This window comes from Zea mays, chromosome 9, assembly GCF_902167145.1.
Source record: "Zea mays cultivar B73 chromosome 9, Zm-B73-REFERENCE-NAM-5.0, whole genome shotgun sequence".
Taxonomy (NCBI): Eukaryota; Viridiplantae; Streptophyta; class Magnoliopsida; order Poales; family Poaceae; genus Zea; species Zea mays.
The window spans coordinates 157899201-157970340 of NC_050104.1; the positions used below are offsets into that span (position 1 = coordinate 157899201).

Sequence of the window (71140 nt, forward strand, 5' to 3'; positions counted from 1 at the left end):
GATTCCTCGCAAAACGGGATATTGAAAGGAAAAACATAACACTGTGGTATTCAAGTTGATCATTGGATCACTTGAGAGGAGTTGAGTGCAACTCTCGTCCGTTGGGACGCCACAACGTGGAGTAGGCAAGTTTTGTACTTGGCCGAACCACGGGATAAACCACTGTGTCTTCTCTGTGTTGATCTTTTGTGGTATTGTGTTCTGTTGAGACTCATCTCTAGCCACTTGGCGATTATTGTGCTAACACTTAACAAGTTTTTGTGGCTATAAGTTTAAGTTTCCCAGGATCACCTATTCACCCCCCCTCTAGGTGCTCTCAATGAGAAGCTCAGAAAACTTTGTATGGTTGGAGTGGTGGTGGTTGGGGGGTATTTATAGCCCTCAACCACCACATAGCCGTTGGGGTAGGCTGCTGCCGATGGGCGCACCGGACAGTCCGGTGCGCCACCGGACACTGTCTGGTGCGCCAGCCACGTCACCCAATCGTTAGTGTTCAAGAGCTTCTGACCGTTGGAGGCTTTGTCTTCTAGTGGCACCGGACAGTCCGGTGCCGCACCGGACATGTACTATTCACTGTTCGGTACGCCTCTGGCGACTGCCCTGACTTCTGCGCGCACTGTTTGCACATTGTAGCTCTGACCCGCGCTTTTGCAGTCGACCGTTGCGCCGAAGAGTCGTTGCTCCGCTGGCGCACCGGACAGTCCGGTGGCACACCGGATAGTCCGGTGAATTATAGCGGAGCGCGCCCTGAGAAACCCGAGAGTTGAGAGTTGGACGTTGTACGGTCCTGGTGCACCGGACAGTCTGGTGCGCCAGACCAGGGCACTCTTGGTTTCTTTTGCTCCTTTGTTTTTGAACCCTTTCTTCAATCTCTTATTGGTTTGTGTTGAACCTTTATGCACCTATAGAACATGTATTCTAGAGCAAACTAGTTAGTACAATTATTTGTGTTGGGCATTTTGTAAGTTCCCTATACTCGGGAACAAGATCTGGATGTCGCCTAGAGGGGGGTGAATAGGCGGATAATAATTATGACTTTAAAACTGGAAATTCTTACTCTACTCGAAGGCTGGATCGCAGTGGAATGAAAGACCCTTCGAGTAGGTTGCAGCGGAATTGAGGTTCCTGTCTTAGAATACCAATGCAGAGCAAAGCACATCGACACAGGGATTTATCCCGAGGCTCGACCAAGCCTGAAATGCTTGCCTAGTCCTCGTTGGAGTTAGCCACACGTGGGCTCGGAGTCTATTTCAACTCCTTCCTCCGTTTGCTCAGATCTGTCAGTACGACAGATAGAGCTTTCCACTATGTTGATATTGGTTACAACAATGTCGTGGCTGCTTACAGTCTTCTCGACAGCATACAGGCAGAGTAACAACACGCTCAAGATCTTGCTCTAGCTCTTAGCAGCACTTCTCCACTCTTTAAAGGCTTATAGCTTTGCCTCCACACAAACTAGAGAGATATACAAGAGAGGGAGAGAGAATTGATCCAAATGATGTATGCACTTGTTGGCTGCACTTGTGTGCTTGTTTGAGGCGCCTAGGGGTCCCTTTTATAGCCCCAAGGGGCCTAGGAGCCGTTGGAGTTCCACTTAGAAAGCAATACTTGCCTTCTGTCGGGTGGCGCACCGGACAGCCCGGTGCACCACCGGACATGAACAGTTCTTGTCTGGTGCCCGATCGCCTTCCTTTTCTGGCGAAGCCGACCGTTGGCCCTTCGATTCCCTTGGCGCACCGGACACTGTCCGGTGCGACCAAGTGACTGTTGGCCCGGCCACGTGTCACTCGTTGATCGCGCAGACGACCGTTGGTCGCTGGCGCCGTTGGCTCACCGGACAGTCCGGTGAATTTTAGCCGCGGCGCCCTCGGTGAATTACCGAGAGCAGCTGTTTACCGTCGGGCCAGCCTGGGGCACCAGACACTGTCCGGTGCACCACCGGACAGTCCGGTGTGCCAGGCTGGTGCTGATTTTGCTGCACTTAGCCAACTGTTCTCTAATTCAAATCTTCTTTTCTTGGCACTGTTTCTAGCACTTAGATAAAACACATTAGTACTCAAAGACAATTTACTAAGTCTAGAAACATACCTTGTTCTTCGATTTGCACTTCTTGAGCTTGATCTTGAGCCTTATGACTTACACCACACAACTGTAGATGTTACCTTATTGGTTGTAAGTCATGTCCTTATATAGTGATCCTTGATGCACCATAACTCTTCTTGACTCAATCAACCTTGACTTTGTAAGTCTTCTTCTTCACCCCTGGCTTTGGGTTCCTGGTCTCCTTGACCTTCTCCCATGCACTCGGTACCTCGAAGCTCTTCTTGCCTCCATCCTTGGCTTGATCGGTTGTCTCTGAGTTACACACATCGAGTCTCGCTTAAGCAATGTCCATCTTACTTGTGATGTCCATTATCTATAGATAATCTAGTCTTTGGACCATCACACTTGTTTACTTGTGTTGAACCTTGTTAGCTTTGCATTAAGCATCCGTTTAACACTTAGCACACTTGTTAGTCCTTTAATTGGGTTGTCATCTAAACACCAAAACCCACAAGAGAGCTTTCACATTCAACCACCAAAATTATTTATAGGAAAATGTTAAACCCTATTTCCCTTTCACAAGCCTCTGTGGCGAGCTGAACCACGTCATAAATCCTTATGTCTTGTCTCTTTTACATTTTGAATTGCATTACTTGCTTTCCATTAGATGTACTTGGTTGTGCATACTTATGAGTGCAGATATTTAGTGGAATCGACATAAGACATCAACAAGTCCATATCTAAATGTTGTTTGCAGGTGTAGCTGTTTTTGAGCATTCTGCATTGAGCGACAGTGCCGGGCAAAGCGTGGCAGTGCCGGGGAGCGACAGTACCGTGCATCCAAACGATAATGCTGGGAAGGTTCCTGACAGCAGGTTTGAGTTTCACTTAAACACACATATTCTGCCGCATCCCTGTTGTTCAATATACTTTGTTCAGTTCAGTTCACACTATCTAGGATTTGATATTCATATACATTATAATTTGTTATCCTAGATAGTTGTTACCGTTTATGTTAAAGTGCTAGTCTGAGCATCATATTCAAAGAAACTAGTACTTACATGGTGTAGTTGTTACTCGTTAAGTTTCAAAGTAATCAGACCTATTGAGCCTGCGCGGTAGTGTCGTGCAATTGTCCGGCAGTGTCGTGGCACGACAGTGTCAGGTGTCAAGCGGCACTGCCGCTTGTAGTTCTAATCATTTTTTGGAGCTCAGCTTTTACAGTTAGCCTATCCACTCCCTCTAGGCGTCATAAGATCCTTACAATAGTAAATGTTAGAAGACTTCTTAATGTTTTATCGAGGTCTCGGAGAGCCAGTACCCCCTGTTAATCTTCGCTGGAGCACCCGCACAAAAGTGTCGCTCTCCCTTGATCCATACTAGGATCAAGTGCTTGCTATGAGTTGTTCCATACTAGGATCATAAGCTCAATTATCATGCATTATTATGACTTAGTCACAATAATCTTAGTTGTCATTAATTACCAAAATTAAACTAGCGTCTACTGCATGATGCAACCTTGTCTTTGCAGTAACCATGCAAAGACCATGTTGATCCAATCACAAAATCGTGTCCTTTTATCCAGAAAAAAAATCTGACAACTGTCAGCAACTGGCGCAACCATCCAAATTCCCTCCCTCTTCTCGACAGAATGGAGATGCATCCCAGAGGGTTACAAGATAGTGCTGGTATTCTTCGTTATCTCATTATTGGGACGTTTGTTTGAAGAATCGATCAATTTGAAATAAAGTGATGCATCATAAGTCCATTTTATAAATTTGGTAGATTTCTTGTATTATTACTAATTATTAACCTATAAATAAATAGAATTGTGATGAATCAATTCATTCCATTTCACAAACCAAACAAAAAAAAATGAGGAACAAGAAGATAATGAACTATCTCATTTCTCAAACTAAACAAATTATATATCTTTCATTCAACCCCATTAGCAGCCGATGGTATGCCTTTTGACAAGGAGGGCAGGGGTTTAGCAGCCCATGGACTTCTCTGTCCATTCCCTGGTTTTGACTCGCATACCAACTAAAAGAACACATACTCAGATCATCAGTATGAAAGAACAATCACTAGTTCAACATCATCATTATCGGTTCCTGCCTCTGAAAACCATCGCTAAACAACGATAAACAACTCAGCCTGCGTCAGCCATGTCCCCTAAATTTGACAAATCATTTTTTCCCAGATCAATGCTGACAACAACTAGATAAGGCATGTTACGTGGAAATATTTGACAATCAGTGTCACTATGCATACGAACAAATTTTCAAGCAAATCCACCAAACCAGCTGCCTATTGAGGAGAATTCAAGAAAGTATGTCAACCCATTGATAAATCTAAAGTCTTAAAAGCCACGGGAATTCTAGCCCCTCCCCGGGTTTCACGCGTCCGGAGAGTTCGGCATGCCGACACGTGCCCAACTGCCCATTCACGGACCTGAGATATTTCTTTAATTCGATGGAGCCATTCGCGTCCACGTCCGCTCCCCCATATCCGATCCACTGTACCTCGCGAGCGTAGGGCGACTCCCTTCATGGATCCATTGCTCCTCGTCCCTGCGCCGCCGTCGCTCGACGGAGCCGGCCTCATCGTCGCTCGGAAGCAAGTCTTCGCCCCCCCTTCCCACCCCTTGCCCACGCACACACACGTTCGCCAGATCCCCTCCGTCTCCACCGCCGTGATCGAGCAGGTGGGTCAAGTCACTAGTGGCCCTCAAGGCGCCCGAGAAGGCGACGGGGGCATAAGGGTGGCCACACGTAGTGTCTCAGGTGGAGCTAGCCGGTCGTGTCCATGGCGAGCGCCAACGAGGGCAATGCGCTGGCGTCTGAGGCTTCTGTGGCATCGGCTGACTCGTTTAGGGTGGCGCCGGCCAGAGGGTTTTGCGTGGCGGCGGGCTAAGACAGCAAGCCGCGGAACGCGCAGGCGAGCTCGGGCGTGCGCGACAGGCTGCACGGTTGGACCATTGGCCCTTCCATCCTTCTCCTCCCCCTTCCACTTCACAGACATTCCCCAAGGCCACTCTCCATTAGGTCCACGTCGTCCCACTGGCCTCTCTGCTTGCCTCTACGACCACTGCTCGACTCTGCGGCTGTTTACCCCGCCGCCTTTTCGTTTCTGGACCAAGGTCTGGTCAAAGAATCATAGCAGATCGGGGGAGGGAGGGCTAATGGCGGCCGATATGATTCACCCGCGGTGGCACTGCTCCTCGTGGTGAAGGTCGGGTCGTTGCGGGAGCTGGCGATGTGCGGTCGGAAGAGGAAGTCATGAAGGCACCTTGATTCGGTGAAGTGGAAGCTCCACCCTCCATTGCTCCCAGTAAACAAGAAAGCAATCAGGTAATCACACCACATGAGAAAGCAATCAGGTAATCACGCCGCATGAACTAGGTGCCCTGCTGTAATAGTTCTGAATTTATGGTTGCTGCTTGCTACCAGTCGCAACTCCTCGTGGTTTGTTATGGTGGGTACTCTGGAAGTTTCACATTGTGATTGAGGGTCAAACCCGTGAGCTAGAACCATCTACGAATATGTATTCTTTTGTCTCGGACTCTCGGTCCATTAGCATCTTTCCTAGAAATGTTACAGTTCAAATACACTAGCAGACGGCAATGCTTTACTGATATTTTATTGCAACGAGCTTATAATTGTTGTATACTATTGGACACATAAACAAGGTATTACCTCCACTTCTGAATGGCAATTCACCATGATATTGAAAAAATTATCAAAGCCACCCAACTGCCTTAATGTTTCTTTGAAATTTCCTCTAAGTTTCAACACCATGTCAGATGTATTTGTGAAAATGTTATAGCACATTTGATTGATGATGGCAAGCCTTGCTACTAAATCAGGTTTATTAAATTAAAGGTAATACTTGGAGCTCCAATGCCTCTTCAGTTATCTTGGAACAATTATTGTAACATATATTTGTCTTGCAGCAAGGTTTATTAAATTAACTAACTTCTAAATAAACGAAGGAACACAACTTACTTTGCATTCTAAAACACATACACGTTATCGAGTTCTTCAATTGACCTATCCAATACCTTTACTTTTGCATCCTTCCCTTCATCATATGCCTTCTGAATTTCTATCTTTGATTGTCAAGTCTGCAGAGCTTGTCTATTTGTGAATACCAAAAGTTGGTTCAAACCCGTCACATGTGTTGCAATGTAAACGTCTGGTGTCCTTTTTAGGTGTGCTCTTTTAATTTGCCCTTTTTACTCTCTGCTGAAGCTGACTAATTATAACATTTTAGGAAATGCAGTGAGTCCTATTGTGCTGTAAAATTAAGAGAAAACCGCTAGACAATTAACTCTCCTGTTGTCTTAAAAACACAGTATTTGGCTGATGTAGTTTTTTTGTTCAGGCTGATAAACATGGGAACTTGAAAGAGCTATTCTACAGTTTCATGCTGATAATGCGAAGCAGAGTAAAATGATTATGACCTTTGCCATGTGTGCTGGTTTTGCTGGTGGATTGGTTGACTAACCTCATATTCAGTTACCATGTAACAATGGAGTTTGAACAATCCTATAGATTCGATGTCTATGCTTGTGAGCATGCCTTTCTTCTGATGGTTCAAAAGTGAAGAAGTCCTACCTTGTCCTCATTTGTGGCACATCAGATTTTACCTACTCGTAAAAAAGGAATATTATTTTAAAACTACATTAACTACCTTGTGAATGCATTAAAGAATAAACTAACATGTGATTGGTTCGAACCTGTAAGATGTTCGCCTCCTAACAAGGAAACAAGTACAAGTGACTCTGTAAAATATGACTCTGTAAAATACACTATTAGTGATTCAGAAAAGCCTGATTGATGAATGATTACTTGAATTAAATTTTATCAGTTACATCAGAACATGTTTTAACAGTTTGGATCCTAACTAGCATTGTTACTTGCTTTTTATCACTCTTTGAACGCAAGAGTTTTCAGTCTGCTCTCTGTAACTACCTATGAAGATAGGTTTCTTTCACACATTGATAGAATTTAGAAGTTTCAATAGGCCAATGAATTGGATTTCTTTCTGCTCTGTTGGGGAGGGCAGTGAGTGGTGCTGCTACAGTCTTAGGAATGATGGTAAAGATATTGAGCGTTTAGTTTTATTCCAAAGATGCTCTTTGTTACTTGTCATCTGTAGGAAACGGGTGACGCCTAAGAGGGGGGGTGAATTAGGACTTCCAAAACTTTTACTAAACTAGGCCACAATTAAATCCCTAGAGCAAAACCTTTGCAAGTAATCAAACTAGAGTGTGCAAACTAGGTTTTGTCTAAGTGTTGCTATCTCTACCGCAAAGGTTAAGTTTCAATCTACACTAAACAAGTATGACTACAAGACTGAAACTTAAATGCTTAATATAAATATGGAAAGTAAAGAGCTAGGTAGAGAAGCAAACTCTCGTGGATGACGCCGGTATTTTTACCGAGGTATCCGGAACCACGCAAGGTCCCGACTAATCCTCGTTGGTGCCCCTACGCAAAGGGAAACCCACGCGAGGGCCAAGCACCTCGGTCGAGTAACTCCGTAGAGAGCCGCGGGCCTTCTCCACGCGCAAGTGGTGCTCCGCTTCCGGCTCCTCTCGGACGCTCCCCGCCGTCTCCACTATCGAGCTTCCGGCCGAAACGCCGCGGGCCTCGTTCCCTCCGGTACACGGTGGCAGCCGTGACACAAACGCGGTTGTCACGGTCTCGCAAGACTCTCGCCCCAGTCGGTACAATTACAACGACTCACGCAAGAGCCGAGGGGTTGTGTGGTTTTACAAAACTCACTCAACTAACTAGGATTCACCTAGAGCAAGCGCTAATGCGGTCTAACTAACCTAAGCACTTCACAAAGCACCTACGCTAATCACCAAGTGATTCTATTAAGCACTTGGGTGTTTGAGCACTTGGAAATGTCTACAATATGCCTTGGTATGTTTCTTGGGCTCCCACACTAGAGAATGGCCGGTTGGGGTGGTATTTATAGCCTCCACACCCCCAACTAGCCGTTGGACAGAAAAGCAGCAGCTTTCTGTCGACGGGTGCACCGGACAGTCCGGTGCACCACCGGACACTGAACAGTAGATGTCCGGTGCACGCCACGTCAGCCGACCGTTGGCGCCTGTAGCAGTCGACCGTTGGATCCGACCGTTGCCTTCTGCCCGTTGGCACACCGGACAGTCCGGTGCACACCGGACAGTCCGGTGCACACCGGACAGTCTGGTGCTACAGCCAGAGAGCGCCTGTCTGCGGCCTCTCTGCGCAGACTGTCCGGTGCCTCACCGGACAGTCCGGTGCACACCAGACACCAATGTCCGGTGCGCCACCAGGCGCTGGCTGACAGCCCTTATCTTGGATTTCTTCGCTGATTTCTTCGGGCTTCTTTGTTCTTGAGTATTGGACTCCTATGCATCTTTTTATGTCTTCTTTTGAGGTGTTGCATCCTCATTGCCTTGGTCCAATTCTCTTCGCATCCTGTGAACTACAAACACAAATACTAGAACACTTATTAGTTCACGGATTGTGTTGTTCATCAAACACCAAAACTCAATTAGCCAAATGGCCCGGGGTCCATTTTCCTTACAATCTCCCCCTTTTTGGTGATTGATGACAACACAACCAAAGCAAGCAAATAATACAAGTATTTGAATGAAAATATGCATTTTACTTGCTAAGATGCATGATTATCCCCACAATGTGAAATTATGGACTTAAGCCTCCCCCTAACTCCATAATTCACTTACTTCCTATTTTTGGACCAAATAACCAAAACCACTGGAAAAACCATTTGGAGATATAAAATTTTAAATTGGTGGTGTTTTGTGTTTGATATAGTTTTCATTGCTTTGGTCCCTAAACTTCTCCCCCTTTGGCATCAACCACCGAAAAGGAAGACATTAAAAGCATGTAGGAAGTAAATAAAAGCTTGCCCTCAACAAGAATTGTATCAAATGATATCTCTGGAAGGATATTAAATTAAGCCATGAATGATACCACATGAAGGAGTTCCTCAAAAGATTACTCCCCCTAAATGAGTATTCTCCTTTAGAAAGAGTTTTTCTCCCCCTTTAGAGATGAAGAAATACTCCCCCTGACAGAGATCCTCTACTTAGGAAAAAGCATGAAAAAAATTAGAGGTGCAAGACATGATTTGAAAAGACTAACTTCCCTTATGCATAGGTAACAGAATATGAGTTAACTACTTATGCATTTTTAGCAACATGGAAGCATATGATATGAAATATAGTCTAATCAAATATTGGAGAAGACATGTAAATGATACTGAATGTAGTCTCAAAAGATACCAATTGAAGATCAATGACGAGCTTGAGAGACATGAGAGTTCTTGGAGATTTTGCAGTGGAAGATTGTTGTCTTTCTCCGGGGACTTCATTTTCCTTACAATGAGACTATCACATGAAATAGACTTGAAAAGGTGTTAGTCTCAAAGTGTTCGATTATAGAGTAACCTCCCCCTAAAGGTGTGCATACAAGTTTTGAATACTTGTAGGAGACATGCACTTTGATTTGATATCAAGCGGGGCAAATTATCCATAATCCAAACTTTGGCACATATAAGTTAAATGATACACTTTGGAGAAATCAAAATTTTCAATTGATGCATCATTTACTATGGAGTGATATAAAAGCTATGTGCCGTGCTTAAATAAACCTTTTAAGCCATGTAGGTTTGCTTAAGTGTATGAATTAAAAACAAGCAATCCTACCATATGATTTACCTAGTATGCATGATTTTAAACAAAAGTACATAACAAATGTAATACTAGGCAAGAAAGGTAAGCTAGACAAAAGATAAATAGTTACGCATATCTAAAAACGAGAAATACAATAAAACTAGTTACCTTAGTCATGGGTGGGAAATTTGGGTCCAAAATTTTCACTAACCCACTTGGCAATAAACTTGATCCAATATGATGTATCCCATGATATACATCCCAATTTAGCCAAGTCTCCAAATTTCCCGAGGACCTTCGGTCCACTCACTTCCCTTTCGGGATCCAAACCTTCTTGGTGCTTTTCATGGTTGAAATTATCTCCTTTGGCACCCAGATGCGTTTGGCCCCCTTTCCTTTGTTGGCTTGCTTGTTGGCCTTGATTGCTATCACCTTTTCGTTCTTTTTCTTCTTGATCAAATATGGTGTAGCATCCTTTTTGTTCACCTTTTTGATGTAGATGTTGGAGATTTTGCTTGATGGCTTTTGCTTGAGCTTTCGCCTTTGTTTATCCCCGATCATCGCCTTGCATTGGAAAGACTTGTGGCCTTCCATGTGGCATAGTCTACAAATCACAGTTTCTCCCTCCATAGGCTTGTTCACTCCCGCAGTGGTGTTATCCTGTGAAGGTCAGATTTGTTTGGCTTTGCCTTTCTTGTCATACAAAGTCTTGCCAAGGCGAGCCACTTCTTGCTTTAATTGTTCATTTTCCTTTGCAACCTCATCCGAACATGTCTTTACAACAATATTCTCAACAACGACTTGGTTGCAGGGGTTAGAATCATCAATTAAATCAAAGCAGGAAGTAGAAGCATCTTTCTTAATTATTTCAGGTATTTCAACTAAAGATGCTGCTGGGGTGTTACCAATGTTTTCTAGCTTAGTAGTTAGCTCATTATTGTGTATGCTAAGAATTTCCATTTTCTCTAGCAAATTTTCAATAGCTTCTTGGGAGCTAGCTAACTTAGTCTTAAGTTTTTCATTCTTTTTAATAAGGCTATCATCGGTAGCAGTGGATGGAGCACTAGATTCTAATAGCTCAATTTTAGTTGATAGCTCACTATTTAAGTTCGCAAAAGTTTCAAATTTTTCTAGCAAACCTTTGTAATCATTTTGAGAGCTAACCAACTTATTTTTCAAAGTTTTAAGTTGAGCTTTTTGCTTAGTGCAAACATCCTGGAAAAATTCTACGGCTTCCGCAAGCTCATCTAGAGAGGGCTTTCCCTCACCTTCATCATTACTACTACTTTCATCACTAGAGGATGGAATGCTTTTGTTACCTCTTGCCATAAGGCATTTGTGTGATGACCGTGATGATCGTGACGAGGACCGGTGGCTGCGTGTCCTTGGAGGTTCATCTTCACTTGAAGAATCATCCCAAGTTCTAACACTTGTTAGCGCCTTGCCTTTGCTCCTCTCCTTTTTGGGTTTGGCCATATTTGGACAGTTGTCCCTGAAGTGACCCTTCTCCCCACATGCGAAGCATCCTCTCTTCCTTTGCTTTTTCCTGTCAATGTTAAAGAGAAGATCCTCGACCTGCAGGGGCACACCCATTAGATTAATCTTGCGGATCATCCCCATTACCTTTCCGACGCGTCGGATCATTTCTTCGTCCTCGGAGGATGATGTGCATGGTTGATTATCTTCATCATCATCACTTTCTTCTTCTTCCTCTTCTTCACTTGAGGAACTTGGAGTGGGAGCCTTCTTTTTGCCCTTCCTTTCATCACATGCAAAAGCATATGGTCTTGAGGAAGTTGGCTCCTCTCCCCGACTCATTTTTCGCGACATCTCAAAGGCCGCGATTTTCCCAATCACAATGGTCGGGGTCATGTTGCTTAAGTCCTCCATGTTGTGAAGGATGGTGATGATGCTCCCATATCTTTGTTGTGGTAGCAGGGAGATAATCTTCCTCACAATGTCCGCATCACCTAGCTTATTAATGCCAATAGAATTGAGCTCATTGATAATTAGATTCAAGCGAGAATACATGTCTCTAACAAGCTCATCATCTTTCATAGCAAAAGAATTATACTCATTTAAGACTAGGCAATGTTTTTGCTCACGGACATTGGATGTGCCGTCATGGAGCTCATGCAATTTTAGCCAAATCTCATTAGCAGTTTTCAGGGTAAATACTTGATTGAAAATATCCATGCTAAGAGATTCATACAAGCAATTTTTGGATCTAGCATTTAAATGAATTTCTTTTTCTTCACTCGTGGTGGGTTTCTCGGGATTCTTGAGGGGTTTCATCCCGTCACGAGTGACTCTCCAAACACCTAGATCAACGGCCTCTAGGTAACAAGCCATTCTAGCACTATAATATGGGAAGTTAGTGCCGTCGAAGTGTGGTGGCCTATGGGTATCCATCCCTTCCTCTAAAAAGCGTCGGCTCTTTTAGCGGTGAAGCTAAAGCGTTTCAAATGAGCCAAACCGGGCTCCGATACCACTTGTAGGAAACGGGTGACGCCTAAGAGGGGGGGTGAATTAGGACTTCCAAAACTTTTACTAAACTAGGCCACAATTAAATCCCTAGAGCAAAACCTTTGCAAGTAATCAAACTAGAGTGTGCAAACTAGGTTTTGTCTAAGTGTTGCTATCTCTACCGCAAAGGTTAAGTTTCAATCTACACTAAACAAGTATGACTACAAGATTGAAACTTAAATGCTTAATATAAATATGGAAAGTAAAGAGCTAGGTAGAGAAGCAAACTCTCGTGGATGACGCCGGTATTTTTACCGAGGTATCCGGAACCACGCAAGGTCCCGACTAATCCTCGTTGGTGCCCCTACGCAAAGGGAAACCCACGCGAGGGCCAAGCACCTCGGTCGAGTAACTCCGTAGAGAGCCGCGGGCCTTCTCCACGCGCAAGTGGTGCTCCGCTTCCGGCTCCTCTCGGACGCTCCCCGCCGTCTCCACTATCGAGCTTCCGGCCGAAACGCCGCGGGCCTCGTTCCCTCCGGTACACGGTGGCGGCCGTGACACAAACGCGGTTGTCACGGTCTCGCAAGACTCTCGCCCCACTCGGTACAATTACAACGACTCACGCAAGAGCCGAGGGGTTGTGTGGTTTTACAAAACTCACTCAACTAACTAGGATTCACCTAGAGCAAGCGCTAATGCGGTCTAACTAACCTAAGCACTTCACAAAGCACCTACGCTAATCACCAAGTGATTCTATTAAGCACTTGGGTGTTTGAGCACTTGGAAATGTCTACAATATGCCTTGGTATGTTTCTTGGGCTCCCACACTAGAGAATGGCCGGTTGGGGTGGTATTTATAGCCTCCACACCCCCAACTAGCCGTTGGACAGAAAGCAGCAGCTTTCTGTCGACGGGTGCACCGGACAGTCCGGTGCACCACCGGACACTGAACAGTAGATGTCCGGTGCACACCACGTCAGCCGACCGTTGGCGCCTGTAGCAGTCGACCGTTGGATCCGACCGTTGCCTTCTGCCCGTTGGCACACCGGACAGTCCGGTGCACACCAGACAGTCCGGTGCTACAGCCAGAGAGCGCCTGTCTGCGGCCTCTCTGCGCAGACTGTCCGGTGCCTCACCGGACAGTCCGGTGCACACCAGACACCAATGTCCGGTGCGCCACCAGGCGCTGGCTGACAGCCCTTATCTTGGATTTCTTCGCTGATTTCTTCGGGCTTCTTTGTTCTTGAGTATTGGACTCCTATGCATCTTTTTATGTCTTCTTTTGAGGTGTTGCATCCTCATTGCCTTGGTCCAATTCTCTTCGCATCCTGTGAACTACAAACACAAATACTAGAACACTTATTAGTTCACGGATTGTGTTGTTCATCAAACACCAAAACTCAATTAGCCAAATGGCCCGGGGTCCATTTTCCTTACATCATCCTTACACAACCTATATTAACATTAGTTTCTAATGACTTTTCGCCTAAATCTGGTGCCCTGATGTGTTTATTTAAATCTTACTATTACCATCTAATTAATATAGTTGCACAAAACCATGTTGGTTCGTCGACATTAGCTTCTGCCTTAAACAACTGTAGGGCGCCCGAATGGGCGCCTAATGTTCTAGTGTTATTCAATGGCAATGGCATTCATAGAGTCGATATGTTCCGATAACTTTTACGGAGTTCTTACAAGGCTGCATCATTCACAACACAAAAGTAGATGGTGTCTAGAAATTAAATAGCAATGATCAGTTTCTACAGCTTCTCAGCGAACAGTAACCAGGCAGGGATGGTTTCAAGGCATAAGCATGAGATTACTTCCCATGACTGACAAACCAAGGGCAGGATATGTACAGTTAGAGCTTGTTTAGTTAGAACGGATAGAAGGAGATTCAGAGGCCTTTCTACCCTCTCATCCATGTGTAACCGAATAAGGCCTAAGACTTTGTTTAGGTACTCTAGTATTGATCTCAATCCACATGTGTTCAGTTGGATTGGTGTGTAAATTAGTTTAAGTGACACCCCAATCCACCTAAATACATATGGATTAGGGGTCAATACTAGAGTACCCAAATTAGGCCTAAAGGAGATTGGAGGGGACCATTCAATCCCCTTCTAACCAAACAAGCCCTTAAGAAGATTCTTATCCTTCCTTTGCCTGAAAATGTATGATAGCGCGACAGTAACTTGTGCGGGCATAGTGCTTGCTCTGTTAAGGGTGGGTGTATGGGTTCATTAATTTTGGTTTTGTTAGTCATCCCCTTAGGGATGAGGTACTGTGTTTGTATGACCGACAAAACCTAACGGACGACTATACCCTAGAGGAAACTTTGTAAAGGCTACATAATGAAACCCTGTCAGTTCACCTTAGAAGTGATCAATGGGGAGTGGCGCTCCTTGGGCAGAAAGAGAATCATGCCTTATGGGTAAAGTGAGCGACCTCTGTAGAAGAATGAAACTGATGTATCTGTCGTGCTCACGGTTAAGAGCGACCTTGAGATCCTCTTTGATTAGAGTTACAGATGATCTAAGATACAATGGTTACAATATGTATAAATTTTTTACTCTTTCTACCTGCAAACTAACTATTCATTTTTTATAGTTGATGACACAAAAAAGTAACCAACTAGCTTCTATTGAGCCACTTTTGGGCAGCGGACGGTCCTGCCCTGTAGGTCGGACGGTTCGCGGTCCAGACAGTCCGCGGTGGTGGCGAGGACGATCCGAGCGTGCGCAGAATCAGTTAGGATTCCGAGTTTCTTACGGAATTTGTTAGCTAAATTCGTGAACCGCCCAGTCGTATACAGAGGAGTCACTCTTGCGCCAGGTCGCGGACAGTATGGCTTAGGGCTACGGACTGTCCGCGCCTCCGCAGAGAGTACCACAGGCGGTCCTTTCCGGTGTTTGGCGCCCAGATCGACGCCAACAACTTCTGTTCTTGTCTTCAAGATATTCAAGAGGACCTTCATGTAGCTATTTATTTATTTTATGTCAATATAACTGAATTGCATTTACAAAATTCTCTATTGTTTAAACTGTTGGGGCTAACAATATAGCTACAACTCAGCAGCAGGATTGTATGAAGTAACAGTGATGCAGGATTAGGGATGACAATGGGTACCCGAAACCCGATGGGTAAAAACCCTATTAGGGCACGGGTATGGCGGATTTTGATACCCATGGGTATTTTATTGGGTCATTTGTTATGTCCATCGGGTATGGTGGGCATGGGTATGTTCTCTGTTGCCCCATACCCGCTACCCGATGGGGAACCCGCTAATATATGACATGTGGGTCCAGATTTAAGTCTCATATAAAATGAATTTGCTCCCGATGGGTAAAAACCCTATTAGGGCACGGGTAAAATCAATGCTATGTTTTGTGTGATTTGAAGGCATGATATTGCCATTTAATGTTGAATATTGTTGAACCTATGATAAAATTATGTTGGGTTCGATACATTTATTATGCTGGTATTTATTTTTGTGATTCAACTGATCATGTCTATCATAATGCTAATGGGTATGGGTACCCGATGGGTACCCGCTATCCATGGTGGGTATGAATATGGCGTAATTTTGTACCCATGATGGGTAGTGGGTATGAGTATGGATCAATTTTTTCTAGTGGGTATGAGTATGACTTCATGTGCCCACTGGGTATGTTACCCACTGCCATCCCTATGCAGGATACAACGAGGAATGGAGGATCACTGTTTGGAGAATGCAGGAAGGTATTATCTGACGGGTATGCGGTCATGCGGACGCAAAGTTTTCCAACCACTGGCCACACGCGGCATGGAGCGAACGGACCATGTGTGGAGCAAGGAGGCCCACCTGGCGGGCGGGGTTCTCGACCAATCACTCCAGTATCCAGTCTCTCTCTCGGCTCTCCTCTCCCCGATTTCCTTCCCCACCCGCTGTCAGTCTCACTCCCCGCGCGCGCGCTCTCTCTTTCCTCGCCTTCGCCGCCGGCGACGAGCTTGAGCTCGAGCTGGTTCCTCGTATAGAAGACGACGGCCGCGGTATGGAGCCCATGAACGTAGACAACGGCGGCAGCGGTGGCCTTGACGCGCAGATCGAACAGCTGATGCAGTGCCGCCCGCTCGCCGAGCAAGAGGTGAGATCCAATCCAGCTATGTCATCGTTCCTTTCGGTTTTCCGGTTCGCTGGTTTCCTATTTGGCGGTGTGATCTGGTGAATGCAGACTCCTCTGATCTGTTGCAAGGGCGCGCCTAGGGTTTCTCGCCTTCCTGGCTTCCTTGCACTGCTTGGGTTGGAAGTGTGACCCGGTGTTTTTTTTTTGGGGGGGGGGATATTTGAACCTCTTTTGGTGTCCGGTGATTCGATGGCATAGAGTGATGACCTAGTGTGTAGTTTGTGGCTAGAGAGTGCAGCTTCGAATCATTCCGGTGTTGTGATTCAAATTTTGTTCTTGTTAGTAGATCTCCTTTTATTATCGCAGAAAAGTAGCACAAAAATGGAAGGCTGTATCTGTTGTAATCTTCTAAATCAATCAGACGAATCAATACTGACCATAAAAAGTGCACATTTAAGGTGTGATGGTACATGTACTTATTTGGGCTGATATATGTATGGTTGCGTGCTATGAGCCCGCTTGAGCAAAAGCAGGAATACTTGGTCCATACATGCTCAGGACTGCAGGTTGATGTTCTAACATTCTTGGAATCGGCATAATGGGTCCCACATATTTCAGGTTAAGGCACTGTGCGAGAAGGCCAAGGAGATATTGATGGAGGAAAGCAACGTTCAGGTATACTATACTGGCAGTTTACCTCTAACTGTTGGCTGGGTATCTTTCACAGTTTCACTATAGGTGTAGGAGGCACCTATATTGCTTGTTCTGAAGGCTGTTGAGCTATGTAGTATAATGTTCACCATTGCATGGTATGAACAACATTGTTTATTGTGATGCTCTATTTTGGTTCGCCCTTTATTCTTGTCCTATGTATCAATGGTGTTATGATTAAGGAGTTGAACTTAGAATCTTTCAGACTTGTTGCTTTTGTTTTGATCGATAGTTTCGGTGCTTTCATTTCAATCTTGTTCCTTGTAGAATGTAACACTAACAATAGGATGAACACTGTAATTTAAGGCTTTCCTCCTGTTTCAATCCATTTCATCCTGCTCAATCATTGGCTTATAAATAGAGATCTACTCAAATCGCTACCTGGTTATGCAGGCATATAATGGCGTGATGTGAAGTTCTCCTAGATGTATTTGTGATTGAGTATTGTGTATTTTGCTGAGTTTACAGGTATTTGCTTCTAAGCTTCTGTAACTTTTGCTTGCAGCCTGTCAAGAGTCCAGTGACAATATGTGGTGATATACATGGACAATTCCACGATCTTGTAGAGCTTTTCCGAATTGGCGGGAAGGTAATGACTATGTTGACTCAACTTTGCTTCTTTTTTTTCCCTTGAAAATTTGTTCTGCCCAAGATTGAAGCCACCATTTCCATCCTCTAATCCCTGCCAGTTTTATTCTCTTCTGTTTCCAGTGTCCAGACACCAATTACTTATTTATGGGAGATTATGTAGATCGTGGCTACTATTCTGTTGAGACTGTCACTGTAAGAAATTAACCACTATTTTTCTTTGCCAAGTTAGTTTTCTTTCTTGTTTTGCAGAATTGTTTTGTTTCACATATAATGGTGCTGGAAAAAGGAAATCTGATTCATCAAGTTATGCTTTAACATATTTCTTATGGTCTTAATCTCAGTTCATATTATGAGTAAGCATTATATATTTATATTATGTTCTTACTCCAGATGCTAGTAGCACTAAAAGTGAGGTATCCACATCGAATTACAATCCTTCGTGGAAACCACGAGAGTCGGCAGGTACAATCAAATATTATTTTCTTGATGCTTATGACATGTCACTTTTTAGTTACTGTTACCAGGATTTTATCGAGATCAGAGAAAATTACTCTAGTTGTTTATGCGTGAATATTATTTTCCTGTTCAGAATTTGCTTTGTTACAATTTAGATGCCATCATCATATTGGTTTCCTGTTCAGAATTTGCTTTGCTTATAATTTAGATGGCATCCCTATTAATCATCATTTCTTGTGTGCTTTCTGGTTCAAACTGAAACTCTTATTTTATGGTCGCAGATCACACAGGTGTATGGATTCTACGACGAATGCCTACGAAAGTGAGTTTGTTTAGGTGCTTAAAGTTCAAGTTACATTTCTAGGCGTAGCATGTTCCTACATAGCACATACTGTATCATTACCTGTGTGAGAAGATCTACGTTTAATCTTTTTTCTTAATCACAGTTGTATGTTAGCTTCAGATTTAGATTAGTATAGTCATCCCAATTTTTCTCACACATGCAATTCTCTTTGGCATATGCCTTTTCTGTTACTTCTTTTTTGTTGTGTATAGCTTTCGTTAGATCTTATGTGGTGGGCTTTGGACAAACATAAAGTTTCAACGAAGTATGTTGGACTCATTAATGATATGTACAACAATGTTGTGAATAGTGATCGAAGAACAAGTGACGAAGACACATGTTACTCCCCGATTAGAATATTACTACATCAAGGGTCAACTTTGAGCCCTTGTATTTTTGCCTTGGTGATGGATGAGGTCACAAGAGACATACAAAGGGAGATTGGTGTATATTTTTTTGTGAACGATGTAGTACTGGCTGTTGAAAGCTGGGCAGAGTTGTGGCGGGAGACTCTAGACTTTAAAGGTTTTAGACTCAGTAGAACTAAAACCAAATATATGAGGTGTAACTTCGGCACTACTATACATGAGAAAGGAAATGTTAGTTGGAAGGTCATGTAGTGTCTAGGAAGGATACCTTTGGTATTTGGGATCAATGCTACAAAGAGACTGGGATATTGATGAAGATGTTAGGCTGTTAGCCATAGAATCAAAGCATTTGAAAGATGTTAGACTGGGATGAAGTGGCATCAAGCATTTGAAATTCTAGGTGACCAAAGGGTACTGCAAAAGCTAAAAAGACAAGTTTTATAGGACGACGATTAGATCTGCTATGTTGTATGGTGCATAAAGTTGGCCTACAATAGATGAGATGTACAACAGATAAGTGTTGTGGACATGTGTATGTTGCATTGGATTTGTGGCCATACAAGAATGGATCGAATCCGGAACGATGATATACGTGATGGGATATGGGTAACACCAATTGAAAAAAGCTTGTCCAACACAGATGAAGATGGTTTGGACATGTCCAATAGAAATCTCTAAAGGCACCAGTGCGTAGTGGGACCCTTAGGTGCCATAGTAATGGAAAGAGAGGCAGGGTAAGACCGAAGTTGACATGGAAAGAGATAATAAAAGGAGACTTGAAAGGATGGAATATACCAAAGATTTAGCCTTGAGTATGAGTGCATGGAAAACACTTATCCACGTGAATAACCCTTGACTTGTGGCGCTGTTGGGTTCCAACTCTAGTCTACCCCAACTTGCTTGGCACTAAAAGGTTTTGTTGTTATTGTTGATGATGATGTTAGTGCACCATCACTAGGAGCTGGTGTGAAAGTTGAATGATCATATTTTTTGTTATCTTATATAAACTCATTGGTTCGTGTAAGTTGATTGTAAGAATGTTTTTTCCCACAGGTCCACAATATAATCCTAGCTTGTCAATTTTGTTGCTAACTGTTTTGTTTTAAACCAGGTATGGCAATGCAAATGTATGGAAGACATTTACGGATCTTTTTGATTATTTTCCTCTGACAGCTCTGGTGTGTACTCTTAAAACTGGAATCACCTTTTGTCGGTTGTATCTGGAGCGCCTTTCTATGCACCATCTTCTCAATAAGCAGCATGCAAATCTTAAAACACTAAAATGGCATAATAGCTAGAACCACAAATAGCTTAGGCCCCCATTGGAATGCGAGAATTTTTCTTGTTTCCTGTGTTTTTCCTGTGAAAATGAATTGATTCCTGTGAAATTCCTGCATTCCAAAGGGGGCCTTAGTAGATAGAGTTTGATCGTTCTTTTTTAGCTTCACCAATTTCAGATTCTTCAGGCGGCAATATATTTATGGGTTATGACCAACTTCTTTTTAACCCATTAGAGCATGTTAGAAACTGAGAACCAGAGTCTATTCTGTATTCAAATGTTCCAATTATTTGGAACACTCTGTTGAACATCAATTGTCTTCATTTGTTTGTCAATTCCAGCAGCTGTAGAATCAAATGGTTGTGATATGGTGGTAACTGTACTGTGCTATGTTGCTTCTCACTTTGGTTTTTATACTTGCTGTGTTGTTTACTCTTGGTTGAAGAGCCAGTAATCTATGTTGTGCTGTGGCTGACTGTTCTATGGAACATAGGCTGGCAAATGGTGATGTTGTGGTTTTTCTCCGTCGCGAATGTTGCCCTCTTTGTAAATCTTTACTTATCAAATTGTATGAATTAATTGTTCAAATATTTGAAATGATAAATCCTTATCGTGCATTTAAATAATTTTGTTGTTTGTTCTGTCTCTACCTATACCTTGAAGCTTGTGTTTTCTCAACATCATGGAATTGTCTGTGCATCCATGTACTCTACTGATACAGCATTTATCTTCTTCTTTAAGGTGGAATCTGAGATTTTCTGCCTTCATGGTGGTCTATCTCCATCAATTGAAAATCTTGATAGTGTGCGCAGCTTAGATCGAGTCCAAGAGGTTCCCCATGAGGGACCTATGTGCGATCTCTTATGGTCAGATCCAGACGACCGATGTGGTTGGGGCATCTCCCCTCGCGGTGCTGGCTACACTTTCGGGCAGGTACTACACATCTGTTTTCATGTTACCTCTTGTATACCTTTTTAGTTTGAAGTTATTCATTTGTTCCTTTGTTTCTCCAGGACATATCAGAGCAGTTTAATCACACAAACAATCTCAAACTCGTAGCTCGGGCTCATCAATTAGTTATGGAGGGATATAACTGGGCTCATGTAAGCCGATTTGACTTTTAGACGCTTATGGAGCTGAGCTTTGAGTGAAGCAATCTTTCTGATCATGCACGATGCATGTATTTACAGGAGCAAAAGGTTGTCACCATATTCAGTGCTCCAAATTACTGCTATCGATGCGGCAATATGGCATCCATTTTGGAAGTTGACGACTGCAACAGCCACACATTCATCCAGGTAATGTGGCCACATCATTCTGCTACTTCCCCATTTTAGTTGGCTCATTTTTGTGGCATGACCCTGATATGAATTTACTATCTATATGTTTTTTTCTTAAAAAGACATCCAGATGTTTTTTTCGGTCCCCAAAACAGACTTCTTAGTACACGCCTATTGCATATGATTTACCAATTTTGTCTACCTATTATCATAGTTTGAACCAGCCCCTAGGAGAGGTGAGCCAGATGTGACGCGAAGAACACCGGATTATTTCCTTTGAGCTGTCGATGTTACCGTTTCCCAGCCTGTGTCGTGATAATCGATGTCAACGTCTGCTGGATCAAGGGCCAGACAGAAATAACAGGGGAATGCCGAAGCACTATGCCCAGAGTTTCACCCTTTTCAGGCGACAGAGAAGGGCGGCCATCCACCTACAACTCTGGCCGCCCTCTGTTTTATGCAGTTTTTACAGAGTCGTGGAACTGGCCAAAAAGACCGGAGTACCATTTGCACCTGTGTAGCGTAAGCTTGTACTACAAATAGGCGTGTGCTAATCTGTATCACCATTCATCAATTGCAAGGAACTGTTGAACTCCTTCCATCAGTAAAGTAAATTTTGGTAAAAGAACGGCTTACAGTGTCGGGAATGACACTATCAGACAGCCACGATGTTTCGTCAGATTTGTTACTGACGACCATCACAGAGTTCATTTTGTTTTGAAGTACAAGCGCAAGAATCAACAGCTCAACATGGAGGAGAGATGAACAGCATGGTATATCTATCTTTAGTGCAATGCAAGCGCAACCTTAGGTTGCTGCTACGTACGTAGCAGTAGTATGAGGATGGAACGTACGGCAAGATTGGTCGTCGGTCACCGGCCGTGTGGTGTGACGGCGGCATGGCAATGGCATGTAGCAGCAGCAACGGTCTGGGCCTGGCAGATAGTGTACACGCCCGCCGTCGCGCATGCCGGGCGGTCACACGGAGGTGCTGGCGAGCAGCTGGTTGGCGGCGACGCCCCTGCCCTTCATGACGTGCTTCCGGAGTCCAGGGATGTGGACGTTGGTGATGTAGTCCGCCCAGTCCACGCCCCGCACGTCGAAGTGGAACCGCGCCCTCTCCGCCGGCGACATGGCCGCGAGCAGCGCCTCCGTGTTGGCGTTGTCGAAGCGGCCGCCGTAGAAGGTGTAGGGCCGGTAGATGCTGCCCAGGTGGACGGTCTGCTCCACGGACCTGGCGCACAGGTCGCGCGCCCGCTGCGCCAGCGACGACGAGGACGAGGTCGACCGGGCGCTGCGCAGCAGCGCGTCCGTCTCCACGTAGCTGGCGAACTGCTCCATGGTGTCGAAGAGGCGCATGGGCGGCACCAGGATGGGCTGCCCCGCCGCGTCGCTGTAGGGGCACCGCGTGAAGTGCTGGAACAGGAACCGGCTCAGGTCGCCGAACACCAGAGGGTTCACCGTCGACGACGACACGTGGTACACGTGCATCCCGGGCCCCGCCGCGCCGCCGCCGTGCTTCGCCATCGACGCCAGCGTCGCGTTCACCACCATGTCCGCCGGGACCTGGCTTATATCAGGTGGACACTAAGTTAGTTGTTCAATACTAACGTTTTAGTTTAGGGAGCACTACAACTCAACTGGATCTGCGAGGTACGTACCACATCAAGAACACCATCTGGATCTGCGAGGAACCCCGTCAGCTGGCCTTTCCCGTAATAGAGGACCACAGGATCCATCATCCTGTGTTCATCAACAATTTTGCCAATAATGCCAAGAGAGAGAGAGAGAGAGAGAGAGAGAGAGAGAGAGATCAGCACTACCATTAGCTTGAAGGTACGCATGCATGTATACACTGCAGGTAGTACGTACCTGTTCCCTTCCATCCAGCCCGGGAATGGGTCCCTCCAGGTGCTCTCGATGACGCTGGGCCTGATGGTGACCACCGGTATCTCTCCTCGCATGGAGTTGATGACCATCTCCCCCATGGCCTTGGTGAACACATAGGTGTCTTGCCACCCATGGAGTTTTGCCCTACCAATTTATTAATTTATATATAATCACAACGACAAAAAATATCAATAATTCGACTTGGGCCTTTTCTTTTCGTTTGCATGGCTTACTAGCTAGCTAGCTACCTCTCTAGGCCCAAATCTTTCATTTCTTGAGCAAACGAGGGAGAATCATCGGGGCGGTGTCTTGTGGAGTAGAAGGCCAGCTTGATCTCTGCCTCGATGTCCAGCACGGGTATCTTGTGCCCTGGAGAAGAAGACCACCCCGGCAGCTCCTTGGCTATGGTGTCTCCCATGCGAAACGGCTTCTCCAGCACCAGGCCTTGCCTCTGTCCATTCACGTAGGCTACTTGGCAAAACACACACACACGCGCGCATAATTAAGTGCTGAGAAGAGCTTATCTGGGGAGTGCATATGCATGAAATTGCATGAAATGAAGAGTACAAGCACCAGTTTCAGCGCAAGTATCGTACGTCATTCTCTGACGACCTACCTGTAGACACTTGCAAGAAGAGCTTGAGGCGTCGGAAGCGCTGCGCGAAGCTCATGATCCGGAACGGCCCCACGGTGTTGATGTCCATGGCGACGTCGTACCTGTGCGACCAAACACAATGCAAGGTGGGGATGCTGCGGTTGATCGATAGATGCATGGATCACTGAAGAACAGACTATGTAGCTGCTAGCTAGCATCGATCACGCACCGCTCGTCGAACGTGGTGTTGGCCGCTGAGTTGATGATGACGTCCACCTGGTCGGCGATCTCGTCGGCGAGGTCGGGCGCGATGCCGACGTTGGCTTCCCTGACGTCGCCGACGACGGGGACCAGCTTCCTTGCGATGAAGCCGTCGTAGCCTTCCCCGTGGATGTCCTGCAGGCATTTGAACAGCTCCGTGTCCACGACCTTCACGAACGCACACATATATATACTTGGATGATCAATGATTACACAAATAGCAAGCTAGTGTGAACTGTGAAGAAAGAAAGAAAGAACAAGTGCATGTATATATGTAACAAATGCATGGATGAACGCCATGCATGCACACCTCGTTTCGCAATCTCGCCAACGCTGCTTCGCTGTCCTTGGCCTTGATGAGCACGTACACCTTGCCGACGTCAGGGTTTGTCCTCAAAATCTTCTCGATAAGAACTGACGCAGAGCAAGCAACAGCAGAGAGCAGAGAGAAAGGGAGAGAAATGAAGCACAGGACTAGGCGACGAGCCATGCATGAACGCGCGTGGATCGGAGAGAGAAATACAGTAACAAAGTATACTACGTATCACCTTTTGCCAGGAAACCGGTCCCGCCGGTGATGAGGAAGTTCTTGGCGCCGAGAAACTCGGCGACACCGATCCCGCCGCCGGCAGCTCCAGGCGGATCCCCGTGCGCCGGGTCGACGAAGGACGGCAGCGGTGGCGGCGGCCTCGATGAGCCGGCAGCAGTAGCGGAGGACGACGACGAGCAGCACGCCACGGCGCCGCCGCCGTGCAGGCGCCTCGACGACGACGACAGCAGCGGGAGAAGGAGGCCACGGCGGCGGCGGGATCCCTCGGCGGCGCCGAAGCCGGGGAGGACGGCGCGGGAGAGGTTCACGCAGGAACTCCCCATTGGCCCGCGCGCGCGCGGCCGCAAAGAAATGCAGGTGCGGGCTTGGTGGTGCGCGAGGGTAAGCTCTCCCGCGCGGGCGCGGTTGCGGTTTGCAGCAGGGTAGTAGTAGGTGGGTGGGTGTTAAGACGAAGCTGCTACTTCCTGCCTGCTAACGTGCATGCGCGCCAAACTTTCACCTGGGCGGAACGAGATGACGAGGGCCCAAGCTAGCTAGTGAGTGACCTGCGACTGCGACTGCGAGCTGGGCTGCCAAGAAGGCAGGTTTTAACGCGCCAAAGAAGTCCCAGCTAGCTAGCCAGGCCATCTTTCTGCCGCCGGGCGGGGAGGAGCAATTTATAATAAGCGCCGCGCGCGTGAGGGGAGGGCAACGCCGCGCCATCTCTCCGTCCATCTTTGTGAGATGGAGCGTACGAAACGAAAAGGGAGCCGCCCGGCCGATGATGGTGTGCGCCGTTGGCGAGACATGCAAAGCGCGTGAGTGCGCTTCTTGGAAGTCCGGTCATGGCCTCATGGGTGGCGCGTCGGGGTAGCCCGCTTGTGTTGCGTGTACACAACAGCGGGCCTCCATTTGTTGGCATGCGCTTCGGCCTGTACTGCTCATGTCCAATACTCCTCGTCTCCCTCTGGCTCAAGGGCCAAGAAATATATTTAGTTTTCTCTATACCACTGTATCGATGTACATGTGTCTAAAGAGAGCATGTCTTATATTATAGAACAAGAACAATAAGTGGTTACACCTTATATTAAGGGGCGAGGGCCGGAGGGGGTAATGTCTAGTAAAAAAATGATTATAGAAAATTTTATTTGTTCAAATTTTGATGGGCCATGTGAGCCAGGAGGCGACAGATGTTGGGATGAGAGCCACACCAGGACTCGATCATCTTTATTAAGAGTGTGTTTGGTTGGATATACAATGAGGGATGGAAGCTGGCGGCCACAGTTTCTATAGTGTTTGGATGAGTCACGTGGGGGCGAGGTAAACACTAAAGTCATTTTTTGTGGCGGCGTGATCCCAAACAATGTAGTGGACGGTGTAGCCATCCGTCTTATCATACTTTGACCTCAAATCAAACACATCCTAAGCAGCTATAAATAACTCTGAACCAATCTTAACTATGAATGCAAGGGTCGAATGACGCCTTCGAAGATAGAGACCTTCGTCGCATCTGCGTAGACAACGCAGGCTCCGACAACCTCTTGAAAAAGGTCGCGCCAACCAAAGTGAAGCCATAAGATCCTTGACCCCTTCGAGGCGGGCCTCGGTGATGGCCCGAGACAACGATCACAAAGGCTCTGGAGCAAAGGTCACGAGACGAAGGGTTGGGAAGACTTCGAGCCGAGGGGCAAACGCATGAAAGCCGAGGCATGGTGGGCCACCCCTCGACAGGCTAGGCAGGCCCACCTGTCAATTCCTTTGTGGGTACAATGTCGGTGTAATTAGGTATAGGGTAGTATTGTTTCGTAATTACCTCGTTATACAGTATATTCCAAGAATGTAGTAGATAACCAAGGGTACAAACATACTTTAGGTCTTAGACCCTTTGTTACCCAATATATACCCTCGTCTGGCTCTCAGATGGGACATGCTGGGCATGACATTTGAGCACCCCCGCTTCCGGTTTTATTGGGCATTGTTGTCCTACCCCCTTGAATATTTGGGTCCACGTGTCACAAAACAAACAAGATCGTCTGGCAGACCTTGCACAGACGTTCGCTCTCCATCTCGACCTAGAGAAATGCATTTTCTGAGTCAATCAAGGCAAATTGTTAGGATATCTAGTATCACGTAGAGGCATTGAAGCCAATCCTAACAAGATAAAAGCAATAACAGAAATGAAGACCTCCAAACAATAAGAGATGTGCAAAGGCTGACAGGCAAAATAATGCCACTCAACAAATTCATCTCGCAGTCAGTCGAGCGCAACCTCCCCTTTCTTAAAACTTTGCGTGGAGCAAAGGACTTCGACTTGGGACCCGAGCAAGCAACAACCTTCGATTAACTCAAATTATACCTCACAAAGCACACAATACTAGTTAGCCCAGACCCTAGCAGATACACTCCCACTCTTTGTCGTGACCACATTCAATGTTGTCAGTGCAGCCTTCGTCCAAGAAAAAAGGCAACGAAGGCAAAATGCAACATTACCCACTCTAGTTTGTTTCTAAGGTCCTCATAGAATCCAAATCCAATTCCAAGTTTAAATTTGAGTTAGGATTGGAGTAGGAGTCTAGGTCCGAATCATGGTATAGACCTAGGTCCAAGTCTAGATCGAGGTAGAAGTTGGGTTTGAGTCTGAGTCGATGTCATAAGATCTAACCAAATCAAAGCCATCGTGATGATGGTTGAATCTTCGGTGGCTTGATCATGTAGCGCCAGAATTTCCAAAAAGTCTGAGATGAGCCCAAGATTGTCGAGCGAGTCAACGACGAATTCATCTCCCAATGGAAACTTCATGGTTGCCATCAATTCTTGATTGATCTGCACAACTACCTCTAGCTAAAGCGCTAAGTGACAAAGAATGTTCAATAGTAATTATACAGGATATATCATGATGTTGAAAGTTGAAGGTAATGGCATGGGAGACATGAGGGTTCATACAAGTTTGAGTTATCAATGTGAGATAATACCCTATGTCATGTGTGTTGTGTTGTATTTTCTAATAAGATAATCTGATGCCCCTAAGGGCTTTCCCATCCATCCTTTTATATACTAAGGAGGGCAGCGATGTACATGATAAGCACCAAGTTGGTTACCTAGTTGAAGTCATGGCTAAGTTGGTCCAAAGTTGTATTCTATGTTTACAAGAGTATCTTTGTTATCTAAGATCTTTGCCACATCTCTTTATTCCGATGATATCTTTGCTATATCGGTGCTTCTAGAATCCTCCTAGCTTCATGCTCCCTACCGATCTTGATCATCGAGTCCTTTGGCTCGTGGCTGAGCTCATGGGTTCATCTGCATAGGTTCTTCCTCATGAAGCTTGATATGAGTACACATGGTACATATTATTTAGAGTTATACAGTTAATTATTGTCTCCATGGGTTGGACATTACGACAACTAGATGTGTAGAAGGTTTTTCTTCATGGGATACTTGAAGAGGAGTTATATATGAAGTAGTCGTTGGGATAAGAGGACTCATAATCACCGAAGTATGTATGCAAGCTAGACATGATGACCTACCTATAGTCTCAAATAGAAGCCAAGAGCTTAGTACTCATGCTTGAGTAAGAAACTCTATGATCTTTGTTCTGAAAGCTCGAAAGTTGGTACATCATTGTTCTTCGATAAACATGAAGATGTAAGCATGTTTATGCTAGTTTATATCGATGATAGTATTATGGTGACTTCCAAGTATAAAATTGTGTCTGCTCTCCTATATGACTTACACAAAGATCTTGTGTTGAAGGACTTAGGAGAGCTGCACTAGTTCATTGATATTTGGGTGAGAAGGATTTCCAAAGACATTGTGCTTACACAAGAAAAATATATGTCTGATCTTCTAAAATGGTTGGGATGGTTGATTGCAAACCAATCAACACCCCACTATTGACAAGTGAAAAACTTAATGTTCATGAAGGAGAGCTAGTAGGGTCGAATGATGCAACAAGTTAGAGGAGTTTGTTAGGAGCTTTGTAATACCTCACATTGACAAGGTTAGATATAGCCTTTCTCGCCAACTAGATATGCCATTTTTTTGCATGCTCCTACTACCGTTCATTAGATTGCACTTAAGAGGATTCTACGGTATCTCAAATCAAGTTTAAAAGTTAGGTTGAAGCTACTCAAGCCATCCTCTTTGAGAAGAAGTTCATATTCAAATACATATTGGACGGATTGTCTCGACGATACAAGATCTACGAGGCTTTGCTATATTTTTTGCTTTAATCTCATCTTTTGGAGTGCAGGAGAACATGCCACAAGCACAGTACAAATGCTACAATAGAGATCATATAGATTCAGACCCTATTAAATGAGTTAAAGAATAAAAATACAAAACCAACGCATTTGTTGTGCAACAATATGGGAGCAAAATATTCATCTTCCAGTCTTATGTTTCGTGTGAAAACTAAACATATAGAGGTTGATTATCATTTTGTGAGAGAAATGGTTATAAAGAAATTTCTTATCATTGACTTTGTATCGGGTTGCATATGACTTTATTGAAGCTCTTTCGGTACGTTAGCTAGAAAACTTTAAGTACAATCTTAACTTCGGAAGTTATGGTTGAGGAGAGCTATTAAAATATGTGTCTAGACCAATCTTTTTCTTGTACAACATGATCACTATTATGTTATACTTGTACGACATGTTTCTTAGGCGGTTGAGCCATAGATCAATTTTGTAATAACTCATATCAAATTAAAGGTTCTAGTTGTATAATTAATCATATAAAAGATTGAACCATGTATATAAGTCCAAAGGCGTTGACTATGTAACATACAGATACCTCTGTTTTTTTTTCTATTTTTTACAAATGGTTTATTACTTTTTTAAAACTTTTTGTGTTGTCAGGTGTTGGCACGCGCGAGAGATGCGTGCTGACACGCAGAGCTTTGCATGCTGACCAAAAGGCTTAAGAAAGAAGACAAGGGAGAATGAGGATATATTCTTGATGGTCTTCCCCGCACAGTAAAACAAGCGGTGAGAATGTTTACCATATCGTGAACACTTCCTTCTCGTTTGTTCCTTTTACTCGCAGTTGAACTCGATATTCTGGTGATCTGGTCACTTTTAAATGCTCAATGTTTTTTTCTTCAACTTGGTTCTGGCGTTTGATGCAACATAAACAATATTATTTGAATAGTAATTCAGATGTTTCTCAGTTTCTGTTGCCATTGAATTTGAATTAGCTCGTCCTTTTAATAACCACTGAACTCAATGATGTGGTGTCTCCATAACGCTCAACGGTTTCTTGTTGTTCGGTAATGGTGTGAGTGATGTAATGCAGTGCCATCCAGATAGAGATAGTTAACACTTAACACCATTGTTTCTATAATTCTATTTGAACTCATTGATACTGGTGCAATATGTCGTTAGCAGTCGTCAGAGACCTGTCCATGCGTGCACTTGATCATGGTGGTCTAAACCAACTATATCTCTCTCCTTCAAGGAAATTCTCGATACAGGTTCCAGCCCTTCTGGGCTATCTAAAATCTAAATTAATACCAGCCGGTTCTCAAGCACACCTTCGATGCCGATTAATATCGGTTTCGATACTAATACAGGTCTATCGACCAGTTCAGACGGTCGGTATGTCGATCGATTGACAGGTCCAGCGACCCATGACCCATCGATATCGCACGCAGCTGCCACCAGCCTGATGGCGTTACCGTCATGATATGGTGGTTAATCTGAAACTAAGATAGGATGGTCAGAGCAAAAGGTGCTGTATCGGGTTACGGCAGAAGAAACATTGGTGTTCTAACATAGCGGGAGGAGTACAAACAAGGTCTGGTAAACGAGAGTACGACACGATGCCGAAACTTCGTCCTAACCAACACTTGGGTGTACACGCAAGTGCAATATTATATTTCCTGCTATACCATAGCAACGTAAATACAATGAATGAAATAAGAGGTTGAGGAGAAGTGATTTCGTACGTATAAACTAATATAAACAAAGACAGACTTGGTGTAATTTACAAGATACAGAAAAATGTTTATACAAATACAAAGATATAACCCAAACCTGTCCACTTTGTACGTGAGATGGCCTGGAAAAATTGCACACAAGGCAAACGGAAGAAATGTCGAGCAAAGGAGAAATATTCATGTTACGCTAGAGTTCGCTCAAAGAATCTGAACCTTGTATTGACAAATCAGCAGGACGCAAGACACAAAAATCCCTACTCAGAGCAGAAAACGTATCAGAACTTGGGTGGAGACCGGCTTCCAGATGCTTTAAAAGGTCCGCTCGAACCGAACGGATCGGTGTCATCGAAAGAGTCAAACCGACCAAAATTTCTTGAGCTATTCCCTGTATCGAATCCTGATACATCCTCGCCTTTGGAGCTGCTAATGGAGTCAAACCTGGAGAAACCACTTTCCTGGGGGAAGAACCCAGTGTCTTGGGATCTGAAGGAATCAAACTTCCCAAAGCTATAAGAGGAGCTATCATCACGGCTTTCACCGAATTTTGGAGAGAACCCAGATGTGTATGCAGGGGTACTTGGGACAGAATCATCAAAGAACGAACTCCTCTTCTTTCCAAATACACTAGCGCCACTTGGAGAGCCTGCCTCGGACCCAAAGAAAGAGTTATGTGTGCCACTGCCACCGTGTTGGTCCGCCTCCTGTATTAAAACAGTTCATTAGAAACAGCACGGTCTATATACCCCCTATATATATCAGAACAAGATTGAAGAAACTGCATAGCTCACAGCGTTCAGTGCAGTAGAACCCCAAACAGAGTCAGTATCTTGATCATCAAAGTTCCAGGAAGTTTCATCACCAAACTTGTCACCAAAAACAGATTCAGAACCGCCATGGTCACTGCATCAAAATAATAAGAGAGTTATTCTCATATGAGACATGATTATCCAGCATCTTTTTTGAGAGAGAGCTATAGGTGTATGATGCAGTACAAACTACGGCAACATGCTCTAAGCACCAGCGCCAGCAATTAGGATGCACGTAAACCCAAGGCCGGAACAAGTACCTGTAACTTTCCCTTTTACTGGGAGATGAATCATGCATCCCAAAGCGGGAAGATTTAAATGGACTCCCTGAGGCACTTCTTCCAGCACTTCCAGGACTCCTCACAGATTCATCACCAAAATCATATGCTATTTCACTCTCAGCCACTTGATCACCTACACTGTAACGCCTTTCTTCCTTGATATGACCATTAGAGGATGCAACAGGAGACATATCATCACCATCATCCCAAAGAGATGGCACTTTTCCATTTTCAGCAGAAATTGGGTTTTCCTGTATTGTACCATTATCCTTAACAATACTAAACCCTGTCATGCCATATGATCCGATCAGAAATATGATAAGATTAAATTGGAAATGAGAGGAAAACTTTGCCTCAGGTGTAAGACACAATTAACAATAGCTCACGTCGTCAAAATCTATGTACAGTACACCACACCACACCACACCACACGAACAATGTTCTAATTCTGACAACAGAAGGTTCACTAAAACAGAGGCTGTGGCTTGGTATGTTCAATGAAAGAAGCCTAAACAAGGATATCATAGGACAAGGATTTTATCTCCATAAATGACACTATTAATAATATCAGCTACACAAAGATCAGGCTTACAAACAGTCAAGGTTGTTTATTTCAGGACATGGCTTTGCTAGTATATGTTAACAGATGTAACTTGTAAGAGATGAAATCTTTGCATATGTTTCACAGATTAGTTACTGGTATTGAATTTATTATAACATCCATTAGTAAAGTCACAAATATTTTTAAAATGGTAGCATCACAAGCACTGGATTGCAAAACTCAGGCTGCAGCCATGCAGAGTGCGGCCAACTTTAAAAACTAATCAGACTTCAGGGATGCTTGAGTAATAGCAGAGGGGAATGCAATGGAAGTATTTAACCTTCGTCTTCAAATTTATCCCAGTCTTCATCCCACTCAATGAGTCCCTCTTGTGGCCCAGGTTCCCAACCTATAACAAATAAAGACAGAAATTATCAGGTATGCAAGTTATGAGTCTAAAGGCTGCAGAAAGTAAAATAAAATGATAACATGCAATTTGAACACTAGTATCATAAAGATAGCATGAAGTTGGACTCTAAAGAATAATAAAATAAATAATAATATGAAGATGGAAAGCCAGGTACCGGAAGGAAGTTCAACTGATGCGGATGATTTGAATTGAAGTCCAAAGTGTTTGCACCGTTCACTAAGAGCTTTTTCCATCTCTTCTAATTGATATTGGATTCGATCAGCTCGAACCTAGGAAATCACCAGTGTTATTGAGAGATTAAAAATAAGTACCTAGCGAAGTAACAATGTACCTGAAGCAGACCATCAACACTTCCACCTTGAACCATTTTAATCAGTGCATCATTCAGCTCAACTTTTCTCTCCTAAAAAATTAACAAAGAACAAAGTCCAGTTTAAGACACAAATCCATCAAGAAGGAAGAAATGAACGTGAGACTGATGACAAGATCACAAAAATTAGGAATCTGAGACTGATGATAAAATCATAAAGAAAAATACTCCCTCCAGCCACATATAAGTAGTGTTTGAGATTGAGCTAAACCAACCATTTCAAACTTCTACAAACCTTTTTAAACTAAACAAAAAAATACTATTAAAAATGTGTTTTGAGACCGTGGATGTCCAGACCTTCATTTATTTGTGACTGGAGGGAGTATATGAACACTAATTTCTATTTCTATAAAGTGTAGGAAAGACAAACCTGAACATCGCGATATGCAGCTTCTTCAACTGCTAGTTTGGAAGCTAACTCAGCTACTTGCTTGTACTTCTCTTCATATTTCTTGGCCAATGATTCCACCTGACACAAAATTAACCACAGTAAACTTGTTGGGGAAAGCAAACAAAGCTCAAGTGTGAATTTGCACCTGTCCAAGAATTTAGTACTAAAAAAGGCTCATATAAGCAACTATAGTGCTGGTCCATATAATGCAAGAAGCAATGTCTGTACAATTAATTTGTGTGTGTTAGAGTTACCCCGGCTGCGGAGGTTGTATGAGTGGCTAATGGTTGGAGGGTTGGAGGAAGAGGTGTGAGAGATTGCCGTGGTGACGCCTGACCTAGGGTTCAGGCGCAGCAATGGAGTTGAGAACAACAGGGAGGCAAGACTCAATCTCTTTCTTTGATTAATCTTTCCTGATTACAAACTAAATGCATAGAGGGCTTATATATTGCCCTGGCCTAACAAGACTTCCTCCTTTTAAGGGGATCTAAACAAACTACCTTTATTTAAGGAAAATCTAAACAACTCTAGCTATCTTATCTGAGTACTTATCTGCTCAGTCTAGCTTATCTTCCTGGCTGCTTAGGCCGGCGCCCATATACTTTTCCAGTCATAACATCTCTCCCTCCCTCGACGAACAGCTCGTCCTCGAGCTGAAATTGTGGGTAGGAAGTTCTGAATTGCTGCAGGGGCTCCCATGTGGCCTGCTCTAGCTGCTCTGCATTCCACTGAACCAGGATGAACCATTTACCACGCTGAAGTCGAGCTTTGAGAACTTTTTGTGGTGTGGGCAGAAGCCTGCCGTTTTCTAGTACTGGCAGAGCTGGTGGTAGAACAGGAGGTGATCCTCTGAAAGGCTTGAGTAGTCCTACGTGGAAAACATCATGGATGCGGGCTCCTTTAGGCAATTCCAGACGGTATGCCACTGAGCCGATGCGTTCCAGAACTTGGAAGGGCCCTGCATACCTTGGTCCCAGTTTCCCTTTTGGTCGGCTGACCAGTGATTGTGCCTGTCGGTGTAACAGGCGTAGCCAAACCCAGTCGCCCACCTTGAACTCCAGATCTCGGTGATGGCCATCATAAAACCGCCTAGCATGTTCCTGGGCCTGTAGGAGTCTGTCTCTGACTTCCGCGAGAAAGCAGTCTCGTTCGCGAAACATTTCTTCTATAGTTGGTGTAGCTGCTGCTCCTTGCTGGTACGGGATGAGTGGAGGGGGGTCTCTGCCATAGACCACTTTAAACGGGGTTGTCTTCAGGGCTGAGTGATAAGAGGTATTGTAGCAATATTCAGCCCAAGCAATCCAGTCAACCCAGGCCCTCGGACGATCCCCTGTGATGCAGCGCAGGTACATGGCGATAGTTTTATTGACCACTTCGGATTGCCCATCAGTCTGTGGATGAAAGGCTGTGCTCATCCTTAGTTTGACGCCGGCTAGCTTGAAAAGGTCCCTCCAAATGTGTCCCGTGAACACTGGGTCTCGGTCACTGACTATAGAGCTTGGGAACCCATGCAGTCGGACAATCTCATCAAAGAATGCCCTTGCTACTGTGGCTGCTGTGTATGGATGACTCAATGGAATGAAGTGGGCATATTTGGAGAAAATCGATCGACGACTGTAAGAATGACTGATTTGCCATATACCTTTGGTAGGGCTTCGATGAAATCCATTGAGATGTCTGACCAAATCTGAGCTGGTACCTCCAAGGGTTGCAATAGTCCTGCTGGATGGAGTGTTTCTGTTTTGTTTTGCTGGCAAACTGCACAAGAACGAACCCAATCTCTAACCAGTGCCCTGTCCCTGTGAACAAAGAAATATGTCCTCAACCTTTGCAGGGTTTTCTGGATGCCGCCGTGGCCTGCGGAGTGGGCTGTGTGCAGGATAGCAGGAAGTATGCTGGAGGATTGTGGTACAAAAATCTGATTGCCATGCATTATGAGTCCCTCTCTGATCTGCCATGGCGCACCCTGCTGCCCTGTGCTGATCTGATTGTGCAGGAGCTGAAACTCTTGGTTGCTTGCACAGTCTTGCTGGAGGTCTTTGTAGAGTTGAAAGGTTGGTGTTGAGATCGTATAGACCGATCCACTAGTGGTTTCCCTGCGCGAAAGAGCGTCTGCTACTGTATTTAGTCGGCCAGCCCTATATTCCACCTTGAAGTCGAAACCAAATAGCTTACTAATCCACTGATGCTGAGGTACAGTTGAGAGCCGTTGATCGAGCATATACTTGAGGCTGAAATGGTCTGTACGTACCACAAATTTCCTGCCCCACAAGTATGGACGCCAATGGCGTACTGCTTGTACCAGTCCAATGAGTTCTCTCTCATATGCAGCGAGCTTGACATGTCGGGCTGCAAAGGGGCGGCTGAAGAAGGCAATTGGTCCCTCATCTTGATGCAGTACAGCGCCAAAACCTGAGCCGGACGCATCACAGTCAACAATGAATGAGTTGGCAAAATTTGGGAGTTGCAAGACAGGGGCTGTAGAGAGAGCTCTTTTCAGTGCCTCAAATGCTTTGTCTGCCTCCGGACTCCACTGGAAACCCTCTTTTTTTAGGAGTTTTGTTAGTGGTGCAGCTATTACTCCAAAACCCTTGATAAACTTGCGATAGTAGCCTGCCAACCCCAGAAATCCTCGCAGTCCTCGTGGTGCCTGTGGCTGTGGCCAGGAGGTGACAGCCTCCACCTTGGCACTATCCATGGCGACTCCCTCTGCAGAAATCACATGTCCCAGATAGGTGACGGTTGTGGTTCCAAAGGAACACTTAGACTGCTTGGCGAACAACTTGTTGGCTTTCAGGGACTCCAAAACCGCCTTGACATGTAAATGAGAATGTCATCAAAAAATACGAGCACAAATCGCCGAAGGAACTGTCCCAACACTTCATTCATGAGGGCCTGGAATGTTGCCGGGGCATTGGAGAGACCAAATGGCATGACCAAGAATTCAAAATGACCATGATGTGTCCGGAAGGCTGTTTTGTGCACATCATCGGGGTGAACACGGACCTGGTGATAACCTGAACGCAGATCCAATTTGGTGAAGAATCTTGCACCCTGAAGTTCGTCCAACAATTCATCCACTACAGGTATAGGATATTTATCCTTTACTGTCTTCTCATTCAAGGCTCTGTAGTCAATGCAAAAGCGCCAAGAATTGTCACTTTTCTTTACTAACAATACTGGGGCTGAGAAAGCCGATGTGCTGTGACGGATGATGCCTTGTTGGAGCATGGCCTTACACTGGGCTTCAAGTTCATCTTTCTGGAGCTGTGGATATCTGTAAGGTCGTACTGCTACTGGTGCTGTTCCTGGGAGGAGATGAATCCGGTGATCGCAGCACCTAGCTGGGGGAAGGCCACTAGGTGTCTCAAACACTTCCTGAAGCTGCTGTAGCAGACATTCCATCATAGGTTTGGGCTCTGCCTTGAGTGACCGGACTGCAGGTCTCATGGAAATGTCCCAGCGCTGTGAACCTAGTCCCTTCCAGAGAATACGCTGTCCTCTCCTCCAGAATGCCATACACAGATCTTCAAGATCCCAAAGGATGGGTCCCAAAGTGCGCAGAAATGTGATACCCAGTATAATGTCAAAGGAATCTAGAGGAATGGCATATGCGTCCATCAAGAACTCTTCACCGACAATGGACATACCAATACTGTTAGCAATCTGTCGGCAGTGAATCTTGTCGCCATTTGCTACTGTGGCCTGGAAACCTTGGTTGGAACTGTAGGCTAGCTGCAGCCCATCTGCAGTTTTGAGGCTGACAAAATTGTGGGTAGAGCCCGTGTCAAGAAGAGCTGTGAGGGTGTATCCCCGAATGTCGACTTGCAGTTGCATGGTGCCCTCTGAGCGGATGCCTGTTAAGGCGTGGAGTGAAATAATGGGTGTTGGATCCTCTGGATTGGATTCATCCTCGATTCCTGTATCCTCTTCAAAATCTGTGACCTCCAGATAGAATAGACGCGGGCACCGATGACCACGAACGTATTGTTCGTCACAGTTGTAACACAGTCCCTGTTTGCGGCGCTCAGCCATCTCGCCGGGGGTGAGCTTCTTAAATGGACGTTGTGCCCCCGTGCTGGTTGGTGCTGCTACTGTTATAGTGGACTGTTGTGCTGGAATAGGAAATGACGGTCGCTGGGGAGGCCTCGACGGCTTGCTGGTAGTTGATGTCTGGTGGACGTCGAGTGCCTGAGCCCTTCGTTCATATGCTCTTGCCAAACTTAATGCATGATTGAGATCCCGAGGAGCCATAAGTTCGACATCGATCTTGATACGCTCTGGAAGACCTGCCGTGAAGAGTTGTACCTTCTGTTCCGGAGTGAGTGGCGTGGTGTGGGCTAGTAAATCCCAGAACCTCTCCTGATAATCCTCCACTGTTGTCCGGAATGGAAGCCTTGCCAATTCCCCGAGTGGGTTGCTGCGAAGCGGTGGTCCAAATCGGAGTTGGCATAACTGCTTGAAACGCCCCCATGACAGGGGTGGTTCATCACGCAGGAGCTGGCTGTACCAAGTCCGTGCAGCACCGAGCATGTGATATGAAGCCAACCAGACTTTCTCCTCTTCCAACGTGCGTTGTCCCTCGAAGAATTGTTCACATCGAGTCAACCAGTGCATTGGATCTTCCTTGCCATCAAAGGTTGCAAACTCCAAGCGGTGGAAGCGAGGAACAGCAGCAGATGGTGGTGGAGAGAAAGCACTGGGTATGGTGTGCGGTAGTGGGGGAAAGGATGGAATGGGAGACGGTGAATGTGGTAACGGCAGCAGGTGCGGTGGAAGTGAGGTGGTGGTGTGTGCTGGTGCGGATATGGTGGTGGGTGGTGGTGGAAGGTGGCCATCGGCCGCTGTCATAGCCGGTGGCAGTCCACCATATCCAGGCATGTCGTAGGGGCAGTCTGGTGGCGGCGCCATGGCCGATGTTCCTGGGGTGGATTCCACTGCGGCAATGCGGGAGGACATGGAGGCCATCTGCGTGGCGAAGAGCCCCAGTTGGCGCTGGACTTCAGCAAGGGCGGTGGTGATTGCTGCCAACTCCGACGGCTGGGCTGAAGCTGCAGTTTCAGCTTCAGCAGATCTTGGCATATCTGATACCAGGTTGTTAGAGTTACCCCGGCTGCGGAGGTTGTATGAGTGGCTAATGGTTGGAGGGTTGGAGGAAGAGGTGTGAGAGATTGCCGTGGTGACGCCTGACCTAGGGTTCAGGCCATTGTTTAAAAGGCGTCGCCTAGGCGTCGCCTAGGCGACGCCTAGGCGTCCAGGCGTCAATTGTTGCTAGGCGTCCGCGCCGCCCAGGGAAGATCGAGTATGGCGTCCGCCTAGGCGCGGTAGGCGTCTGGGCGACGCCTTTCTCCCCCTGGGCGACGCCTAACCTAGGGTTTTTTTGGCGCTGGATTTTGGCGCCCGCCTGTAAATTGGCGTGCGTTCTCCTTTGCGCGCGGCTGGCAGCTGTTCCTGTGCGCGCGACTATTTTCTCCCCTTTCTTCCTGTGCGTGTGGCTCTTCCTCCCTGCGCGCGCCCTGCACGCGGCTGCTCCTCCCTGCGCGCGGCTGCTGCTCGCGGCACGCCAAAGCTGCTTGCCGCTCGCGGCTGCTCCTCGCCTGCTCGCGGCCTCCTTGCGCGCGCCCTGCACGCGGCTGCTGCTCGCGGCACGCCAAAGCTGCTCGCCGCTCGCGGCTGCTGCTCGCCACTCGCGGCTGCTGCTCGCTGAGCGCACGGCTGCTGCTCGCTGAGCGCACGGCTGCTGCTCGCTGAGCGCGCTGCTGCTGCTCGCTGGGCGCGCGGCTGGCCGGCTGCTCCCCTTCCCTGGTGCCCCTCACTGGTAGGTCCTCCCCTGCTTTCTCTCAGGTGTCAACACCCAAAAATGATGTTCATCTTCCCCTGCTTTCCCTGGTTTGGTTGCTTGTTATTTTGTAACAGCTGTTTGTAACAGCTACTAAGGCGTCGCCTAGGCGCCCGCCTAAGTCGCCTAGGCGGTCAGGCGGTGGCTGGGCGCCTAGTTCCGCCTAGCCGCCTTTTAAACCATGGTTCAGGCGCAGCAATGAAGTTGAGAACAACAGGGAGGCAAGACTCAATCTCTTTCTTTGATTAATCTTTCCTGATTACAAACTAAATGCATAGAGGGCTTATATATTGCCCTGGCCTAACAAGACTTCCTCCTTTTAAGGGGATCTAAACAAACTACCTTTATTTAAGGAAAATCTAAACAACTCTAGCTATCTTATCTGAGTACTTATCTGCTCAGTCTAGCTTATCTTCCTGGCTGCTTAGGCCGGCGCCCATATACTTTTCCAGTCATAACAGTGTGTCTATGAGGATTTATCATCAAACAACAGATCAAAAGGAACAACTAGTCACCTATAATGATGGTATACATCGTGTAATGAGCAGTGTTCTGTACCTCGCGTTTATCAGAGGACGCCCTTTCTGTAATCTCATTCAGCCTATTGTCGCACCGACTTTTATACAGAACCTTCAAGAAAAGGAAAATAAAGGAATTAGAAAGTGATGAAAAGAACTTTCAATTACAATGTCCAGCAACTTAACTACACCCAATTTGTAATTGTGCTTACAAGATCTTGCATCTTTGTGCGGTAATACTCCAGCTTCTCTCTGGAATCCAGGACCTGCTTCTCCACCTCAACCTTCAGTGTAAATGAGAGAGAAGGTTAAATCAGTAAGAAAAACGTGTTTTGCCTTAAGCACATAACCGTTTATTCTATTAATACAAAACCATAAGCATAATTTTCATAAAACACATACCAGCCCACCCCCTCTCCAAAAAATATAAGGCATATTTTTCGTTCATTAGGACAAGTCTTCTATTTACCATTACTCTAATACATCATTTTTGTGACATCTCAATCATAAGTATTAATAAAGTTTTTGTTGTTTTATTAACCTTTGATGTTCGAATATATGACTAGTCCCTTAGGGTCTTAGGGATAACAACAATGTATAGAAAATTCCTCATGAGTAATATAGGACTAGAATATATGGCCTTTGACATACTTAGCTTTTGTCAGTCAAAGATTTGTCCAAAGAAAACAAAATATGCTTTACATTTTTGGATGGAGGGAGTATGCAACGATGAAACTAATCAGCGAGCTCTTAATGTCATTTGAAGGGGATTGCTTGGAAATGAAGGAAAGCTACCTAAAGCAGTCAACTATAAAAAAGCTGAAGAATCTATCAACCACTTACTCCTGTCTTGTGTTTTTGCAAGAGAATTATAGTTCAAACTTCTACAAAGGGATGGGCTGCAGTTCCTTGCCCCGCGGATCGATGAGGAGTTATTTGATGATTGATGGGAAAGAATCAATGTGAATGTTGGGCTCCAGTTACAAATAGGCCTCAACTCCGTTGTCATCCTTTTTTGACCTTTTTTGAATTAACTTCCTTGTCATCCTTGGGGCTTGGACCTTGTGTATTCATTGTAACAAGTGTGTGTTTGATGGAGTTTCACCAGACTGGGCTAGAGCCTTATTGCTCGCTATGGAGTTGTTTTGGGGAGGTTTGGGATGGGGCTAGAAGTATCTCCTACCTACTCGCCCTTTGCTAGTGTAGTGTGTTTGCTTTGGTTGGGTCGTTTCATTCTTTGTCACAGGCAATTCAGATTGTCAGTAGCATGGTTTTTGTGGTGTTGGTGTGTGTGTTCATAAGGGCTCTAACTCTTTTTTTTCCTTCTTAATATAATGATACATAGCTCTCATGCGTGTTTAAGAAAAAAAACTATAAAAAATGTTATAAAGAGTCTCGGTAAAATATTTTTGGCAGGAGTACAATTAAATTGAGATGCATACCTTGGCAACTTGTATGGCGCAAAAGCACCACACTATAAAGGTTGAGTCATCAAAATCCCTATTTGACATGCATGTGTTGCCAATGCAGACCTAACTGAGATTAGGGGAGGGCCAGCATGGGGTGAGTGATGGGCAGCACAGCCAGCAGCGAGTTCGCCGCAGGTCAGGGGCTGTTGAGTTCTCAATGGTCCATGTTCCACGGCGATTAGGGTTTAGGAGAAGGGTCTGCATGACCGGCAGCCTTAGAAGGGGGGCTGGCCCAGGGGCGGTGGTGGCAGATTCTGGGTTGAGGGGCGACAGGGGACATCCCAGGCAGAGTCGGCGTCGGGGACGAGGAGCTGCTGGTGAGGTGCCCGATTGGGATCAGGGAAGGGCCTGGAAGGATCGGCAAGGGTGAGTGGCAGGCAAGGAGATCAGCAGCCGGTGGCCGTGGTGGCAGAGGGAGAGAAAGATGGAACCGAGAGAGGAGAGAGAAGAAATCATGCGTCGGTACCTCTTCCAGTCTCCCTACACATGCACCCACTGATTAAGAGGGTTGATGTGTCATGCACTAATGTAGTAATGTGATAGGGTGACAGCAGTAACCGGGAACTAGGAACGTGGCCACGTTCCGGGAACGTAGGAACAATCTCGTTCCCGTAGTGTTAAAACCTAGTTTTAGTAGCGTGCCGTGAACCACGTTCTTGTTCCTCGATCCCATCGATCCGGGAACCTGGTTACTAAGGGTGACACAAGTGAAAAGTGGTAAGAACTAAATATGTACCTATCGGCGTCAAGCTCATTCATAACAGATGTTGGTAACTAGGCATATTCTTCTGGAAATATTTAGGTTTGAATTTTATATTGTATTGATTGTTTGAAGCATTCTGCATTCAACAGATCAACAATCCTGGATTCCTAGAGATGACCATGACCTATTGAAAATTAGAAGGGGGGTCAAATGTAAGGAGGGCACAGCTCAGGCTGCGTTAAACCAGTCCGGCGATCCAGACATGACACACATAATGATCTACACTTCAAATCCAGATCCCACCTATCCAAGACACAAATAAAGCTCTTCTGTTCTAATGCATGATTATACAAGCTAAACTTATTTAAAGGTGCATAAACTGGGTGCATTTTGAGTTTTTGACCACCACAGAGCCAACCTGATCAAAATGGAACAGGAGTTGCAAAATGATCACCACAGAACAATTCAGGAAACAAGAATGGTGTGGGTCATCATACCTTCTTAGGATCCGCCACCTCCTGCACAGACTGGTTCACTCCACTTTTGTCATCTTTGTTTCCTTGAACTACCACATGATTATCCATCCCAGACATGTAAGATCTTGGCTGCCCTGGTCTGCTAGCCCCATCAGTTTGTGAATGCAAATGTGGTGGCAAGGGTGGCCGCACACCACCAGCAGGCACCCCAGGTGCTCCAGGGCCTCTTTGTGATAATCCTCCTGACCCAAAATAAATTAGCTTGTGAGCAACAGACAAACACAAGATGTCATGTTACGTTTGGCTATGCCACGATAATCGAAAACCAGATGGCAAACAAGTATTACCTTGATTCTGTTGCCATGATGGCCCATTGTATGCTGTTGAAGGCAAGCCTGTAGCTCGTAACAGTGTCTCATCATGCCTAAGAGAGTCAGGAAGTGCTGGGGGCAGAGGAGTTCCAGCTCGGTGCCTCTCCATTAAATAAAGAGCAACGCAAAACTCTCTCAAAGAAAGCATGCCATCATTGTCTTGGTCAGACAAATCCCATACTTGCTTCAGGACCTCTAAAATGGTTAAAAGAGCGACACGTGCATTAATGGTATTTCATACTACAAGATGTGTTTAGCAATCATAAAGAAAGAACCATAGGGACGGAAAACGCTATAATGATAACCAGCAATTTTAACAGTATGATAACATAGACTGAATCTGAGTGTGGAACAAAAACATAAGTAAATGATAAATTACATGATTAGGGTAGTGGAAAGTTGGTGACAATATCCCACCTCTTGGAAGCCTCCAACTGAGGAACAGAGTGCGAGCTTCTGCGCCAGTTATTTTGCCATCTCTATCCCTGTCAACATCGCCAAAGACTTTCATGTACTTCTGGATGTCAGACTGAGTAATTTTTGGCCATTGGGGAGATGGATTAGAAATCCCAGCAGAGACAACAGGTGCAGCTGGAGCAGGACTGGGCTTTACAACAGGCTGAGTCTGTTGACGTTGGCTGCTACCTTGCAAAGAACCAAACTGTGTGAGATTAGTCAGGTTCTGGGAGCCAGTTGGCGTGGGCATAAAACTGGATGAGCTCGGAATCGAGCTTGTCTGAGGTGCAGGTGCAGATATGCTTGGCTTCTGCTGTGTAAGTGCAGAGAAGATGTCTGTGCTTGATCCAGAACTGATGGCAGGGCCATTTCCAGACATTACCAAAGCTTTTGAATCCTGAGGCAAACCGGCACTGTTGCTCTGCGGAGGCAATGGCGATGGAGACATTGCTTGTACCTGTTGTACCAGCGCCACACCTATTGTTCTAGGTAAACCTGGGCCAAATCCACCTTGTGCTGCCTGTGAAGGAGCAGCTCCTGGTATAGCTTGTGGAATGCCTCCCACTGAGGCAGCATTACCGCCTTGCCAACCTTGCCAACCGACAGATCCTCCCATGCTGCCTCCACTGACCAAACCTTGATTGATTCCAGGTGCTTGAGCTTGTAATGAAGCTGCTGGAGCTCCAACCTGTGGCGGATGCATGAAACCGGTACTAGAAGGCTGCTGTTGCGTAATTCCCAAGTTAGAAGGCTGTGGCTGCATAACCCTTGGTCCAGCAAACTGAGTTGCTTGTAGAGCACCACCCTGACTCGCAGCTGGCATCGTAGAATTGATCCCTTGGGGCCTTGGAGCAGCACCAGGGTTCACCTGCGGCACGCTTACTTGGGTAGATGTCGGCACCATACCGCTTCCCTGGGGCCTTGGTGTGGCAGCCGGATTCATCTGAGCCGCCCCAACCTGCCCTGGTGTGGGCGTCATCGCAGCACTCCCCTGAGGCCTAGGCGCCCCCGCAGCACCCATTTGTGGAGGAACCGCCCCTGCGGCTATCTTGGGAGCTGGAATTCGAGCAGCGGCGGGACCATACAGCGCCGACTGAACTATGTCGGGCGTGAGCTGACGCCCGCTCTGCGCCACGGTGACCAGGCGCAGCGCGTTGAAGAATTCCGGGCGGCCGAGGAAGCCAGTCTTGTTCCGATCGGCGTGCATCCATACCTACGCTCATCCCAAAAACTCTTTAGCTCATTCGAATTCGCGGGGCAGGGGATCTAGTATGATTCCCCGCTGTCACGCCTAAAATTGGACGCTCGAGTATGCGAATGCGCGAACAGAAAGGAGGGTTTATGAAGGCACCTGGGCGAGGACTTGCTGCGGCAGGTTGGCGCCCTGGAAGAAAGCAACGGCCTCCTGGCCGCTGATGCGGCCGTCCTGGTCCAAATCCGCGCGGCGGAAGTAGGCCTCGAAGGCCTCCGTCCCCGCCATCTCCGGGATCTAAGAGGGAGATCACGGCGGCGGTGATGCGGATTGCTGGATCTGACAAGTCGGGCGGGGGAGATCTCTGGGGAGCGTGTCGCGGCGAGGCTGCAGGTGCAGGAGGGAGGCCCAGTGGTTGGGTTCTCCCGGTGTCGTCGGTCGGGAGGGTGAGCGGGCAAATTTCTCAATTGTCCCCTTGGAGTTCTCAGTTTTTTAGTCGCTAAAAAATGAACTAATTAGTTAAGGCTTTGCTCATATGATGTATGGTACAGTAACATTTGCTAATTATAAATTAGTTATTTCTACCGTAAAAATAATATTCTATCATTGTCAACAAAATTATTTCTCATATATACTATAATCATCTGCAGTTGTATTTACTCCATATCTTAATCATATACCAACTATTATATATTATATTGTTTTTAAATTCTCTTCCTTGCACAAGTGGCCCCTAGCTTCCGTATAATGGCGCTAGCTTCCATGCAAAGAAACCCTAGCCGAGTGCTCCCTCACTAGCTTTCGTACGACGCTCCCTCACTACTGGAATTCGTGGCTTTGTCGAGTACTCAACGTTTTGTCGAGTGTTTATTGTCGGGCACTCGGCAAAGAAACCCTAGCCGAGTGCTGCACTCGATAAAGTCTTGCTCTCGGTAACAAACACGTTTACCGAGAACAGGACTCACAGCAAATATATCTTTGCCGAGTGCCAAACACTCGGCGAAGGCGGCGCTCGGCAAAGGGTCGTCAGCAGCCGTCTACAACTGACGGCCGTTAGCTTTTGCCGAGCGTTGAACGGTCACTCGGCAAATAAGCTTCTTTGTCGAGTGTCAACCGGCTGACACTCGGCAAATAATGCTTTGTCGAGTGTCATTCTTGGACACTCGGCAGAGTATATTTTTTATTTTATTTTTTTTCTCAACCAAACTTTTTATGGTATGTTCTTACACTATGTAGACCTACATGTACCATTTTTGCACAATTATAAAAGTGTTTCCTATAACGATTGAATGTAGTTTGTTTAGTGGAATTTTCTTAGATAATTTAGATTTCAACTGTAAGTCACTCGAAACTTGGAAAACAGTGCATGAAAAAATGATATTCATGCTATTTAGCACAAGTTACGACCGATTTCAGGAGGGAACCGGAAACTTCGAGCACCAAGCTCACTAAACATGGCCGTGAACTTGTCATCCACATGTTTAAAAATTGTATAAAACACAAACAAAGTCAGAAAATCATAAAACTTGTCCACATGTCATGATATCATATATAGAGGCTATGATAAAAATTGAGAAAGTTTCGAAAAAGTTATGAGGCACTATGTGTAGAAACCTAAAAGATCCACACATGAAATCGTAGAGTTTCAATGTCGTTCTCTTATGTTTCTACACATAGTGCATCACAACTTTCTCGAAACATTCTCAATTTTTTATCACAACCTCTACATATGATATCATGACATGTGGACAAGTTTCATGAATTTCTGACTTTGTTTATGTTTTATACAATTTTTAAACAACTAGATGACATATTCACGGTCATGTTTAGTGATCATGGTGCTCGAACATTCTAGTCTGCTCCTGAAACCGGTTGTAACTTGTGCTAAATAACATGGATATTATTTTTGCATTTATGAGTTTACATTTTTCGAGTAAATTGCAGTTCAAATCTGAGTTTTATGAGAAAATGCAATTAAATGAAATAAATCTAATAGTTATAGCAAACACTTTTATAATTGTGCAAAAATGGAATATGTAGGTCTACATAGTGTAGGAACATAGCATAAAAAGTTTGGTTGGGAAAAAATAAAAATATACTTTGCCGAGTGTCTAAAAATGGCACTCGGCAAAGAATGCTTTGCCGAGTGTCAGACATGAGACACTCGCCAAAGATTATTTAAAAAAATTAAAACCGTCTTTGACTGTCTTTGTCGAGTGTTTGTCAGCTAGCACTCGGCAAAGATGTCTTTGCCGAGTGCCAGATCTAGGATTCTAGGGCACTTGGCAAAATATGTTTTAAATTAAAAAAAAATCTTTGTCGAGTGCCCGATCGTGGCACTCGGCAAAGAAGGCTTATGTAGTCGTTGCAGCCGCGCCGTGCCCTCTCACTCTCACTCACTCTTCTCTCACACCGCCGTCGCGCCCTCTCCGTCAGTTTGGATATATGGAGATGGGATATACCTCTTGAGTGTATATTGAATCCTTTGATGTCTAATTATCTGATAGATGATCCTTTGACTTTTGATCTTCATGGAATATCCCATCTCCATATATTCAAATTACCTTACTTATATAATATCCTTATCATTGTTTGATGTTGATCCTTTATACTTTTCGATCATGAACAATCCGTGTATATGAGACATTTTGTATCAATCATTGTCTCTTTATTGTTTTCAATCATGATTGTCTTTTCTACTTTCCTGATCAACACTTAGCAAACTGACTAGTCCTTTAAGAGTGTTGTTATCCAAATCACCAAAATCCATAAAAGGGCTAGATGCACTTTCAATCTCCCCCTTTTTGGTGATTGATGACAACACACAAGCTTACATGAAATTGTTAAACAACATTTTGAATCTTATGATATAGTTTGTGTCGGTACCCTCAAACAGGGGTACCCCTTACTACAGTGTGAAGGCACGGTGCCCATGCGGCTACCTCTAGTCGCGTGGTAAACAGCGCCCGACCCCACCACGTGGACGGCTCCTGGGTCGCCACGTGGCCAGAGAAGACGATATACTCCAGGATATCAACAGTGGGTCCATGGGAAAGTGTCGGACCCCTGTACGTACGGACCGGACCTCCGGGTAAGGTCCAGAACCTCCACGGGCGTGCCTGGACCCCCCTGTGCAGGGTCCGGGCCACTCACAGCAAGGTCTCGGGATTCCGGGACAAAGAATACCCAGGCCTTGATCAAGGTCAGGCGGGGGTCCGGGGCCGACACGTGTCCGGACCATACCGCGTACGCTTCCGCTCCCCGCTCAGGCAGAGACCCGATACTGCCGCATGGCCGACTGCCTGTGACGTAAGCCAACGGGCGGAGCCTGACGTAAGGCTTCTGGGCCGCGCGTCCTCTGCATTTATTGCGGATAAGACGCGCCGCCTGACAGGCGATGTGTCGCCTCGGCATTTAATGGCCCATGTCCTTTCCATTGGCAGGGATGTGCCGCCTCGACATTTAATGTGCCCTGTCCACTCCGCTGGCAGGCAGCGACCAGGCCGTCCCGCAGGCGGCGTGCCTGTCCATTCCGTTGGCAGGCAGTACGCCTGTGCTGTGGAGTGCACTGTGCTCATCATCACTCGTACGTTGCCAAGGAAGCTTCCGCTGCACGCTAATGCTACGCAGACCGTGGATATCAGGGCGCAAGGAGATTGCACTGGCAACTAGCATTAGTTGCTCCAAGTATTACATCCGTTATGTTCTTGGGCTCGCATGTCGGGGCTCAACACCCTTGTACGTGCCCCCCTTGAGCTATGAAAGGGGAGGCACGCAGCGATACAGAGGACACACTTAGACCCAGCTAAGGCACACACACTCACTCAAAACTCACAAGTTCATACAAGCTCTAAAGCTCAATACATCACACAGTGGAGTAGGGTATTACGCTTTGGCGGCTCGAACCACTCTAAATCCTTGTGTGTTCTTGTGTTCTTCCCGTTTCCACCTAACAGGCAAAACGCTTAGGCCCCTCCTCATCTTAGGATTTAGGGCGGGTGCATTCCGCCACCCGGCCGGAGATTTCCTCTCCGACATTTGGCGCGCCAGGTAGGGGGCTAGGCTTTAGGTTTTTGCTTGTTTTCTGGTTCAGCATGATGGTACAAATCGTTGAGCACCGCGCCGAGACTTCGGAGAATTTCCTGGTGGAGGAAGAAGCTGCTTCTTCCACGCCACGGGTTCCTAACCGCCCAGTGATGGGCACTGCTGCTGTGCACGCTGCACAGCAGCATACAACTGCGCAGACATCCCGTACTCTATCGAGGGCTGCTCCGGGGGCGTTGTCAACGGCCAGGGAGTTGCTGCGCCACCCTCCAAGCTCCACGACCTCACCGGGGGCCATGAAGCAGTGCGTGACGACGTCGACCGATTGCTCGGCATGGCGCACTTTGGCTTGACCAGGTCTAGGCCACGGTCATCCCGGCGCCAACATGAGGCGACGGCATATGTGCGTTCACCCTCTGTGACGGGTGCACAGACCGACGACCTCCGGGCAGAGCTCAACCACAGGCGTGCGGGAGAGGATGCCCGGGTCTCTCTGGAGAGGGCACGGGAGCGCCGATAAAACTTCAAGGGTCGCGAAGATGCTCGAGTCTCTCTAGAGAGGGCACGTGAGCGCCGGCTAAACATCGAGGGTCGCAACCTCGATCAAGACTTTGCTGCGGTAGCACCGCAAACCCCAGTAGGTGACCGGTTCCAGGCGGGTGTCCCTTTGGCCGGCGTGGGCTGCGCCGCACTCGCGGATCATCTCCGCGCGGCGACCTGGCCATCCAAGTTCCAGATGCACCTGCCGGAAAAGTACGACGGTACGTCCAACCCGTCGGAATTCTTGCAGGTGTACGTCACCGCCATTACGGCGGTGGGTGGAGACACCGTCGTAATGGCAACATATTTTCATGTTGCCTTGTCGGGGCCTACCCGGACGTGGCTCATGAACCTTACCCTAGGATCAATCTACTCCTAGAAAGAGCTCTGCGCGCGGTTCGCAGCAAACTTCGCGAGTGCTTATCAGCGGCATGGCGTGGAGGCTCACCTTCATACAGTGAGGCAGGAGCTCGGGGAAACTCTCCGGACCTTCATCTCCCGCTTCACCAGGGTACGAGGAACTATACCTCGTATCTCCGATGCTTCCATCATCACCGCTTTCCGCCAGGGGTGCTTGATGAAAAGATGCTGGAGAAGTTGGCCACGCATGACGTGGAAACTGTCACCACGATCTTCGCTCTGGCCAACAAGTGCGCCAGGGCTGCCGAGGGCCGTACATGGCACTCGGCACCACAGAACGAGGTTGCCCAGACAAGTGGCTCGGGTGTGAAAGTCGCCTAGAGGGGGGGTGAATAGGCAAATCTAAAATTTATAAACTTTAAGCACAACTACAAGCCGGGGTTAGCGTTAGAAATATAATCGAGTCCGAAAGAGAGGGCGAAAAACAAATCACAAGCAAATAGCGAGAGTGACACGGTGATGTGTTTTACCGAGGTTCGGTTCTTGCAAACCTACTCCCAGTTGAGGTGGTCACAAAGACCGGGTCTCTTTCAACCATTTCCCTCTCTCAAACGGTCACTTAGACCGAGTGAGCTTTTCTCCTCAATCAATTGGGACACTTAGTCCCCACAAGGACCACCACACAATTGGTGTCTCTTGCTTTGATTACAAATGAGTTGAGAACAAGAAATGGGGAAGAAGAAAAGCGATCCAAGCGCAAGAGCTCAAGGAACACGGGCAAAACTCTCTCTTCTAGTCACTAATTGCTTTGAGTGGAATTGGGACTTGGAGAGGCTTTGATTCAATCTAATTGTGTCTTGTATTGAATGCACTAGCTCTTGTATTGAATGTGTTGGCTGAAAACTTGGATGCCTTGAAGTGTGGTGGTTGGGGGGTATTTATAGCCCCAACCACCAAAGTGGCCGTTGGGGAGGCTGTCTATCGACGGGCGCACCTGACAGTTCGGTGCGCCACCGGACACTGTCCGGTGCGCCAGCCACGTCACCCAACCGTTGGGGTTTGACTGTTGGAGCTCTGACAACTGGGCCACCGGATAGTCCGGTGGTGCACCGGATAGTCACTGTTCACTGTCCGGTGCGTCTTCTGGCGCATGCTCTGACTTCTGCGCGCGCAGTCCGCACTGGTCACTGTTACTGTACACTTTTGCAGTCGACCGTTGGCGTTGTAGCCGTTACTCCGCATGGCACACCGGACAGTCCGGTGCTACACCTGCCAGTCCGGTGCTACACCGGCCAGTCCAGTGAATTATAGCGGAGTGGCTCCCCAAAACCCCGAAGCTAGCAAGTTGGAGTTGATCCACCCTGGTGCACTGGACACTGTCCGGTGGCACACCGGACAGTTCGGTGCGCCAGACCAGGGCATCTTTCGGTTTCTTTTGCTCCTTTTTATTTGAACCCTCTCTTGGACTTTTTATTGGTTTGTGTTGAACCTTTGGCACCTGTAGAACTTATAATCTAGAGCAAACTAGTTAGTCCAATTATTTGTGTTGGGCAATTCAACCACAAAAATCGTTTAGGAAAAGGTTTGACCCTATTTCCCTTTTAGGGTGTCGTCGCTCAGGACGGCAAAAAGAAGAAGAAGAAGAAGAACCGCGGCTCCGAGTGGCCGCCGTCTACTGTTTTAGTCGTCGTAGCTGCGACTAGGGGCCGGAACGAGCGCAACAAACGCCCATGACCGCAGAGGGGTAACAGCAGCTCATGCCCTATACACCCCAACAGTCGCCATAGCGCCGCGAAGTGTCGCTAATCAGCGAACTCGCGAAGCGCGTCAGCGAACTACGTGAGCAGACCTCCAAGGACGACTCCCCTCCTCGACGCCGGCCTGGCAAGGAAAGGGTCGACAACGGCGAGGTGGCTGCGGGAGAACCGGACCTCGGGTATCAGTCACCCGAGGGGGTCCTGAAGGATGTTTTCACCGGAGACTCCGACTCTGGCGATGACAACTAGTTGGGCCACCGGGGAAACCCCGTCCTTCCTGGTCTACGGGGCTGAAGCCTGCCTTCCCCCGAAAACCCTTATGGGCTCCTCACATGTCCAGTATTTTAACGAGTCTATGCAGGAATAGCTACGGCGTAAGGACGTGGACTTCATCAACGAACGCAGATGGCAAGCGGCGACCTGAAATGCACGATACAACTAAGCGCTTGGGCGCCACCACCAGCGGATCGTGCATAGTAGGGAGCTCAGGGTCCGGGACCTAGTCCTACGACGAGTACTGAACCGAGAAGGGCTCCACAAACTCTCCCCCAGTTGGGAAGGACCCTTCAAGGTGACGGAAGCATGCCGACCCGGGAGTGCCCGCCTCGCCACAACTGAAGGGGTGCCTCTTCCCAATCCCTAGAACATAGAGCATTCCTGTAAGTCCTACCCATAGAAGCAAGTCCGAGGGGTTATGATTTCTTCTTGTAACTAGATTTTGCATACGTGTACGCCAGCCCGGTGAGGTCCGCCCTCATAAGCCCGGCCTATTGGTCTGCACTCATGCATGTCAAGTTATAAGGAATGAATTTACCCCCTCAGATGTGCATCTGTGATGGTTTTATCCTGCTACATATTCCAGATATTATTATTTTTATCTAACCCACCCATACGGTCTCCCACCCTTGCTGGTATGATGACATCCGAATTGAGTAGACAGGCTTGTAGTTTAAGGACCCCTCTACGAAAGCAGGGGGTCCGGCAGCCTGGGGGCCAGTTCTAGAGAATGGGTACTCGTCTCCTGGGGTGGTCCGGAGTTGTGTAGCCGCTTAGCTTGGTTCCGCACCCTAAGCCTGCATGCTCCACCACTCTGCGATGGGTATCCTAGTATTTGAAACTATAGCCCTGTGGGTCTGAGAACCTGGGGTCCGGTTCTAGAGAATGGACGCACGTCCCCTGGGGTGGTCCGGAGCCATGTAGCCGCTTAGCCTGGTCCCGTACCGTAAGCCTACACGCTCCACCACTCTGCGATGGGTGTCCTAGTATCTGGAACTGTGATTCAGGGGGTCCGGGCACATGGCTTGGCTTCCCAGGCCAAACCCTGCAGGTCCTGTTGCATGAATCAAAGGATGGCTGATACCAGACGATGGGTCATGATGGGTGTGCTACTAACACTTCCTAGCCGAAGTTGTGTGCAGGTCCAGGTCCCAGTCGAGGCTGACTCCTGGGGGCAGGGACACCAACTCTTTCTTAGGTATGCTGGTATCTAGCCTCGACACGTCGAGCCTACATCCCAGGGGGGCAGGTATCAGGAAATGAGTTGATAAAACCACACACAGCAAGAACAAGCATCATACAGATAAGAGCTATTTAATTGATAGTTCCCAAAAGTATCTTACAAAAACGAAAGTTATTACATCAGCCTTCAAGCGGAGCCCTAGCCTCATTTCTACAGGTATGAGCTACTCGACATTAGCAGGGGAGGTTGGAGACGAAGAGCACGAACTCCCCGGTAGCGAGATCGCTGTGGGGAGAGGCGCCGACATGGATCCTTCCGGCGAACGCCGGCACACCCCATCCGAGCAGGTTGCGCACCAAGTTGAGTGCCACCTCGGACTGGAAGCGCTTGGGAGGGTCTAGCAAGGCCATGGCGGCTACGGCGGCAGAAGAGCACGGAGAACTCGAGGGCAAAAGGGCGCAGCGAGTGATGAGAATGACTACCGCACTCGAGGGAATCCCTTTTTAAGAAAGACTCCCCCACTCACGCCCCGAGATGCCACAGAAAACCTCGCCCGACGCGCACCAAGGCGACCTAGCCTCTGACACGGGGACCTAGGCCCACGAGTCATACTCCTTGGGCATCGGCCTCCGTGTGCGAAGAAGGCCAACCGCCACGCGAGGAGCGAACCGTCGTGTCTCTTTATCTCCGCCGAAAGTAGCGGACCAGCCTCTGACACGGGGGCCCGGGCCCACGAGTCATACTCCTTGGGCATCGGCCTCCGAGTGCGAAGAAGGCGAACCGCCACGCGAGGAGCGACCGCCGCGCCTCTTCATCTCCGCCGAAAGCAGCGGACCAGCCTCTGACATGTAGGACTGGGCGTTCGGTTCTTCGGTTCGGTTCGGTTCCTCTGTTCTTGTAGAAATTCGGTCCTTCAAAAACTAGAACCGAAATAGCAAGATAAAGGAACCAGAACCGACTAGTTCGGTTCTCGGTTCTTCGGTTCGGTTCCTCGGTTCTAACCGAACTGTAACAGTCACTCTAAAATTCTGAATCATGACAACTTTTGTGAGAAATTTCAGCAACATCTCCCCACAAACAACCACAAGTGCACAATGACCATAATTTCATAGATAATACATGCATGATTAGAGGTTCAACATAAGTCGATAAAACAACATCTGAAGTTACAAACACATGTAACAAATTGAATCTAATACTTTTGGTTTTTTCGGTTCTTTGGAGTGCAGAACCAAAAATATCTCATTTATTTCGATTCTCAAAAATCCAGAACCGAATTTCATAACGGTTCCTTCGGTTCGGTTAGTTCGGTTTCGGTTCTCGGTTATTTCGGTTCGGTTCCGGTTCTTTTTGCCCAGGCCTAGTGACATGGTGTGGGGGATAGATATCCCCCGGGTCCACTAAAAGAGTAAAGGACCTCACGAAAGGCCCAAGGGCCCAATAAATCGTAAGGTCATTCTTTCGTGGGCCTGGGGAGAAACAACCAGCAAAGCAGAAAGACATGAGGCCGGATTGGTGCAAACACGGACGGCCCTCAGCGTCGAGCGAATGACCGCAACAGAGATCCGACTTTCCCGCGCTGGAGCCTCCATGCAACGAAGCCATGCGAGGATAAGTCGGCGAGGGTTACGTAGGGATAATCTCAAGAGGTTCACTATCTTTTAGCTACTTGTTGTTATCTTATCCACGTGTACTGCTCCACGGTCGAGTATATAAGGCCTAGGGGCACCCCTTCAGAACAATCGACCCTTTACTTAGCCACCCACGTCGACTCTCTGTATTCTCAATCCAGAGAGCTCTCTTGTAACCACATTCACCAAGCATACTCACCAGGACGTAGGGTGTTACGCATCTCTAAGCGGCCCGAACCTGTAAACCTTGTCCACTGTCCCTCGTGCGATCGGCACGAACCATTTTGCTACAGTTGTCGACACCGTCCTACTCCTAAAACACCTCGAGGGGCAACCCCGGGTGTGCGGTCGAACCCAAAACACCGACAGCTGGCGCGCCAGGTAGGGGGTGTGTCGACGATCCAAGCTAGCTCAATGGCCGTCACCTTCTACAGCAAGATCACCCTGCGTCCCGGATCCGTATTCTGCTTCGGAACAATCTCATCTGTAGCGGATGAAGAAGGAATTCTGCACCGTATCGCGGATCCGCCGGAAAAAAAGTCTCCCCCAACGAACTCCGAAAATACCGGAGAAGCACAACCTCCAGCTTTCCGGATGAAGATCGTCTCCGAAAAGCCGGGGGCCGAGGGCTCGCTGACCCGGAGAACTCCACTGCCTACCTCTCCGACGAAAGAGTGGACACAGATCGCAAGGAAGAAGGTAACCGGGAGAAGCAAGTTGCTCTTTCCGTTCCTCATGCCTCAAAGGGGAATGGGAAGAAGGTCACCACGACAGCAGCACCATTCTACCCCGACGTCCTCTTCATCGGGAGAGTGGAGTCGCCTGTCGTCTCCGACGACGAGCCGACCGTACCCGGGGAAGAACCGCCTCAACGAGAGTCCCGACGACGGAGGAACCGGCGCAGGAACGTTCGACGACATCACGCGGCCGGAGAGCGGAATCCGGAGCAGCCTGTCTCGCGAGACGAGGTCTCGGAGATAGGAGAAACTCCGGAAGAACGCGTCTTCAGAGAACGAAGGAACTCCCGACGACGTGATCGCCGACGAGCTCAGGAACAGGCTGAGCAAGATGCAAGGCAGCGTCGGGAGAATCCACTCTTCGGGCGCAACCTGAATCCCGACTTCGCCCGAGCTATGAACACGCCGAGCGAAGTCGGAGGGGTATTGGCTCGGATAGCTGATGGACTCCCTCGGACTCCTGACGTCGAGGGCTACCGACGACTGTTCACCCAGGCGGCCAACCATCTTCTACCGCTAGCTCACCCGCCGAACGATCTACGACACGCCATCAACAGTCGCCGAGACGCGCGAAGCTCCATCAATGCTTCGCGCGAGCGGCGGCATGAGAACGAGATTCGCCGTCAGGAGGAGTATGACAGGGATCATGGCATCCCGACTCAGAGCCAAGCCACCAGAACTGAGTCGGCAACGGCCTCAACTGGCGGAACCACCCGGGGATGGTCGAGGAACCACAATCACAACTCCCCTCCCGGGACAGACATCGTCCCCGACGACAGGAGGACACGTGCGGAGTGTCCGCTCTTACTCCGCGCCTTAGGGCCATCCAATGGCCTCCCAACTTCAAGGTATCCAATGTTGACAAATATGAACCTAAGCAGGATCCATGGGGTTGGCTAGCCGTCTACACCACCGCTGCTCGAGCTGCCGGGGCGTCCGAAGACGTGATGACCGCGTACTTACCCATTGTCCTTGGGCAAGACGCGCTGCAATGGCTGCGACATCTACCCCGACATTGCATCGACGTCTGGGGCGACTTCAGTCGACGCTTCACCACCAACTTCCAGTCCCTCTCCGACAAGCCGGCGCAACCGTGGGACCTCAAATCCATCAAGCGCCGGGGGGACGAGACTCTCCGGTCGTACCTCAAAAGGTTTCAGACCATGAGAAATCGTATCCCCGAGGTCACGGAGGCAGCCGTGATCGAGGACTTCTACAGAGGATCCAATGACTCGGCTTTCATCCGAGCCATACTACAGAAGGCACCGACTACCTCCGAAGAGCTGTTCCGGGAAGCCGACCTCTACATCACCGCCGACGAGCGGGCCCAGGACCTCATCGGAGGAGCAAAGCCCGCACCGACAGCACCACGACATGACACGAACCAGCAACCCGACAAACGATGGGAGAAGAGGCCTCGCGAAGAAGTGCACGCCGCCGGACCACCTGCCTCTCGCGCCCGAGGAGGACCTCGTGGAGGCGAACGCACGTTGGACGACATCCTCGACGCCCAGTGCCCGTACCACAAGGACATGCGCCACACTCTTCGTAACTGCCGAGACTTCAAGCATTCCGTCGGACACGGCCGACCCTTCCAACCTCTACCTCCTCCTCCGCCGAGGGGAGGACCAGATGAACCACGACAACCCCATCGGCAGGAGGAGGGAGGAGGAGGAGCTTTCCCACGCGTTGACAGGGAGGTCAACGTCATCTTCGGCGGACACGGATCGCAGGAGAACATAAGACAGCAAAAGCTCAACGACTGCCAGATACTGGTGGCGACCACCGGACCTCCCGCCCCATACCGGTGGTCGGAGCACCCGATCACCTTCACTCGGGCAGATCAATGGCTCAACTTCGACCATCCGGGCAAATACCTGCTTCTCGTCGATCCGGTGATCCGAGAGAGCCGGATGAAGAAGGTGTTAGTGGACGGGGGAGCAGCATCAACGTCACCTTCCCCCGGACACTCCAAGGCTTGGGAGTTCACCTCAAAGAGCTCCACGAGTCGGACACTCCTTTCTTCGGCATCGTGCCGACAAAAGGGCAATACCCGCTGGGCCACATCTACATGCCAGTCACCTTCGGAACTCCGGAGAACTACAGAACCGAGTTCCTGAGGTTTGAAGTGGCGAACTTCGACTGCGGGTACAACGCCATCATCGGGAGGCCTGGATTGGCCAAGTTCATGGCCATTCCGCATTACACATACATGATACTGAAGATGCCAGGACCGCAAGGGATCATAACTGTGCGCGCCGACTTCCAAGGCGTCGCGGAGTGTTTCCGAGTGGCTATTCAAGCAGCCTTCACCGCCAAGCCATCGACGGTTCCTTCCACACTGGCGAACTCTAAGCCTGAGAAGGACCTCGCAGTACCGGCAAGCGAAGCTCAGACCGCGACCTCTATGCGGCCGACTGAAGAAACCAAGAGAATCAACCTGGGGTTCACTGATGAGCGCAAGACGGCTATCATCAGCTCCAGCTTGGATGACAAATAGGAAAGCGCGCTCGTCCGGTTCCTGCAAGATAACCGGGATGTATTCGCATGGCAACCTGCGGATATGCCGGGAGTCCCAAGAGAACTGGCCGAGCACAAACTGAAGGTCTATCCCCAGGCAAGGCCGATTCGGCAAAAACTACGTCGTTTCACGCCCGACAAGAGAGAGGCCATTCGCACCGAGTTAGCTCGCTTGGTCGCGGCTGGATTCATTAGAGAAGTGTTACATCCCGAGTGGTTAGCCAACCCTGTTCTTGTACTCAAAAAGAATAAAGTGGACTGGTGCATGTGTGTTGATTATACCGATCTCAACAAACACTGTCCGAAGGATCCTTTCGGGCTCCCGAGGATAGATCAGGTGGTGGACTCCACCGCTGGATGTTCTATGCTGTCTTTCCTGGATTGCTATTCTGGATACCATCAAATTAGTCACTGGGGTAACCGTGTGGAAGCCTACGTGGATGACGTGGTAATCAAAACACAAGACTCAAAAAACTTCATCGAAGACTTACAACTGGTTTTCAACAGTCTGAGGCGGTATAGATGGAAGCTTAATCCCGAGAAATGTGTTTTCGGGGTACCAGCGGGAAAGTTGCTCGGGTTTATCGTCAGCCACCGGGGAATTGAGGCTAATCCAGATAAGATTGAAGCTATCATGAAGATGGAAGCACCTCGATCGCAAAAGAAAGTTCAGCGACTTACTGGATGTATGGCAGCTCTGAGCAGATTTATATCCAGGCTAGGAGAAAAAGGTTTGCCATTTTACAAGTTACTCAAGAAGGTGGATAAGTTTCAATGGACTTCAGAAGCACAAGAAGCTCTAGATGCTCTGAAAAAATTCTTGACAACACCACCAGTACTGAAACCACCCCGGCGAGCTACGTCAACTCAACCAGCTGAAAATTTGCTACTATATATCTCTTGCACGACTCACGTGGTAAGCACCGCGTTGGTAGTCGAGCGAGTAGAAGAAGGACATGCCTATCCAGTACAACATCCTGTTTACTTCATTAGTGAAGTTTTAGGCCCCTCAAAGAAAAAGTACCCTCAAGTTCAGAAGCTATTATACGCAGCACTTCTAACTGCCCGCAAGCTGCGTCACTACTTTGACGACCACAAAGTCATAGTAGTTACAAGTTTTCCAATAGGGGATATTCTTCACAACAAGGAAGCCATCGGTCGAATAGCCAAGTGGGCTTGTGAGCTGGGATCTCATGACATCGAGTTCCGACCTCGCACTGCCATCAAAACTCAAGCACTGGTTGATTTCGTATCAGAGTGGACCGAACAACAAGTACCAGACAACCCGGAGACTGCAGAAGTATGGCGAATGTATTTTGACGGCTCACTGAAGCTGCAGGGAGCAGGAGCAGGGATTCTCTTCACTGCGCCTGGAGGCGAACACCTCAAGTACGCCCTCCAGTTGCTATTCCCGGCCTCCAACAATGCAGCCGAGTATGAAGCTTTGATCCATGGATTGAACATTGCCATATCGTTGGGCGTCAAAAGATTAATGGTATACGGAGACTCTCTGGTAGTCATCAGCCAGATAAACAAGGAGTGGGATTGCTCAAGCAATTCAATGGGAAAATACTGCACTGCCGTCTGAAAGCTGGAAGATAAATTTGAGGGTCTGGAATTTCATCATGTAGAAAGAGATCGGAACACAGCAGCCGATGTACTGTCCAAGCTAGGGTCCAGTCGAACTCAGGTCCCACCCGGAGTTTTCGCGCAAGAAATTCTGCAGCCAAGTATCTCAATAGATCAAACAGAAGAGTGCAACATAGATCAACCCGAGTCAGACCCTGATGACTGGAGAAGGTCGATCATTAAGTATATAAAGAATGAAGAAGAACCAGACGACAAGAATTCGGCAGAGCGCATTGCAAGACAGTCGGCTCACTATACACTTATTGGGGAGACATTATACAGAAGGGGTGCATCAGGCGTCCTCATGAGGTGCATTCTCCCGTCCACTGGGAAGCAACTTCTGGAGGAAGTCCATGCTGGGCAATGTGGAATACATGCAGCCTCCAGAACACTAGTCGGGAAGGTCTTCAGGTCAGGATTCTATTGGCCAACAGCAAAGAACGATGCAGCCGAGTTAGTTCAGAGGTGTGAAGCCTGCCAATACTTGTCAAAGCAACAACACATGCCAGCACAGCAACTGCAGACCATACCAGTAACTTGGCCTTTCGCATGCTGGGGACTGGATATGATTGGGCCTTTCAAGAAAGCTCAAGGGGGATACACTCATGTATTGGTAGCAATTGACAAATTCACTAAATGGATAGAGTTCAAGCCCATTGCCTCTTTAACCTCTGCTAAGGCCGTGGAATTCATACAAGACATAATATTCAGATTCGGGATACCAAACAGCATCATAACTGATTTAGGATCTAACTTCACAAGTTCAGAATTCTTTGACTTCTGCGAGCAAAAGAGCATTCAGATCAAGTATGCATCTGTAGCCCATCCAAGAGCCAACGGGCAAGTTGAGCGAGCCAACGGGATGATATTGGATGCACTCAGGAAAAAGGTCTTCGATAAGAATGAAAAATTCGCAGGAAAGTGGATAAGGGAATTGCCCTATGTCGTTTGGAGCCTAAGAACCCAACCTAGCCGAGCCTTGCATGGAAACACTCCTTTCTTCATGGTCTATGGGTCAGAGGCAGTGCTACCTGCTGATCTCAAGTTTGGGGCGCCAAAATTGATCTTTGAAAGCATAGCAGAAGCTGAGGCCACCAGGCTGGAGGACATAGATGTACTTGAGGAAGAACGGCTAAACGCAGTAATCCAATCAGCAAGGTACCAGCAGACTCTAAGGCGCTATCACGACAAGGCTGTGCGACAACGATTCTTCTCAGTTGGAGATCTCGTCCTCCGCCGAATTCTAACGGGGGAGGGACGACACAAGTTATCACCCTTATGGGAAGGACCCTTCGTGGTAGCAGAAGTCACTCGGCCCGGATCGTATCGCCTCACTCAGATGGATGGCACAGAAGTTGGGAACTCCTGGAACATAGAACACCTCAGAAAGTTTTATCCCTAGCTGTATCTCAAAACTGCTGGGATGATGATGTACTCTGTAAAGTGGAAATATGTCATCAATAAAAAAAAGAGGTTTCAAGGATACTCAGTTCATTTACGATTGACTTGCATTCTTACTTAACTCGGGGTGACCACTATGCCCTACAAACGGAGCAATCGACTTAAGTCGGCGACGACTTAAGGCGGTGCAACATGCTCACGCTTACTTAACTCGGGGTGACCACTATGCACTACAAACGGAGCAATCGACTTAAGTCGGCGACGACTTAAGACGGTGCAACATGCTCACGCTTACTTAACTCGGGGTGACCACTATGCCCTACAAACGGAGCAATCGACTTAAGTCGGCGACGACTTAAGGCGGTGCAACATGCTCACGCTTACTTAACTCGGGGTGACCACTATGCCCTACAAACGGAGCAATCGACTTAAGTCGGCGACGACTTAAGGCGGTGCAACATGCTCACGCTTACTTAACTCGGGGTAACCACTATGCCCTACTAACGGATCAATCGACTTAAGTCGGCAACGACTTAAGCCGGTGCAACATGCTCACGCTTACTTAACTCAGGGTGACCACTATGCCCTACTAACGGATCAATCGACTTAAGTCGGCAACGACTTAAGCCGGTGCAACATGCTCGCGCCTATGTAATTCAGGGGATGACTTTTATATCTCGCAAACAAATTTCATAATCATCATGCGTCATTTCATTACCGCAAACTCACGAACTAATAAATTATGATACAATGAGAGAGTAATTATGTCATTCGAATGATAAACTGATGTCCTCTAACAAATACTCGATCATGCTAACCGCGCGCTCGGAGCACGCAAAATGTTTCTCTATTTTGCAATGTCTTTCTCAGGAGCGACCGACGAAGAAGGGCGACTCGAGGAATCAGGGGTAGCATTCACGTCAGCCTTTATGTCTTCAGGAACAACCACGTCGGGTCTCCTCATCAAGATTCGTCCCGTCCGAATGGCCTTGTCCAGGGCTTTGTCGCGCTGAGCTTTGAGAGTAACAGAAGTTTCTTCGGCAACTTTAGCAGCCAGCCGAGCAGCCTCTAATTCCTTGGCAATAGATTTCTTGGAAGCTCAGAGCTCTTTGATAGTGGCATCCTTCGCTGATATCAACTGCTTGAGGCGAGTCACTTCGTCCATGGATTCCTGCAGCTTACAACGTTGGAGGTCTAATTCTTCCATGGTGAAGCGATGACTTCTCTCCAAGATAGTCAGCGAATTGCTAGAATCACGATACAACCTGTCAAGATTGTCACGAGAAGCAGCAAGGATACGCTTTTCTTCCTGCGAGCAAAAGTCAGCTCCTTCAAAAACCAAGCAAGTAACAGGAGCACAGCAAGGCAAGGCACAGTTTTGTATATTACCTTTTCAGAATCAAGCTGAGTATGAAGGGAAGAATTCAGGGCATTGGCGTCATCCAAGGCAGCAGAAACTTGACTCAGTTCAATTTGGCCCTGAGAGTACTTCTCCTCAAAGTCAGTGCACCGCTGAGCCAATTCAGCCAGATCTCGGGAGTGTTTTTCCTCAAGAATTGAAATCTGCCGAGTCACTCCTGACGAGAGATAATCAAACAAAATGGGGTCAGAAGGTAAGGTAGTCCACAGCGAAGGCAGAGGGAAGCAAAAAAAAGCACTAACCAGCGTTGGTTGCCTCCAATTCAGAAACGCGACGTTGAAGTGACACTGGATTCCAACATGCAAAAGATGAAGCTACCTCTGGGGTGGGAGCACCCTGAAGCCTCAGCTGGCTAGCCATCCCATCCACCAAAGCCTGATGAGGAAAACAGACGAGTGTGACGACAGCAGTTTAGGCAATGTAAATGTCAAGTTAAAATACAGCACAGTACCTGGAGGTTGGAGAAGAACGAAGGGATCCCCAAATCAGGAGAGATCAGTTGATAAGCAGATGGAAGGCCACCACCCGGAGCAGTTTGCAACGAATCGGCAGAGATCAACTCAGTACCTTCAACAGAGCCTAACACTCGACCAGCAGGAGCACTGCCCTCTAAAGCGACTTCCTGATCCAAATTCTGGGCTACCACCATACAACCAGAGTGTGGAGGAGATCCTGCGTGAACGTCCATGGAGGTACAGGAAGGAGACCCTGCTCGGGCATCCTCGGGGGCTGGGTCATAGTTGGCACTGCCCATTTGAGCCGGATCATCCCCGGCAGCACCCTCGGGGGCTGGGCAGTGGCTTACACTCTCCGCCCGAGCTAAGTCATCCCCGGCGACACCCTCGGGGGCTGGGCATGTGACAGCACCACTCTTGAGGTCCAAGCTCTCTGTAGTAACCACTTCTAAGGTTGATGGGCCCTCATCTACTTCCATAGGACCAGGACGATTCAAGTCAGTCTCCCGGCCCTCAAGATCGCGCTCTAAGGTCGACGAGGCACGGGATGACCTCAACCCAGCATCGGGCACGTCAGCACAAGCCTCCATTGCACCATCATCCACTGGCTCCGATAACAAGTCCTCTGGGACCATATCCTCAAGAGTTTGATCAAAGTTGGCCAGAGACAGTTCTTGTAGACCAATGAGGGCAGACAAAGTCGGAGAGGGAACTCCACTACTCTCACTGGCGATGAACTGCCGACTGTTCTTTCGAGTCAAAGGAACCTCATTCTCCTCCCCCTCGTCATCCACACCGACAACACAAGCAACACCCCCATTGGGATCAGTAGCAGTTTGGGTACACCCATTGGGGTCAGCGTCAGCAAGTCCAGTCGCAGGCACTTTTTCAACAGCAGGAACTGAGGTACCAGCGTCCTCATCAAAACTGGATACTCGCCGGAGGCGTCTTCTCTTCTTCTTTTGCTCATCAGCAGAAGGCTCAGGCTGATTGGTTCGGCTAGGGCGCCTCGGGCGAGTACTGACAGGTTTCTGAACACCCAAAGTTGTATCAACCTCTGAAAGGGGCACCACTGCCAATGTACCAGCATGAGCAGCGTCGGAAGAATCCTCAGCTAGCAGATCAAGCATGGCATTTATATCTGCATCACTAGGGTTCAGGGGCACCTCAAAATGGACTTGACGTTCGTCATCAGGAATCTCTCCAAGCGAAGCAACCAAAGCACTGACTTCTTCAGCAGAGGGTCGCACTCTAAGGCCCAAATTGCCATCAGTCACAGGTGGATTTGACACGAAAAGAGTGAAGGCTTTGGGAGGAGGCAAATTCCAGGCCGAGTACGCCACTGGAGCACCAACATTAGACACTTTGCCCCTGAGAATCATTTCAAGTCGGCTCACCAAGTCTGCAGAAGGGATTCTCCTATTGGTAACCCGAGTTGAGTCGGCTAGCCCTCGATACAGATAAGCTGGGTAGGCCCTATCTTTCAGTGGCTGAATGTTCTTGAAAACAAAGTCAGTGACCACAGCTTCAGCAGTTAGACCTCTCTCTTTCAGCAGTCCAACTTCAGCTAGCAGCACACCCGCCTCAGCTACCTCCTCATCTGTGGGAGACTCGGTTCAGCTTGGGGTGCGGACGTCTGGCTGTCTTCCCGACCGGGACGGGAGAGAATTTCCATAATTATCAACTATGAACCACTCTAGACGCCACCCCTTAATACTGTCTTTACTCTTTAAGGGGAATCTCAAGATACTCAGTCTTCCGCCCGCGGCGCATCTCCAAACTGGCACCTCCGACCAACTGATGTTGTCCCCCGGCCATCCCAGGGCGACAATGATACAGGTATTTCCATAAGCCGAAATGTGGCAGCACGCCAAGAAAGTGAGAGCACCTAGAGGGGGGGGGGGGTGAATAGGTGATCCTGTAAACTTCAAAACTTTAAGCCACACAACTTTGATTAAGCGTTAGCACAGTTAATGCCAAGTGGTTAGAGAGAAGATCTTGCACAATATGATAACCACAAGGAGTTCAACACAGAGAAGACACAGTGATTTATCCCGTGGTTCGGCCAAGTACAAAACTTGCCTACTCCACGTTGTGGCGTCCCAACGGACGAGAGTTGCACTCAACTCCTCTCAAGTGATCCAATGATCAACTTGAATACCACAGTGTTATGCTTTTCCTTTCAATATCCCGTTTGCGAGGAATCTCCACAACTTGGAGTCTCTCGCCCTTACACTTGAGATTCACAAAGAAATACGGAGTAAGGGAGGGAAGCAACACACACAAATCCACAGCAAAATGCGCGCACACACGGCCAAGAATCGAGCTCAAAAGACTATCACAAAGTTCTCACTAGAACGGAGCTCGAATCACTGAGAATGACAAACGAATGCGCAAAGACTGAGTGTGGATGATCAAGATTGCTCTAAGGTTGCTTGGTTATGTCCTCCATGCGCCTAGGGGTCCCTTTTATAGCCCCAAGGCAGCTAGGAGCCGTTGAGAGCAAATCTGGAAGGCCATCCTTGCCTTCTGTCGTCGGGCGCACCGGACAGTCCGGTGCACACCGGACACTGTCCGGTGCCCGATTCCCTTCCTTAAATAGCGAAGCCGACCGTTGGCAGACTTGGAGCCGTTGGCGCACCGGACATGTCCGGTGCACACCGGACAGTCCGGTGCCCCCTTCTATCCGTTGGCTCGACCACGTGTCGCGCTCGGATTCCGCGGCCGACCGTTGGCTCACCGGACAGTCCGGTGCACACCGGACAGTCCGGTGAATTTTAGCCGTACGCCGTCGGCGAATTCCCGAGAGCGGCCACTTCGCGCCGAGTCAGCCTGGCGCACCGGACACTGTCCGGTGCACCACCGGACAGTCCGGTGCCCCAGACCGAAACAGCCTTTTGGCTGTACACAGCCAACTCTTCTCTTTTCTTCTTCTTTCTGTTTCTAACACTTAGACAAGTATATTAGTACACAAAACCAATGTACTAAGACTTAGAAACATACCTTTGCTCTTGTTTTGCACTTTGTCCATCCATAAGCATGAATTCACATTTAAGCACTTGTGTTGGTACTCAATCACCAAAATACTTAGAAATGGCCCAAGGGCACATTTCCCTTTCAATCTCCCCCTTTTTGGTGATTTATGCCAACACAACATAAAGCAACTAGAACAAGTGCAAAATCACTTCAAATAAAACTCAAATTTATTTTGATTCATTTTTGGCATATATGGATCATCCTTTGCCACCACTTGGTTTGTTTTTGCAAATCAAACTCAAATCTCTATCTCTAAGTCAAACACACATGTTGAAGCATAAAGAGAGTCATTCCAAAAGAGATTGATCAAAGATTTCAAAAACTCCCCCTATTTCCCATAATCAACACTTCTCCCCACAAGAGGCCAAACTTTTGACAAAAGAGACAATGCAAGAGTTTTGACAAACAAAAAGCTCTATTCTACTATTTTCAAAATTTCTCAAGTGGTAGCTGATCCATCTATTGCTTTGGCCTTTATTTTCTCCCCCTTTGGCATCAAGCACCAAAGCGGGATCAATCTTGGCCCCTTTAACCCCATTGCCTCACCAAAATCTTCAATTAAGAGCAAATGGCAATGAGAGTTTAAAGATGAACTTGGAAAAGTTACTCTTTCATCGGAGTGCAGTGGAAGTCTTTCATGGTCCAAGTCCACCTTTTCCCTTTCAATTCTCCTTCGAGACTAAATCAAGCAAACTCAAGCATATGGTTAGTCTCAAAGGGTCAAGTTGTAACACTTCTCCCCCTAAAACTGTGCATCACTTTGCAACGGACTTGTGAGGTCCAGGGAGTGTTTGTACAACTTGAGCACCATACTAAACAACAAAATGCAAAAGGAACATGATCAAAGGCATAAACACATGTATGCTATAATTCAATCCAAGTTCCGCGAATCTAAGACATTTAGCTCACTACGCAGCCTGCAAAAGGTCTTCTCATCTAGAGGCTTGGTAAAGATATCGGCTAGCTGGTTCTCGGTGCTAACATGAAACACTTCGATATCTCCCTTTTGCTGGTGGTCTCTCAAAAAGTGATGCCGGATGTCTATGTGCTTTGTGCGGCTGTGTTCAACAGGATTTTCCGCCATGCGGATAGCACTCTCATTATCACATAGGAGTGGGACTTTGCTCAGATTGTAGCCAAAGTCCCGGAGGGTTTGCCTCATCCAAAGTAGTTGCGTGCAACACTGTCCTGCGGCAACATACTCGGCCTCAGCGGTGGATAGGGCAACGAAAGTTTGTTTCTTAGAGTTCCACGACACCAGGGACCTTCCTAAGAATTGGCACGTCCCTGATGTACTCTTCCTATCGACCTTACATCCAGCATAGTCGGAATCTGAGTATCCAACCAAGTCAAAGGTAGATCCCTTTAGATACCAGAGCCCGAAGCAAGGCGTAGCAACCAAATATCTAAGAATTCGCTTCACCGCCACTAAGTGACACTCCTTAGGATCGGATTGAAATCTAGCACACATGCATACGCTAAGCATAATATCCGGTCTACTAGCACATAAATAAAGTAAAGAACTTATCATTGACCGGTATGCTTTTTGATCAACGGACTTACCTCCTTTGTTGAGGTCGGTGTGTCCGTCGGTTCCCATCGGCGTCTTTGCGGGCTTGGCGTCCTTCATCCCAAACCGCTTTAGCAGATCTTGCGTGTACTTTGTTTGGGAGATGAAGGTGCCTTCCTTGAGTTGCTTCACTTGGAACCCAAGGAAGTAGTTCAACTCGCCCATCATCGACATCTCGAATTTCTGCGTCATCACCCTGCTAAACTCTTCACAAGACTTTTGGTTAGTAGAACCAAATATTATGTCATCGACATAAATTTGGCACACAAACAAATCACCATCACATGTCTTAGTAAAGAGAGTTGGATCGGCTTTCCCAACCTTGAAAGCATTAACAATTAGAAAGTCTCTAAGGCATTCATACCATGCTCTTGGGGCTTGCTTAAGTCCATAGAGCGCCTTAGAGAGCTTACACACGTGGTCGGGGTACCGTTCGTCCTCGAAGCCAGGGGGTTGCTCCACGTACACCTCCTCCTTGATCGGCCCGTTGAGGAAAGCGCTCTTCACATCCATTTGGTACAACCTGAAAGAATGGTGAGCGACATATGCTAGCAAGATACGAATTGATTCTAGCCTAGCCACAGGAGCAAATGTCTCCTCAAAGTCCAAACCTGCGACTTGGGCATAACCTTTTGCCACAAGTCGAGCCTTGTTCCTTGTCACCACCCCGTGCTCGTCTTGTTTGTTGCGGAACACCCACTTGGTTCCCACAACATTTTGCTTGGGACGAGGCACCAGTGTCCAAACTTCATTGCGCTTGAAGTTGTTGAGTTCCTCCTGCATGGCCAACACCCAGTCCGGATCTAGCAAGGCCTCCTCTACCCTGAAAGGCTCAATAGAAGAGACAAAGGAGTAATGCTCACAAAAATTAACTAATCGAGATCGAGTAGTTACTCCCTTGCTAATGTCACCCAAAATTTGGTCGACGGGATGATCCCTTTGAATCACCGCTCGAACTTGGGTTGGAGGTGCCGGTTGCGCATCTTCCTCCATCACAAGATCATCTTGTGCTCCCCCTTGATCACACACCTCCTGTTGATGAACCTGTTCATCGTCTTGAGTTGGGGGTAGCACCATAGTTGAGGAAGATGGTTGATCTCGTTCATCTTGTTCCTGTGGCCGCACTTCTCCAATCGCCATGGTTCGTATAGCGGCCGTCGGAACATCTTCTTCATCTACATCATCACAATCAACAACTTGCTCTCTTGGAGAGCCATTAGTCTCATCAAATACAACGTCGCTAGAGACTTCAACCAAACCCGATGATTTGTTGAAGACTCTATACGCCTTTGTATTTGAGTCATAACCTAACAAAAACCCTTCTACAGCTTTGGGAGCAAACTTAGAATTTCTACCCTTCTTCACTAGAATGTAGCATTTGCTCCCAAATACACGAAAGTAAGATACATTGGGTTTGTTACCGGTTAGAAGCTCATACGACGTTTTCTTGAGGAGGCGGTGAAGGTAGACCCTGTTGATGGCGTGACAAGCCGTGTTCACGGCTTCCGACCAAAAGCACTCGGGGGTCTTGAACTCTCCAAGCATCGTCCTCGCCATATCAATGAGTGTCCTGTTCTTCCTCTCTACCACACCATTTTGCTGTGGTGTGTAGGGAGCGGAGAACTCGTGCTTGATCCCTTCCTCCTCAAGGAACTCCTCCACTTGAAGGTTCTTGAACTCGGACCCGTTGTCGCTCCTTATCTTCTTCACCTTGAGCTCAAACTCATTTTGAGCTCTCCTGAGGAAGCGCTTGAGGGTCCCTTGGGTTTCAGATTTATCCTGCAAAAAGAACACCCAAGTGAAGCGGGAAAAGTCATCAACAATAACTAGACCATACTTACTCCCTCCTATGCTCAGATAGGCGACGGGTCCGAAGAGGTCCATATGCAGCAGCTCCAGGGGTCTTGAAGTGGTCATCACATTCTTGCTGTGATGCGCTCCTCCCACTTGTTTACCTGCTTGACAAGCTGCACAAGGTCTATCTTTTTCGAAATGCACATTAGTCAAACCTATCACGTGTTCTCCCTTTAGAAGTTTGTGAAGGTTCTTCATCCCCACATGTGCTAAGCGGCGATGCCACAGCCAGCCCATGCCAGTCTTAGCAATTAAGCATGCATCTAGACCGGCCTCCTCTTTTGCAAAATCAACTAAATAAAGTTTGTCGTCTAATACACCCTTAAATGCTAGTGAACCATCACTTCTTCTAAAGACAGACACATCTACATTTGTAAAAAGACAATTATATCCCATATTGCATAGTTGGCTAACAGATAGCAAATTGTAGCCAAGAGACTCAACTAAAAACACATTAGAGATAGAGTGCTCATTAGAAATTGCAATTTTACCTAACCCTTTTACCTTGCCTTGATTCCCATCACCGAATATAATTGAATCTTGGGAATCTTTATTCTTGACATAGGAGGTGAACATCTTCTTCTCCCCCGTCATATGGTTTGTGCATCCGCTGTCGATAATCCAGCTTGAACCCCCGGATGCATAAACCTGCAAGGCAAATTTAGGCTTGGGTCTTAGGTACCCAACTCTTGTTGGGTCCTACAAGGTTAGTCACAATCGTTTTAGGGACCCAAATGCAAGTTTTATCTCCCTTGCATTTTGCCCCTAATTTCCTAGCAATTACCTTTCTATTTTTTCTACAAATTGCAAAGGAAGCATTCAAAGCATGATATATTGTAGAAGGCTCATTAACTTTCCTAGGAATATTAACAACATTTCTCCTAGGCATATTATGAACAACATTCCTTCTACCAACATTTTTATCATGCACATATGAAGAACTAGAAGCAAACATAGCATGAGAAAAATCATCGTAAGCATTATAACTCCTATTAGCGTTTCTAGTTTGTCTTCTATCATGATACAAAAAGGCATGGTTCTTTTTAGCACTAGTAGCCATAGGGGCCTTCCCTTTCTCCTTAGCGGGAATGGGAGCCTTATGGCTTGTTAAGTTCTTGGCTTCCCTCTTGAAGCCAAGTCCATCCTTAATTGAGGGGTGTCTACCGATCGTGTAGGCATCCCTTGCAAATTTTAGCTTATCGAAATCATTTTTGCTAGTTTTAAGTTGGGCATTAAGACTAGCAACTTCATCATTTAATCTTGAAATTGAAACTAGGTGTTCACTACATGCATCAATATCAAAATTCTTACACCTAGTACAAATTATAACATGTTCTACACAAGAATTAGATTTATTAGCTACTTCTAGTTTAGCATTTAAGTCATCATTAACACTCTTTAAAGTAGCAATGGTTTCATGACACGAAGATAGTTCACTAGAAAGCACTTCATTTCTTTTAACTTCTAAAGCATACGATTTTTGTGCCTCTACAAATTTGTCATGCTCTTCATACAAAAGATCCTCTTGTTTTTCTAAGAGTCTATCTTTTTCATTCAAGACATCAATCAATTCATTAATTTTATCTACTTTAGTTCTATCCAATCCCTTGAACAAACTAGAGTAATCTATTTCATCATCACTAGACTCATCATCACTAGAAGAATCATAAGTGACATTGTTTTGATTACATACCTTCTTCTCCCTTGCCATAAGGCATGTGTGACGTTCGTTGGGGAAGAGGGATGACTTGTTGAAGGCAGTGGCGGCGAGTCCTTCATTGTCGGAGTCGGAGGAGGAGCAATCCGAATCCCACTCCTTTCCGATATGTGCCTCGCCCTTGGCCTTCTTGTAATGCTTCTTCTTTTCCCTCTTGCTCCCGTGTTCCTAGTCACTATCATTGTCGGGACAGTTAGCAATAAAATGACCAAGCTTACCGCATTTGAAGCATGATCGCTTTCCCTTGGTCTTAGTCTTGCTTGGCTGTCCCTTTCGACCCTTTAGCGCCGTCTTGAATCTTTTGATGATGAGGGCCATCTCTTCATCATTAAGACCGGCCGCCTCAATTTGCGCCACCTTGCTGGGTAGCGCCTCCTTGCTCCTTGTTGCCTTGAGAGCAATGGGTTGAGGCTCATGGATTGGGCCATTCAACGCGTCGTCCACGTACCTTTGGCAGACTTGGGGCCATTCAACGTGCCCCCTTCTATCCGTTGGCTCGACCACGTGTCGCGCGCGGATTCCGCGGCCGACCGTTGGCCCGGCCGACCGTTGGCTCACCGGACAGTACGGTGCACACCGGACAGTCCGGTGAATTTTAGCCGTACGCCGTCGGTG

At 47.3% G+C, this 71140-nt stretch overlaps 3 protein-coding genes across 3 annotated transcripts; 1 reads left to right on the top strand and 2 right to left on the bottom strand.

Annotated features, from left to right (window-relative positions):
• Positions 1-16120: 16120 nt before the first annotated feature.
• LOC100191189 (uncharacterized) lies at positions 16121-21962 on the top strand. The gene is made up of 11 exons (NM_001136624.2): positions 16121-16332; positions 16930-16986; positions 17528-17611; positions 17734-17805; positions 18004-18075; positions 18351-18391; positions 19892-19958; positions 20801-20992; positions 21073-21162; positions 21250-21357; positions 21554-21962. The coding sequence occupies exons 1-11, from the start codon at positions 16240-16242 to the stop codon at positions 21617-21619; spliced, it is 942 nt and encodes a 313-aa protein (NP_001130096.1). The 5' UTR covers positions 16121-16239; the 3' UTR covers positions 21620-21962.
• LOC103639542 (fatty acyl-CoA reductase 2, chloroplastic) lies at positions 21925-25270 on the bottom strand. Its single transcript, XM_008662284.3, has 8 exons — positions 24634-25270; positions 24396-24499; positions 24054-24253; positions 23846-23946; positions 23478-23697; positions 23212-23373; positions 23001-23082; positions 21925-22905 (listed from the first exon to the last, which is right to left on the bottom strand). The coding sequence occupies exons 1-8, from the start codon at positions 24956-24958 to the stop codon at positions 22318-22320; spliced, it is 1782 nt and encodes a 593-aa protein (XP_008660506.1). The 5' UTR covers positions 24959-25270; the 3' UTR covers positions 21925-22317.
• A 5269-nt stretch (positions 25271-30539) lies between these two features.
• On the bottom strand, positions 30540-44897 carry LOC103639543 (epidermal growth factor receptor substrate 15-like 1). Its single transcript, XM_008662285.3, has 13 exons — positions 44555-44897; positions 43165-44416; positions 42724-42942; positions 42398-42618; positions 39941-40012; positions 39769-39840; positions 33351-33449; positions 32942-33013; positions 32765-32879; positions 32521-32589; positions 31619-31925; positions 31341-31452; positions 30540-31253 (listed from the first exon to the last, which is right to left on the bottom strand). Exons 1-13 carry the CDS (start codon positions 44681-44683, stop codon positions 30828-30830), a joined length of 3165 nt encoding a protein of 1054 aa, XP_008660507.1. The 5' UTR covers positions 44684-44897; the 3' UTR covers positions 30540-30827.
• Between the last annotated feature and the right edge of the window lie 26243 nt (positions 44898-71140).

Bases quoted from the DNA above. Each gene is read 5' to 3' on its own strand.
- LOC100191189 (NM_001136624.2), top strand. From the start codon at position 16,240: ATGGAGCCCATGAACGTAGACAACGGCGGCAGCGGTGGCCTTGACGCG. The intron at 17,612-17,733 runs GTAATGACTATG...TTCTGTTTCCAG, and splicing joins TTTTCCGAATTGGCGGGAAG to TGTCCAGACACCAATTACTT. The intron at 18,076-18,350 runs GTACAATCAAAT...TTATGGTCGCAG, and splicing joins GAAACCACGAGAGTCGGCAG to ATCACACAGGTGTATGGATT.
- LOC103639542 (XM_008662284.3), bottom strand. From the start codon at position 24,958: ATGGGGAGTTCCTGCGTGAACCTCTCCCGCGCCGTCCTCCCCGGCTTC. The intron at 24,500-24,633 runs GTGATACGTAGT...GCTCTGCGTCAG, and splicing joins GACCGGTTTCCTGGCAAAAG to TTCTTATCGAGAAGATTTTG. The intron at 23,374-23,477 runs GTAGCTAGCTAG...ATAAATTGGTAG, and splicing joins AAAGATTTGGGCCTAGAGAG to GGCAAAACTCCATGGGTGGC.
- LOC103639543 (XM_008662285.3), bottom strand. From the start codon at position 44,683: ATGGCGGGGACGGAGGCCTTCGAGGCCTACTTCCGCCGCGCGGATTTG. The intron at 32,880-32,941 runs GTACATTGTTAC...GTGATTTCCTAG, and splicing joins GTGTTGATGGTCTGCTTCAG to GTTCGAGCTGATCGAATCCA. The intron at 31,453-31,618 runs GTACTTGTTCCG...ATTTTGATGCAG, and splicing joins AGTAAAAGGGAAAGTTACAG to TGACCATGGCGGTTCTGAAT.